Source organism: Silurus aristotelis (assembly GCF_946808225.1).
Source record: "Silurus aristotelis genome assembly, chromosome: 10".
Lineage (NCBI taxonomy): Eukaryota > Metazoa > Chordata > Actinopteri > Siluriformes > Siluridae > Silurus > Silurus aristotelis.
This window is the reverse complement of record NC_139583.1, coordinates 3,299,413-3,361,566: the sequence shown is the minus strand read 5'-3', so window position 1 is coordinate 3,361,566 and position 62,154 is coordinate 3,299,413. Positions and strand designations below refer to the sequence as shown.

Below are 62,154 nucleotides of genomic sequence, written 5' to 3'. Positions count from 1 at the left end.
ATGCATCATCAGGAGAGAGATAGCATTCAAGCTTCTCTTTCACTTGGGATAGCATAGTATACTCCTGCACCCTCACACAGGAAAAAAAATATTGAAGGGGCAATATAAATGCCGGGGGGGGGATTCCCCCCCCCCCGGCCATCCGACAGAAATCTATCGTCCAGCTTGGACTGTCTGGGGTTTCCTTTAAGAAACTCGAGCTGCGTTAACAATGCTCTGTGTGCATGAGGACACGAATTGCATTCTTTTCCCCAGACATTTATTTTGGTTTTCGCAATGCAAGGACCTTAGAAGGGTTCAGCTGGGAGGGTTTGCACACGGCACCCACCTCTCCTCAGTGCCCTTGCTAGATCAGCTTGTTAACATTGCCACCTCTGAGGCTTCAGGGCACAATGATCTACTGCAAGTGCCTCCCTTAGTTTCTGTCTGGAAAGGTAGCAGATTTGGGGTCTTCCTGACATTTGCTTTCGCGGGCCGAAGCGTACCAAAATAGGGTCCATCTATTTGGCTTGCACTCTCACCCTGCACCTTCACGAAGTGTGTGGATGTGGCTCTGGCTCCTCGGAGACCCCAGGGCATCTGGTTCGCGGACCTGGTAGCCCTCCTAGTGCACCATCTCTGGAAAATTCCTCTGAGAAGGTATCTCCTCTTCCAGGCCGGGGGCACCATGGTTCACCAGAGATGTTGAGGCTGTGAGTGTGGTCCCTGAGGGTCATCTCAGTGGAGAGGCCATTCTCCACTCCGGAGCTCCCTCCATGAAGAGGTCGTATGCCATGAGATGGCACCTGTGCTGCACGTGGTCTGAACACCACCATATGGATCACTTCCATGCCCGGTTGATTCAGTGCTGGAATTCCTGAAAGGACAGGTCGCCAAATGGACTCTGTCCACCTGAAAAGTGTATGTGTCCACCATTTCGGCGTATCATGCCCCCGGCTGCGCAGTCTCTGGACAGAGACCCTCTTATGATGCGTTTTCTTTGCAGCACCCAGAGGCTGAGGCCCCCGGTGCGACAAGAGTGCCAAAACCAGTGAGGTTAAAGTCATTTAACCCTCTTCCGTTTCAGGCCCTGCAAGCACTGGACTTATGTCCACAGGACGGGTCCTTTGGGGAAGTCTGCTCGTCTGCTCAAATGCTCGTCTGCTACAGCCCTCTGAGAAGAGGCCTCTCTGCAATAGGCAGACCTTGAGCAAATGGATCATTGATGCCATCGCATCCTCTTATGAGTCCCCTGGTCTCCCCGCTCCATTCGGAGTCAGAGCCCACTCGACCCGGAGTGTGGCAGCCTCTAAGGCTTGTTCCTCTAGAGTACCCCTCCAAGACATCTGCAACTCCTAAGACTGGTTTACCCCACTTCATCCGGTTCTACAACCTGGACTCCAGTGCCACTCCTGGCCCTTCTGTACTTTGACCTAGCTGTGCCCATACACATTAGGCAGGGACTGGTCAGTCTGGCTTGATTGGACACAAGTTCCTGAAAGAGAACATCTCTGGGTTATGTATGTAGCCCTAGTTCACTGAGGGAAAGAGACGCTGCATGTCTATGCCACACTGCAGGCGTCCCTGTAGCGATTCCTTTTCTTTTGCAGAAGCTGGTGCTGGCTTCACTCCATGTGCATTTTATACTTCCTGGTCATGACACCACCCCTCCATGACCAATTTTGACTGATAATACACATTATTTCAGAGCATGGACAATTTGTTCATCTTCCCAAAGTGTTCCGATACAGTGTCTTGTTCCCTCAGATACCTAATGTTACATACGTAACCCAGAGACATTGTTTTGCATTTATTCTGACATATTTTCTCAAGACCTGCATGCTATTTAGAATGGGTCTGATGTAGTCTTGAAATAGCTTTGGCTATAAGCAGGTTATTAATTAAAAGTGCATCCCTGGTTGATGAGCACTTTATTCTTTGTCCATAATATGTACATGAATTTACAAATCCAGTTTGTGTCATATTATGAAATTTGTTGTAAAATTAAAAAAAGGAGAATACAGCATGTAATATCTAAGTCTAACATCCATGCTGCAAGGCACATTTAAAGAAGTCACAAATAGAAAGAATGCTTGAATAAAAGACAACATAGATGAGTGTTTAGATTTACAGTATTAAATCAAATGTGTCCCTCCTAGTAATCAGTACAATACAATGAGGTAATGAACTTCTTAAACTCAAGGGAGGTGAGTAAACGGATTATATAAATGGCTAAACAGCTATCAAGGCATTTAGAGAGAGATGAGAATGAAGTTCCTGCATACATGGCTTTTATTCACTCAGGTCATAGCAGCTGATCCTCCCTGCACCTTACTAGGCCTGCCCAATCCACCTCAACTCAGCAAAGATGGCGATGTACTCATTGGAGGTATCTTTACCTTACATGGCAAAGTGGAGCAGACAGTGCATGTTTTTACATCTGGGCTCTGGAAACCAAAATGTAATAGGTGAGGGCACAATTATAATTAGAATATGTTTGAATTTAGTAAGTGAAATTATAATAATGGTGTAAGATCTATAAGTTAAAAGATCAGAAATATTTAAAAATGATTTATAAACTTGTTAATGTACTGATGCATGTGTTATTCATTAAAAATCACTGTAACATTCTTTGCTTTTGCGTGCAGTTTAAGCTACCGTGAATTTCAAAATATGCAAACTATGTTATATGCTATTGAAGAAATCAACAACAGAACTGATATTCTTCCTGGAGTCAAATTGGGTTATAAGATTTATGATTCCTGTTCATCAGTAGAAATAACTACAAAAGCATCATTGTCTCTAGTTAATGACCATGGAGAAAATACATCTGCATTGTCTTGCTCCAAACCTGCTACAGTTCAAGCAATCATAGGAGAAACATCATCCAGCACCTCTATGGCAATTTCTGTTAATGTGGGACCTTTGCACATACCAGTGGTAAAATCTCTTCTTTTATCTCCATCTAATTTTAAATTCTTGTCAATCCAATGCCTTTGTTGTCAAATTATTGATAAAAAATTATAACCAAAATGTAAACAAAATCTACATATTGCAGGTCAGTCATTTTGCTACATGTGCATGCTTAAGCAACAAGAAGAAATATCCATCATTCTTCAGAACTGTTCCCAGTGATTATTTTCAGAGCAGAGCTTTGGCTAAATTAGTCAGTCATTTTGGCTGGACCTGGGTAGGAGCCCTATGCAGTAATAATGACTATGGGAACAATGGTCTAAATGAATTTATCATTGCAGCCAAAGAAGAAGGAATCTGTGTTGAATACTTCAAAGCATTCTTAAAAACAGAACCCAGAGAAAAAATTCTGAATGTTGTTGAGATGATTAAGGCTTCAACCTCCAAAGTTATTGTAGCATTTGTTTCAAACTCGGACTTTGCTGTTCTTTTAAAGGAAATGTCCTTACAAAACATGACTGGGTTTCAGTGGATTGGAAGTGAGTCTTGGATTTCTGATCCAATTAATATCCAGTGGCAACATCTGCTGAAAGGATCAATGGGTTTTGCTATGCCAAAAGCTCAAATCAATGGCCTATGGGAATTTCTGACCAAACTTAATCCAGCTACTGATCCAACTGTTTTCAAAGAGCTTTGGGAGACGATATTTGAATGTAAGCTTCCCACACAAGAAAATGTTAGGATAGAACAAATGTGCAAAGGTAATGAAAGTCTCAGTCAAGTTCAAAACCTTTACACAGATGTTTCAGAGTTACGAGTTCCAAATAATGTTTACAAGGCTGTTTATGCTGTGGCTTATGCACTGCATAACACATACGGTTGTTCTAAGAGAGAAAGTGAGCAAGAAGGTCTTATTGCATGCGCAAACATAACTAATAAACCATGGCAGGTAAGTGTAACAATATATGGTGAACAGCATGTACTTTATATTTGGCACTAATGAGATTGAAATGCCTTGTTTAGGTAGTGAATGAGTTAAAGAAGCTCCGTTTCACCGGTGCAAATGGAGAGGATGTATATTTTGATAAAAATGGAGACCCTGCAGCAAGGTATGAATTACTGAACTGGCAACAAAGCAAAGATGGTAAAGCAGTGTTTGTTAAAGTGGGCTTCTATGACAGCTCCCTGCAAAAACACAATCAGTTGTCATTTAACAACATCAGTATAACCTGGGCCCACAATAAATCAGAGGTAAACAAAATAATCTATATGAATAGATATGTACAATGAATATTTTACAGTCATTAATCTATTAATTAAAAATATATTTATTTTAGGTGCCAGTCTCTGTGTGTAGTCCCAGTTGCCCTCCAGGCACCAGGAAAGCTGTACAGAAAGGAAGGCCAATCTGCTGCTTTGACTGTGTATCATGTGCAGAGGGGGAAATCAGTAATATAACAGGTATTTTGCATATTGCTTAGTTTAAATAATCCACAAAAATAAAAATCAATTTTTATTACGTTAATAATTTATCAATTCATATTATTTTTTTCCTCTTTTAGATTCTATAAATTGCATCAAGTGCCCACCTGAACTGTGGTCTAATGACAAGAAATCTGCATGTGTGTTAAAGCTGGTGGAATTCCTGTCATTTGAGGAACTAATGGGAATCATCCTTGTAGCATTTTCTTTGCTAGGAGTTTCTTTTACAATTTTCATTGCAGTAATTTTCTTTAAAAACAAGGAAACCCCAATTGTTAGAGCAAATAATTCTGAGCTGAGCTTTTTGTTGCTTTTCTCACTCTTTCTGTGTTTCCTCTGTTCACTAACGTTCATTGCTCAGCCTTCTGCATGGTCCTGTATGCTGCGTCACACAGCTTTTGGAATCACATTCGTCCTCTGTATTTCTTGTGTTCTGGGAAAAACTGGGGTGGTGTTAATGGCCTTCAGAGCTACACTTCCTGGTAGCAATGTCATGAAATGGTTTGGGCCTCTACAGCAGAGACTCAGTGTAGTTGCTTTCACTCTTGTACAGGTCCTTATTTGTATACTCTGGTTAACAATATCTCCTCCCTTTCCTTACATGAATATGAAGTATTACAAGGAAAAGATCATATTAGAGTGTAATGTAGGTTCTGCTATAGGTTTCTGGGCTGTGCTGGGTTATATAGGACTTCTAGCTGTTTTGTGTTTTATTTTGGCTTTTCTGGCCCGGAAGCTACCTGACAATTTCAATGAAGCCAAATTCATCACATTTAGTATACTCATATTCTGTGCAGTATGGATCACCTTTATTCCAGCTTATGTCAGCTCTCCTGGAAAATTCACTGTAGCTGTGGAGATTTTTGCCATTTTGGCATCAAGCTTTGGTTTACTATTATGCATATATGTTCCAAAGTGTTATATCATCATATTGGAACCAGAGAAAAACACTAAAAAGGAAATGATGGGCAAAGCACCTGCTAAATGTTTAAGGGTCTAGATTTGCACTTTCAATGAAATGAGATAATGTGTGTGTATGTATATATGTAAATACACACACTACATTGCTAAAGTTATTGGGTCACCTGGTCATAAGTTTGGTATGTGATTTTTGAGCATTGCATTCCACATTTAGTCCTACTTCACTCTTATAATTCACCCCACTTTTCTTGGAAAATGTTCCACTAGATATTGGAGTGTGCATCAGCCACAAGGGTAATATGAAAAGCAGGTACTGATGTAGGTAAGGAGACCTGGGGTGAAGTAGGGATGAGATCAGAGCTCTATAGCAGGCCACTCAAGATCTTCCTCTCCAAAGCATGTAAAGCAGATCTTCAAGGAGCTCACTTTGTGCACAGGGGCATTGCCATGCTGGAACAGGTTTGGGTTTCCAAGTTCAAGTAAATGCTAATTTTTATTATAGCCTTCAGATTTGTGGTAACATTTTGGAAAAAAAAAAACACTTATAGCAGGAAAGGTCAGGTGTCCCAATACTTTTGGCAATATATGTGTGTGTATATACAGTATATATATATATATATATATATATATATATATATATATATATATATATATATATATATATGATGTTTTGGAGACAATAAGAGGAGGGACATGGGGTATATCGGTAGGAGAATGCTGAGGATGGAGCTACCAGGAAGGAGGAAAAGAGGAAGACCAGAGGACAGGGAGGTATGGAGACAGATGATCCGCTGTGGCGTCCCCTACTGGGAGAAACCGAAAGAAGAGGACATATATATATATATATATATATATATATATATATATATATATATATATATATATATATATATATATATATATATATATATATATTTTCATTCATTTATTTTCTCCCGCTTATCCGTAATTCGGGTCGCGGGGGCAGCAGTCTAAGCAGGCCTTCGCCCCGCCTTCGACTGCTGCCCAATCCTCACAGCACCAACCCTTACGGTCCCTCCTGCAGGTGGTGAGCCCATGGGAAGATATATATATATATATATATATATATATATATATATATATATATATATATATCAAAATTTTATTTGTAATAACCAACTATATAATCTGGTATATATGTCGAACCTTGTAGTAAAATTAACATTTATAATATTATTTAAAGAAACAAAATGACAATCAAATGTGTGGTTTTACATATATTTTGAGACCTTCAGCAATGTTAGCTGAGGTCTCTGACCACTCTTCATGAACATTTCTCTTTATCAACATTGTGAGTGCACTGTAAGAATCGCACTCTCAATGCCCTATGATCAGTAATACAGTAGCTCTATATAGGCAGGATCATGGACCATATTTATTGTATAACAGTACTTACTTCACTCTATGTACAGAATTTCTTTCTAATACATTGCACATTTATGTATCTCATAAAATTATTATTTTGAGGTCAATCTGAAATGCTTCTCAAACTTTTATTTTTGTACCACTATATTTGAGCTGATGTAAAAAATCTGAGCAAATGCAAATAAAATATTACTTCAAGCTGTTTGTCTTTCAAGACATAATTACACAAATATAATTATAATTAACAAACAGTTACTATGACATGCAAAATTAAAGTTTCTGGAAGGCCTTAAACAACACAAGCAAATAATGTTTTCAAGAACAAGAGCAGATTACATAACTGTAGTGAATTATTATTAATTTGATAAGATTTCAAATACTTCTTCTAGTTTATCACATTTATATATATTAAAATATATTTAAAAATACATTTTTAATTATCTTTACTATCTCGACAGATCCATACAGTGTGCAGACTTGCAAAACCAACTCTTCGCCAGCAGATGTCAGCCATGTGCAAGTAGCAATTATTTGAGGACACATTAAGACAGAATGGTTGAAAGTTAAATAAAGACTAGTTTTTACACCACTAGAGGGACCACAAATGGTTTAGTTTATATACAAGGGTAAATATGTATTTGTGAAATTTAAATATTTATTGTAATATTTTTATTATTTTATTATAGTTCAAAATGCAGTTTATATGTGGTAAAACGTAGTTATAGAAGTCATTTTAAATGCCCATTTAACTATTTTACAAATAAAAAAAAAATCACAGACCATAAACCAAAAGACCATAATAGTACCAAAGTTATCTGTAGTCAATACTTGAATACTAGTCAAATGAACTATACATAGTGCATTCAGAAAGTATTTAGACCCCCTTGCACTTTAATTTTTTTTCTCATTAATCTACACTAAGTAACCCATAATGACAAGGTGAACACAGAATTCTAGAAATGTATACAAATGTATGAAAAAGGAAAAAATGAAATAACACATCAACACAAGTTTTCAAACCCAACAACATTGGAAATTTAGTTCAGGTTCTCTCAATTTCTCCTAATCATTGCTGAGTTGTTTCTAGGTCTTGTTTGGAGTCGACCTGTGGTAAATTAAATTGATTGTGATTCTTCTTCACCGGCAGTGTGGCATAGAGATGCAACGTCTCATTCTCACCGGAAACTACGGTTACATACATAACCTAGAGACATTCCCTTTTAGGAGCTCTAGCTGCATCACAATGCTTTGGGAACGAGAGTCCAATACCGCCAGAGGGCTCATTAGAGGAGGCAATGGCATCAATAATCCACCTGCTGAAGGTCTGCTTGTTCGCAGGGAGCCTCGGCCACACCTGCACCATGGGGTCCTGATGGGGCTGGAGGGGTAAGGGAGAACCAGAGGGGACAGCGCGACGTCTTTAGAGACATGAACAGGTCCATCTGAGCCTTGGCGAATTCCTCCCAAATTTGCTCCACCACATGAGGATGGAGCCGCCATTCCCCGGATCTAAACCCCTGTCTCAACAGGGTGTCTGCTGTTTCGTTCAAGTGGCCCAGGATATATGCTGCTCTCTAGGAGAGGAACCTGAGCATTGCACAGCCTTGTTACCCTGCTAAGGGTTTGCTGATGATATCGATCCGCCTCCAAAACCAGCTAAGGATGGCATTCTACCATCCCACCTTGTAAAATAATTCTTTCACCCACCATTTGCTATTAAGGATGTCACTTCACTTGCTGGTTTAGCTGAGAGTGTCACTTTGTCTATCTGCTTGGCTGTTTTCGCTGCCCTCTCTGGCCTCACCGCCATTGTTGCTTTCCCCTTTGGCCTCACCACCATCATTACTTTCCCCCACCCAGACTTCTTGCCATGCCAAGAACACTACCCAGTCTCCCTGCTTAGGTGTTGCTGAGGAGTTATATAACAAATGCCAGTAGTAAGAAAGTGAAACCCATGATACATAGGATGGGAATCATCTAACAAAATTATCTGGGCTTCACACAAAACCTGTCTATGTTGTAACTTTTGCCATAGTCATCTGCTTCCTCCCCATCATTTACCTTTCCTGGTAAACAATCCCCCCACAGACAATTTTTGGCTTTTCATATTTAGAGACTTAAACCAGCACAGCAATGAAAAAATAACACAGACAGATTTATTTGTGTCTGGTTTCTCATTTCTATTGAAGGAGGCCAATGCATGAGGTAATTTCTTTGAATATACCTGAGTCATGATGTTTATGTCAAAAGAAAGAGAAATACAGAGCAGAAAAAAATCTGTTTACAGCCATCAGTACAAACAAAGTAATTATCCATGATGTAACACTGATTGTTTCATTTGTTTTAATTGGTCCTATTTTTTCTACTGACTAAAATCAAAGACCATTGAACAAATAAACATAATTCATACAGATTACTGTTTGGCAAACTGATTTTTTTTTTTATACAATTAAAAAAAAATTATTTCAGATCATTTGCCAGATACATCAGATACATATAACATCTTCTGTATGATAATGAGGAAAAAAAATACCTTGTTTATTAGTTGTTTCAATGGGCCAGAAAATTACTCAAGCTCCACAAGGATTTACCAAAATGACCCCAGATGTTGTTTGCTCTGGGCAAATTTACCTCTACTAAACAGGAACAATTGTCACTACCTGTCTCTGCAGGAGATGCATGGGCCTGCTTTATGTTGCCTAATCTCTCTCCATATCACAAGTCAGGTGATGGCTGTGGATGCCTGGCTGTGGGCACTAGGGCTCCTGATTTGGCCGATCTGGGTTTACTCTGCTGGACTCTCCTGCACTTTGCAGGTCAGGCCTGTCTCCAAAACCCTGTATAAGAAAGGAGATGTGATTATTGGGGGTCTCTTTCCAATTTATAATGAAGCCCCTGAACCTGATCACATGTTCCTCCAGAGAGTGCAGGAAAGCCAATGCCAGAGGTAAGAACTATTTTTCTTTAAAATGAAAAATGTTTATGAGATTTGTGCAAGTCGTGGAAAATGTTTAGGAATGTCTAAGAATGTTTGGGCTTTAAATGTGTCAAAAACTCAACGAGGTTCAACCTAACTATTGAGTTTACCAAAGCTAAAAAGGGCTAGAGTATTTACACTGCACTAACTAATAATGCTCCTTTTTTATTCTTTTTATTATTGATGTCTTAGATTTGAATTACGAGCTTACCGTTGGCTGCAAACCATGATATTTGCAGTGGAGGAAATTAATCGGAACCAGTCTCTGTTACCGAACTTCACACTGGGTTACCTTGCTGCAGATACATGCTTGGCTGAGAGAAATACACTAAGTGCTGCGCTGGCGATGGTGACCGGACAGGAGGAGACAGTGTCTGGGGAAGAGTGTACCACAGCTCCCAGTGTACCTGTCATCATTGGTGATGCACGCTCTTCTGCCTCCATAGTTGTGGCTGATACATTGAGTGTTTTTGGCATCCCAATGGTAAAGAAAAGTGTCCACTATTCAGCTGTAATTTTTTTTTAATGATATAATGTAGACAGTTTTTTGTTCTATAGTAAAAACTGATTTAATTTTTCTGATCTGATCTTCTTTTGTTTCTCCAGATAAGCTACTTTGCTTCTTGTGCATGCCTCAGTAATCGCAACAAGTACCCAACCTTTCTGCGCACAGTTCCTAGCGATGCCTTCCAGGCTAAAGCCATGGCCCGGTTGTTGTACCTGATGGGCTGGACCTGGGTTGGGGTTGTGTCTGGAGATGATGTATATGGCAAAAGTGGTATACAGCTGCTGCTGAAGGAGCTAAAGGGTTCAGGAGTGTGTGTGGACTACCATGAGGTCATCCCCAAATCCCATGCACCCAGTAGGATTCAACGCATTGTAGAGAGGATCCAAATTTCGAAGGCTCGTGTGGTCGTAACTTTTGCTATAGATCCTGATATGGAGGTCTTGCTGAGAGAAGTGGTGAGGATAAATGCTACTGAGAGACAGTGGATTGCCACTGAAGCATGGAGCACCTCTGTCCATTACTCTGCTTGGAGTGGTATCTCCTTAGCAGGGACTCTTGGTTTTGCTCTGAGGCGGGTTGATATCCAGGGTCTGGACTCCTACTTGACTCAACTGAGCACAGAGGAACACTTAATGGAGCCACTTGTGCAGAATGTTTGGGAGGATGTGTTTGGATGTAGATTTGGGGAGCAAATTCAATCAGGACCTCAAAGACCACAGTGCACCGGTTTGGAGAAAGTAAAAGGTGGAGAGGCCTATTTTGATATCATATATAATGTGTATAAGGCTGTGTATGCCATTGCAAATGCTATTCAGGACATGGTGGCATGTCAGTCTGGAAAAGGACCTTTTGAAAATGGAGAATGTCCTGATATGAAATCAATAAAACCTAAACAGGTGAAGATATTTCTTTTTTTTTGTAAATGTATTCAGATATAATGACTTAGTTACATTTATTTGCCCTAATTATTATTAGACTATATATTATAATTTTGAATGGGAAATTAATGTAATTCTATTTCTGTAATTCCAATGTAATGTAATTCTAATGTTGAATGATTGTTTTTATTTGTTTCTTTTTAGCTTCTACACTACCTGAAGGCTGTCTATTTCACAACACCGGTAGGTGAAATAGTCGGTTTCGATGAGAACGGGGATCCATCTGCTTCGTATGACATCATTAACTGGCATGTAGGGGCTGAAGGAACGGTGGAGATTGTAAAAGTAGGACAGTTTGATGCAGCAAGTGGACCGGAAAAAGACTTCCAACTGGATCTTAGTAAAGTGTTCTGGGGAGGGGGCTGGGGTAATAAGGTAAGTATTTTGAATTTGGGTTTTCGCAGTATCCGTTATCACTGATGCATTGATGAGTTATGGTATTTAATCACCACTTAAAGGAATAATAGAGATATTTAAAGCGAACAGACTTGCTCGAAACACAGAAGCAGTATATCAGGATGTGTGTGTGTGTGTGTGTGTGTGTGTGTGTGTGTGCGCGTGTGTGTGTGTGTGTGTGTGTGTGTGTGTGTGTGTGTGTGTGTGTGTGCGTGTGTGTGTGTGTGTGCGCGAAGAACTCAATTATTAACTCCACAGGGGAAAATACATTTATATGCAATCTTGACAGCCTGATAAGCATGTAGCAAACCAATGTTTATTAATCTTACATAAAAGGAATGTACAGAGTCAATAGTTCTAATTCTGTGTTCAAGAGTTATCCAATTCAATAACATTTGAGCTAATTAAATGAGCAATTGTGTTCTCTGAAATATTTTTTTTTTTATCCAATCCACATTTATCTCTGCTCTCTAGGTACCTGTGTCTATATGCAGTGAGAGTTGTCCCCCAGGCAGCAGGAAAGCTGTACAGAAAGGAATGCCTATCTGCTGCTATGATTGTATACCGTGTGCACCAGGAGAAATCAGCAATGCTACTGGTATTGTACATGACAATTACATTTAAATTTCCAGTGTTAAATGTGTTGCTCTGTTTCAGCACTTTATTTACAGCAAAACAATATTAGCAAACCAAAGCTCAGCTTTTTATTTCAGCAGCCAAACCTTAGAAAACAACAAACAGACCCATAGAAAACAATGTAAATTTGAAATGCTATTAAAATAAAGGGTGAGTGCAATACTGCTGTGGCACAGTAAAAACCTTTAAAATCAGACTGTTGCTTGAGATGAGTTAGCAAAATGCAACTGCATTTAAAATTGTAAGTTTTTTTGTAAATTATTTGAACAAATAGGACTAAAAAAGAGCTAAATGGCACCTAAAATGTTGATCTTAATAAGTGTTCTCACTGGTCAATTAAATGCTACTAGTCATGTTTCTCTCCAGATTCTCCAGAATGCACCAAATGTCCTGAGAGATTTTGGTCCAACACTGATCATACAGAGTGCATCCCAATGATAGTGGAGTTCCTGTCCTTTGAAGATAACATGGGCATCATTCTCTCTGTGCTTTCAGCTGCTGGAGCAGCTCTTACCGTTACCGCCCTGGCTGCCTTTGTCCGTCATCGAGACACACCCCTGGTCCGTGCCAACAACTCTGAACTGAGCTTCCTGCTGTTATTCTCACTTAAACTCTGTTTCCTGTGTGCGCTGGCTTTTATTGGCCGGCCGGCGCCTTGGTCCTGCATGCTACGCCATACTCTCTTTGGGATCAGTTTTGTGGTGTGTCTGGCTTGTGTTCTCAGTAGGACAGTGGTGGTGCTGGTGGCTTTCAGAGCAACTCTGCCTGGCTCTAATGTGATGCGATACTTTGGTCCTCATCAGCAGAGGGCAGGTATTTTCCTCTGTACGCTGATACAAGTGGGGATCTGTGTGTTATGGCTGGTTCTAGCACCTCCTTTACCCACAGAAAGTGCAGGAGGTGAGCTTGGAGCACGGGTGGTACTGCTGTGTGCTGTAGGCTCAATGGCAGGTTTCTCTCTGGTTCTGGGTTACATCGGCCTACTGGCTGCTGTTTGCTTCCTGCTGGCCTTCTTAGCCCGGAAGCTTCCGGACAATTTTAATGAGGCCAAATTCATCACTTTCAGCATGTTGATCTTCTGTGCTGTGTGGATCGCATTTGTTCCAGCATACGTCAGCTCTCCAGGGAAATACACGGTAGCTGTAGAGGTCTTTGCCATCCTAGCCTCAAGTTACGGCCTTCTGCTGTGTATCTTTGCCCCCAAGTGTTACATTATCCTACTTAGGCCAGATAAAAACACCAAAAAGAACATGATGGCCAAATAATTAGTCAAAGAAAAGACCTGTTTTCAACATATTGCACAAACAAATTTATGTTGATTTAGGGAATGTTGAAGAAGAAAGTGTGAAATGTGAAGTAAAACTCTATGCAGATTATTATTATAATACATATTATTTCACATTTAATTTACACAAAAAGGCTCAGTAATAATTATCATTTATTTAATGAATATTTTTATGCCTGAATTCCTCTGTAATGACAGTAAAAAGATTAATATATATATTTATATATATATATATATATATATATATATATATATATATATATATATATATATATATTACAGGTTTTCTCGATTATATCATTATTTTGATCCATAAATGAAAATGTCATACTTGGCTGATCAAATTGCATTTCAAAGAACCTTATATTAGTTAAATTTTATTTAATAAATGCTTCAGTTTAAAAAAAAAAAAAGCATTTTATTTGTACATTTTCACTCTCATTAAAATGTTCAATATCATTGATGATCATACACAGTAATAGCCTGTGTGTGTGTGTGTGTGTGTGTGTGTGTGTGTGTGTGTGTGTGTGTGTGTGTGTGTGTGTGTGTGCGTGTGCGTGTGGGTGTGTGTGCGTGTGCGTGTGCGTATGTGTGGGACACTAATAGACCATACCTGATGTGTGTAACACAAGATGGTATGCTGTTTAAGTAAGTTTTTAGCATTCAACATTCAGTTATCAGAATTCAGTTAAGTGGTTAATGTTTATTGTATCCAACTTTATAAAAAAGTCTTAAAGTTTTAAGGTTTCTGGATCAAGCTTGTCAAACATAATATAATTTTTCTTCTTCTATCTGTTAGTTGCAACTATTCAGAAATATTTTTTGCTTTAGAAGAAATGCTGACATATGTATATTTGAAGAAGTACTGAAGTACTTAGTATTTTGAAGATATCAAAGAGACCGTGCTGGTTGAGTGGAAAATAACCACCTATCTAGCATTTGTAGATACCTTTTTCTTAATTAGTGGAAAAGATTTAGAAGATTCATGGTCATAGAGTAGTATGTTTTGGATGTCTTTATCATAAAACATTTAATAACTTCAGTGTGACACAATAGGCTTCAAGTTTAAACTATAATAAATTCTAAATGACAAAAAAATGTATATAGGGTAAAGCTACAGAAAATAAATTACAGTTAAAATGAAGTTGAAATCTGCATTACCAATGTTAATAATATCTATTGTTATGATTATGATTATTATTATATTATCATTATTATCTTACTTTTGATTTCATGAAGAAATGATAAACTAAAAATTAATAAACTGAGTTAAATTTAATTTAAGCACTCTGTAAAAACTGGAATGACTATCATATAAATTGCAATTATAAACAGTGAAAACTGTTCATTTGTACTCTATATGTAGTCATAAAATATATTAAATATCAACTGACATAATTTTACCCATTCACAATTCCCTTAAAGTCACTTACTGAAAAAAGGGTTTATTAACATTATTAAAGTAAGGGCAGTGACTACAGATCCTGAGATCTGGAGATCCTGTTTCTTTACTATGTCAAATAACAGTTTTGACCAGGATGCAGCTAACAAAACTGATCCCGATTGCTGCTTGCTGTAGCCTGCATGACCATAATGAGGTCTGACCCACAAACACCAGAGAACACAGAGTTTGAGTGACAGCACAAAAAGGAAGCTCAACTCTGACATGTTGGCCTTGACTAAAGGAGTCTGCCTTTACAGTACAGTGCAAACATGTTAGGCAGTTTTGAAAAGATGCTGTAAAGTGAGTGTTAACAAAGTAAAAAGAAAATGGAAAATCCAGATCAAATCAGTATATAGTGTGACTATTTGTTGGCTTTAAATTCTTACTTTTGCATACTTTGTACACTTATTCAAAGTCAGGCATTCTGTAAGATCAGAGTCAGGTGTAGGATTAAGTAATTATATGTAGCTTGAAACACAGTCATTAACATAACTAGCTAGCTTCGATAGTGAAAGTTGTGCTTGCAGGGATGCAGGGAGTGTGGCACCGAGACGTAGCGTCTCTTTCCCTCTGGGAATAAGAGTTACATATGTAACCCAGAGACGTTCCTCTTCGGAAACTTGAGCTGCGTCAACAACGCTTTGGGAATGAGTGTACTATTCGAGACTGACCTCTGGTGTGCCTAAAGCAGCTTGAGCAATGCCCTGAAGCTGTCCTGGGAGCCTCCAGAGAGGCGGTGAGCCCCCCAAATCCGCTATGTTTCTGGACCGAATCTGAGGGAGGCACTTGCTGGAGATCGGTGTGCCATAAAGCTCCGGAGGTGGCACGGTTAATATGGCAATCTCCCAAAGGCACTGAAAAGAGGCGTGCGACCAGGGAGGAAGCGCTGAAATGCAGCCGACTGCCTCTTTGCCTCCTGAAACCTGTCAATGACCGTAGTAAGAGTGTCACCAAACAGGCCAGTGGGCTCTACGGGGGCATCTAGAAGGACGGCTCTGTCCCTGTCAGAGAGATTGGGCAGGGTCAACCAGAGGTGCCTCTCCACTGCCACCAGGGCCTATGGCCCTAGCGGTCTTCTTGGTGGCCCTGAAAGCCAAGTCCGTAGCATGATGCAGCTCTACTACTTTCTTCTCCCTTGTCTATCTCCTTCAGCATGTCAGCCTGGTATTCACACAGGACCGCCATGGTGTGCAAACAGCCGCTGAGGAGGTTCAAAGAGTCTTGGTTGAAAGCACCGGGGCTTTCAGGGACGACGCAGCACCTGGGGACAGATAGCCGGCCAGCGTCTCTTCAACCTGGGGGATCGTCCAATCGTCCAAAGAACCTCTGAAGGGGTGGGCCAAATAAGGGCTGACCCAAGGCCTGGACACCTCATTGTGCAGATCCGAGTTAAAGGGCAGGCCCCGGCATGGAGTCAGTGATCTCAGTCACAGGAAATGCTTGTCCAACTTATTTAGGGGACGCTGTTCCTGACTTTCTGCTGGCCAAGCGATATTGAGCTTAACTAGAGCACATGTTTCTACCGCCAAAGGCTCCTTGAAATGAACTGGTTGTGGAGACACCTTCCAAAAAAGCATCCACCTTAACACCCCCCCCACACACACACACACCTCTTCACAGGGGTAAAAAAACACCAAAGAATGGGCGAAGGAACTGAATCTGGCAGGTGAGGAAAAAGCAAGGGACAAGCTCATTTTTATTCCCTCTGCCAAGTTCATTTGCAAACCACATGACCTTAAACGCCACTTCACCTCATCACTTCACCGAGCATGCTCCGCTCCCAGACAAACTACACATAGACTGAAAGACTGCTTGCCTTTAGTTTGCTTTTCCATTCTTTTTCTTTTTACCGATACTTACCTGCGTCACCCACTGGTAGAGAACTACGTTCCTCTCATTACGACAAGGTAAAGTGTATGAACTTAGATATGGAAACTTTTAGAACTTGAAATTTGCATGAAAATATTTATCCCGGAATGCAATGTGTTCTACAGTAGGATACATTCCAACCTATCGGAATGAGTGTATAATAACAAACCTGTGATTTTATACAAGTCTATAGTTTCAAATTTTCATTTACATTTACATTTGCGGCATTTAGCAGACGCCCTTATCCAGAGCGACGTACAAAGTGCTTTAAATCTCTAGTAATGAATAAATCTACACTGGTACGCAAGATTACAAACTTAATATAAATATAACTCGAATTCTACAAACTTGGAAAGTGCTAATTTTGGTGCTAATAAAAATGGTTACAATATAACGTAAAACACCAAATGCAAACTTAGGGTGCCTTTTGTTGAAAGTGGAAAGTATTTTTAGGGTTAATTAGCATTCAGACATTACTTATTTAGCAGTGTCAGTTTACAGTTCTATGTGCTTACACACGGGCCCCATTTTATTCATTTAACTGGTTCTGGTTTCTTTTTACAATTGAAGAAGTCCACTGCATGAGGTCATTTCTTTGAATATACAGTATCTGAGTCATGATGTGTAAGTCAAAAGGAAGAGAAATATAGCACAGAAAAAAAGGTGTTTACTGCTTTCAATAAAAACAAAGTAATTATCCATGATGTCACACCGATTGTTTGATTTGATTTAATTATCCAATTTTCTTCAAAATAAAAAATAAAATAAAAATAAATAAATAAAACATTTGTCTAACATATTAGTGTTTGAAAAACTTCAGAATACAATACATTTTCGAAAAATATTTCACTTATTGCGGTTGATCTGATACATCCAACCTTTTCTGTTTGAAGAGACAAAGAGAAAAAATACCTTGATCATTAGTTGTTTCACTGGGCCAGAAAATTACTCAAGCTCCACAAGGATTTCCCAGAATGACCCCAAATGTTTTTTTGCTCTGGGCAAATTTACCTCTACTAAACAGCAACACTTCTCACTACCTGTCTCTGCAGGAGATGCATAGGCCTGCTTTATGTTGCTTTAACTCCTCTCTCTCCATATCTCTAGTTAGGTGATGACTGTGGATGCCTGGCTGTGGGCACTAGGGCTCCTGATTTGGCCCATCTGGGTTTACTCTGCTAGACTTTCCTGCACTTTGCAGGTCAGGCCTGTCTCCAGAACCCTGTATAAGGAAGGAGATGTGATTATTGGGGGTCTCTTTCCAATTTATCTTGAAGCCCCTGAACCTGATCACATGTTCCTCCAGAGAGTGCAGGAAAGCCAATGCCAGAGGTAAGAACTATTTTTCTTTAAAATGAAAAAAGTTTATGGAAATAAGATTGTGTGAGATTTGTGTGAGAGAAGCTCTAAGAATATTAGGGGTGTAATTAGTTGGATTCAAAAACCCTTAATGAGATTCATTTTTGCGTTTACACTGCACTTAATAATAATATGTTTCATTTTCATTATTGATGTCTTAGTGTTGAATTACAAACTTACCGTTGGCTGCAAACCATGATCTTTGCAGTGGAGGAAATTAATCGGAACCAGTCTCTTTTACCGAACTTCACACTGGGTTACCTTGCTGCAGATACATGCTTGGCTGAGAGAAATACACTAAGTGCTGCACTGGCGATGGTGACCGGACAGGAGGAGACAGTGTCTGGGGAAGAGTGTACCACAGCTCCCAGTGTACCTGTCATCATTGGTGATGCACGCTCTTCTGCCTCCATAGTTGTGGCTGATACATTGAGTGTTTTTGGCATCCCAATGGTAAATAAAAAATTCCTAAAAAAATATTTTATTCTATAACAAAGTAAAAACTGATTTTATTTTTCTGATCTGCTTTTGTTACTCCAGATAAGCTACCTTGCCTCTTGTGCATGCCTCAGTGATCGCAACAAGTACCCAACCTTTCTGCGCACAGTTCCTAGCGATGCCTTCCAGGCTAAAGCCATGGCCCGGTTGTTGTACCTGATGGGCTGGACCTGGGTTGGGGTTGTGTCTGGAGATGATGCATATGGCAAAAGTGGTATACAGCTGCTGCTAAAGGAACTAAAGGGTTCAGGAGTGTGTGTGGACTACCATGAGGTCATCCCTAAATCCCATGCACTCAGTAGGATTCAACGCATTGTAGAGAGGATCAAAAGTTCGACAGCTCGTGTGGTCGTAACCTTTGCTATAGATCCTGATATGGAGGTCTTGCTGAGAGAAGTGGTGAGGATAAATGCTACTGAGAGACAGTGGATTGCCACTGAAGCATGGAGCACCTCTGTCCATTACTCTGCTTGGAGTGGTATCTCCTTAGCAGGGACTCTTGGTTTTTCTCTGAGGCGGGTTGATATCCAGGGTCTGGACTCCTACTTGACTCAACTGAGCACAGAGGAACACTTAATGGAGCCACTTGTGCAGAATGTTTGGGAGGATGTGTTTGGATGTAGATTTGGGGAGCAAATTCAATCAGGACCTCAAAGACAACAGTGCACAGGCTTGGAGAAAGTAAAAGGTGGAGAGGCCTATTTTGATATCATATATAATGTGTATAAGGCTGTGTATGCCATTGCAAATGCAATTCAGGACATGGTGGCATGTCAGTCTGGAAAAGGACCTTTTGAAAAAGGAGAATGTCCTGATATTAAAGCAATAAAACCTAAACAGGTGAAGAAAATACTTCAACAGTAAGATTGACAGTTTTCTAATGTTTTGTAAAAGTACTACATTGTAATCAGTTAGTTACATTTATGTGCATTTAATCATAATATTAGTTTATATAGTGCAATTGTAGATTGCATGGGTAATTGCAATTGCATTTTGTATGATTGTTGTAACTGTAATCATAGCCTCTATGATTGCAAGATTGTATGTTTTGTTTTTAGTTTCTACACTACCTGAAGGCGGTCCAGTTTACAACACCGGTAGGTGAAATGATCGGTTTTGATGAAAACGGGGATCCATCCGCCTCGTATGACATCATTAACTGGCATGTAGAGGCAGAAGAAACAATGAAGATTGTCAAAGTAGGACAGTTTGATGCTGCGAATGGACCACAAAAAGACTTTCAGCTGGATCTTAGTAAGGTGTTCTGGGGAGGGGCTTGGGGTAATACGGTAAGAATGCAACTTTTACTTTGGGTTCTTTCAGTATCCGTCATAACTGATGCACACTAAAATTGCTGGGTTGTAAGTTTGAGCTTGAGTTATTGTAAATTATCAGCAATCTAAGGAATAACACAGATATTTCAAGTGAACGACCTGGATCAAACACAGAAAAGTATATCAGGATTTTTCTGTGTGTGTGTGTGTGTGTGTGTGTGTGTGTGTGTGTGTGTGTGTGTGTGTGTGTGTGTGTGTGTGTGTGTGTGTGTGTGTGCAGAGCACAATTATTAACTCTATGGGGGAAAATAAATTGCTTTATTTTTATCTCGACTGCCTAACTAGTGTGTTGAGTTATGCCTCAATTAGAAACCAATGTTGATTCATCTTACACAATAGGAATCTACCAGTGGTAGGCGGTCAGGGCCAGCAAATCCTTCTCTGCTGTCATAAACACTATCAGAAGCACTGATCTCCATTTACAACACAAATTCTAATATTTGTTCCATTAAATTGTATTAATTTATTCCCAATAGTTCTCTTCATTTCGTAGCGTTTCTCTTGGCTGCACTGCTTCCAGTACTTGTATGTGGATGTTAGATTTTTTTGTCCAATCAGATTTCAGCCTCTATGTGCTGCCATGTCAATCTAATCTGCCCAGGGCCTTTAAAGTCAGTACTGCTAATCTTTTTTTACCATAGTCTTTATTATCAATAGGTCTGTTTCTTTACCCAGTCAGATTTTAAATTTGCCTCACAGGGCAGCTAGCTGACCCAGAAAAGCATCAGCATTTTTCTATCCTCTGATTGGTTGGTCAGAGGGAAACTGTTACATTGTTGATTCGGTCTCAGACATTCTTAAAAATCCATTTTGAAGAAAAGCTAGACATCGTGAGGAGGTCGGCCAACCCCAAAGCTAGCTAGCTTGTCTCAGCCTGGGAATGGGTTTGTTCTCCACTTCCAGACCAGTAAATACAAGCGGCACCACTGGATTACAGCCTCTAAGGGGCGCTATATATTATTAGTCTGCATCTCTGGTAAATAGGTTGTATTTTATTTACATTTTTATGTTTTTGTCATGTTATTAGACAGATACTGATTCTGAACTGCTCCAGATGATGTAGGTGCACAGTTGTGGTTGTAGCGTAGAGTTTTGGAGTCTTAACTGGGTTTCTTGCTTTAGTAAAATGGTATTCACCCCCCGTATGTGAAATGCCTCTCTCTCTGTAATGCCATGTGTTGTTATATTGGGTTTTTGCATAGTATTGATGGTTCCTATAATTGCGAAGTGATAGTGGTGGTATAAAGAGGTGAATTAAGTCAGGTACAAAACCTATAGTTCCAAATCTGGTCAATAATATTTGAGCTAAATAAATAAAACCTAAAATACTTTTATAAATCCAATCCACATTTATCTCTGCTCTCTAGGTACCTGTGTCTATATGCAGTGAGAGTTGTCCCCCAGGCAGCAGGAAAGCTGTACAGAAAGGAAAGCCTATCTGCTGCTATGATTGTGTACAATGTGCACCAGGAGAAATCAGCAATGCCACTGGTACTGTACATGACACATTTATTTTTTAGCACTGAGTACACAGCACAAATATTAGCAAACCAATGCTCAGCTCATTGTTTTACCTGCCAACAGTTAATTTGCTCACCCTTAGAAAACAAACGTTAATCTAAAATGCTATTAACATAAAGGGTGAGTGCAAAACTGCTGTAGTATTTGTGTCCCATTGATATTACATTTACAAATAAAGTAAAATAAACATGATAGACACCAAAAAAAAAACAACAACAACCTACAGCCTTCATCTTAAGCCTACAATGTTAACAAAATCTACAATGATGTGAGAATCCATTTAACATGCAGTGTTTGAAACATCTAAGTTTAATGAGTTGCTTTTACAGCTTATTGAATGGCTTTTGTAACAAAAATTGACATTTTACTCCATTCACTTAGCCATGTTAACCATGTACTTACATTCCTACAAAAATTCAGTTTTTACTTTATTCTATATTGTGATATACACTGATATGGTCTGGTAAATTATAAGGGGCTTTCGAGTCAAATAGAGATTTTTGAGTTTATAAAATAAACGATTCGACATAGAAAGATTTGTCAGCTGAACCATTCTAGTACAGCCCACTTCACTTCATCAGCAGGGAACCATCACTGACACATGTACAACCATCTGCGAAAAGGTTTACCCATTCAAATGTCACTGCCGCTTAGCGTCTCACCGTACTGTGCTTGAAGTCTTCTGTAGATATCCACAGGTTTTACACCTTCAATTACAAGTTTATCAACACACACTGTTGAATAGCATCTTGATTAATGCTCTCTGGACAGGCCGGCAAAATGTGCAAAATGTTTAAACTCCTGTTTTGACTTGAATGCCCCTCATAAATTATACTCTGGATGCTATGGATCCTATAGATGCTGCTAAATCATATTTAATACAGTATATTTGCTAACTCTATGATGAAAAAAATCAGAAAAACCTTTAAATGGGATTGTGAGGTGGGTTAGCAAATTCCACTGTATATATTGTGATGTTCTGGTGAAAGTTATGCCTAACAAATGCCACTTAAATATACACCCTAAAATGTACTGCCACTTCTCACAAATGAGTTAAATGCTACTAGTCATGTTTCTCTCCAGACTCTCCAGAATGCACCAAATGTCCTGAGAGATTTTGGTCCAACACTGATCATACAGAGTGCATCCCAATGATAGTGGAGTTCCTGACCTTTGAAGATAACATGGGCATCATTCTCTCTGTGCTTTCAGCTGCTGGAGCAGCTCTTACCATTACTGTCCTGGCTGCCTTTGTCCGTCATCGAGACACACCCCTGGTCTGTGCCAACAACTCCGAACTAAGCTTTTTGCTGTTATTCTCACTTAAACTCTGTTTCCTGTGTACGCTGGCTTTTATTGGCCGGCCGGCGCCTTGGTCCTGCATGCTACGCCATACTCTGTTTGGGATCAGTTTTGTGGTGTGTCTGGCTTGTGTTCTCAGTAGGACAGTGGTGGTGCTGGTGGCTTTCAGAGCAACTCTTCCTGGCTCAAATGTGATGCGATACTTTGGTCCTCATCAGCAGAGGGCAGGTATTTTCCTCTGTACGCTGATACAAGTGGGGATCTGTGTGTTATGGCTGGTTCTAGCACCTTCTTTACCCACAGAAAGTGCAGGAGGTGAGCTTGGAGCACGGGTGGTACTTCAGTGTGCTGTAGGCTCAATGGCAGGTTTCTCTCTGGTTCTGGGTTACATCGGCCTACTGGCTGCTGTTTGCTTCCTGCTGGCCTTCTTAGCCCGGAAGCTTCCGGACAATTTTAATGAGGCCAAATTCATCACTTTCAGCATGTTGATCTTCTGTGCTGTGTGGATCGCATTTGTTCCAGCATACGTCAGCTCTCCAGGGAAATACACGGTAGCTGTGGAGGTCTTTGCCATCCTAACCTCAAGTTACGGCCTTCTGCTGTGTATCTTTGCCCCAAAATGTTACATCATCCTAATGAGACCAGACAAGAACACAAAAAAGAACATATTGACCATATAATCAGTCAAAAGTAGTCTTTCTCATATTGCACAAAGGATATTATGTTGATTTGGGAATTCTGATGGAAAGTGCAGAAAGTGTAAAATGGGTGGTGTGAAATGTGAATTAAACCTTAATGCATATTATTTAGTTTCTGCAACAGCCTCACTAATGATTTATGTATGCCTGATTTTCCCTTTAATGACATCAAAAAGGTTGAAAAATAACTAAATTTCTCAATTACATTACTATTTTGATTTATAAGTAAGAGTGTGTCACACTTGACTGATTAAAATGCATTTCAAGAAACCTCATATTAGTTTTCCTTTATTGAAAAATTGTTGATAAAAAAATTTTAATTCTTGCATTTGTCTTCAAAGCCTTCAAAACCCGCTTCAAAGTTATATTTCCATTCCCATTTCTTATCGGTTTTTATTAATGATCACACACAGTAATAGCCCATGTGTGTGTATATGTGTAAAGCACTAAAAGCAGATGACTGATGTGTGTAACACTAGACAGCATGTTGTGCAATAAGTTTATTACCTCTTTTTAAACATCCCCCTTTATTTAACAATAGGAGAATGTATTATGTATCTCAGTATTTAGTCGTGGTTTATGTTTATTGTACCCAATTTTATACAAAGTCTTTGGTAAATGCAACACTACTACATCAGTGGACTTTCATATATCCTATTAAGCATCAATCTGTTATTTTAGAGGTTTTAATCAACCCTCAGGCACTGACCTTCCTAATTACTTTCATTTAAAAGAAAATGTATTTGCCTTTTATATTACCATATCTGAGGTCTGGCTCAAATCTATGTAATATAATATAACTTCACTTTTTCTATCTGTCAGTTGCAGCTATTCAGAAATCTTGTTAGCTTTTGAAAAAGTCCTGAAATATGTATTTTTGCAGAAGCCCTTAGATATGTTAAGATACACAATTACAAAGAGAGAATGTTGGTTAAAGTGATAAATTACCTACTACTTTCATCTGGCATTTGCAGAAGCCTTTTTTTTTTAGATAAGGAAATAAAGCTGGAGGATTCTTTGGATATTATGATTTAGATGCACAAGTATTTATCATTAAATATTTAATAACTTCAGTGTAACACCATAATTTTTAAGTTGAAATTATAATCAATTCATAAATGACTTTGTATCTGTAAACTACTGATAAGTTCCTGTTTACACATAATTACACATCATTTTTGATTTTAAAGTTTATATAGTATTAAGTTTTAGGAGTTAGTTTGAATCAGTATAACCAGTGTAAATAATAATTATTATTATCCTATTATTATTATTATAATCATCACCTTTTCAATTGACTAAATTGGAAAACTGATAAATAAACAAAAAATAAACAAACTGAAATGAATTAAATTATCAGCAGTGAAAACTGTGCACTTGAACGCTATGTGCAATCATATAATTTATTAATATTAACTGACATTGTTTTAACATGAACACACTGAAAGTACCACAAGGTACCATTCACAATTCACATAAAGTCCCTTTTTATTTGAAAACAAAAAGCTTTATGAACATGGTTTAATTATCAAAGAGAAGGCAGTGACTACAGTACTGAAGATCCTGTTCCTCTATTGCGTTTTCCCCATGAGAAATTTCTTGGTGTTCTTTTCTGGTCTGAGTAAAATAATGTAACATTTTGGGGCAAATATACAGATCAAAACACCAAAACTGGAAGCCAGAATGGCAAATATCTCTACAGCCACACTGTACTTTCCTGGTGAGCTGATGTACGCTGGAACAAAGGTGATCCACACAGCACAGAAGATCAACATGCTGAAAGTGATGAATTTGGCCTCATTGAAATTGTCTGGAAGCTTCCGGGCGAAGAAGGCCAGCAGGAAGCAAACTGCAGCTAACAGTCCAATGTAGCCCAGAACCAGAGAAAAGCCTGTCACCGACCCCACCATGCACTCCAAGATGATCTTTGACCCTTGAATGCTTAAGTTGCGGTGAGGAAATGGGGGGCTGAGGGACAACCATACAGCACAGATAATCACCTGAATGCAGGTAAAGAACAGAACACTTCCTCTTTGCTGGCCCGGTCCAAACCACTTTATAAGGGCTGCAGATCCAGGTCGAGCTGAACGAAAAGCAACCAGAACCACAATGGTTTTGACCAGGATGCACGAGATGCAGAGAACAAAACTGATCCCGAACGCTGCTTGCTGTAGCCTGCATGACCATAATGAGGGCTGACCCACAAACACCAGGGAACACAGGAAGCAGAGTTTGAGTGACAGCAAGAGCAGGAAGCTCAGCTCCGAGTTGTTGGCTTTGACGATAGGAGTCTGTCTGTAGTACACAAAAACCACACCTACAGCTGCTGTCATCACAGCACCACACAAGGCCACGGTGGTCAATGTGATGCCCATTGTCTCGTTAAAGGAGAGATACTCAATCTCACGTGGTACACATGCAGTCCTGAGATGGTTGGACCAGAATTCTAGGGGGCATCGATAACATTCAAGTGAACCTGAAAATGAAATTTGAAAAAAGAACTGTTTTTATTAAATAAACAAGATAAGGAAGACTTTCATGAATGTTAAATAGAAATAGAAATCCCAATCGAAATATTCACTATTTCAATGCTGGAACATATTTGTAAAAAATTTGACTCGCTTCGCCCTTTTATTCATTGCGATGTAAACAGTATTGTTTCAAAGGCCCTGACTGGTGTTTGAAAGGACATTTGTTGACCTGTGACGTTGCTGAATTCGCCTTCAGCACAGGGAAGGCAGTCAAAGCAGCAAACTGGCAGGCCCTTTTTCATAGCTTTCCGTGTCCCTTGGGGGCATTCAGCAGCGCACACAGACACAGGAACCTGAATTATCAGAGAATAAAAATTAAAAAAACAGTTATCAATAACTACATAATATTGATCGTTTTTGTAGAATAGTAATATAATAATATTTAGCCTAAATGTATCTTTGTTACAGTACCTTGTTTGAGTTTCCTGGCCATTTGATGGCAGACTCATTAAGGATGAGGTTAGGACCCTCCAGTCGGCCAATAAGAACATAATCCAATACACCTGCAGGACCTTTCTGCCAGTTCACTATGTCATAAACAGCAGGAGTCTCCCCATCTTGAAAATAAAACTTCTCTCCCAAATCAGTTTTGAAGTTCACCAGCTTAAGGTGCTCTAATAGCTGAGAGAAGAAGAGAAAATTTAGCCAAGACTGTAGTATGTATTTTATTTAATTATGAAATAATGATTGTATTTTTGACATGAATATGAATCACTAATTATTAAATTGAGATTTAGCTACACCGCAGCACTGTTAAATCCTTAAATGTAATTTGTGATGATTAATAACTGCAGCTTTAACACTAATGCTGATCCACAGGGACCTGTAAGGCAGTCAACTTACACAATCACAAACTAATAACCAAAATAAAATAAGAATATAAAAAAAATTAAGTACTTAAAAAAACTAAGTATTTAGTGTTGGTTTCATCTAAAAAGATGTCTATATTTAATTAATGAAAGAGACTTTGGGGACATGAAAAATGTCAACGTTTTTCGAGAAATGCCTTTAGATTTTAGAAGTGTAGAAGTATCAAAAGAACTTAGCCACCGGTCAGGCATAACATTATGACCACCTGCCTAATATTGTGTTGGTCCCACTTTGGCTGCCAAAACAGTTCTGACCCATAAATTATAAATGAATAATTAAAATATAATATATATAATATAATATATATTCATACGGTTATAAATGAAAAAACAATTTGGTATGAATTACAGAGCATTACCTGTTGTGTTGTGATGATGTCTGGAGATGAGCAGCGTGGGGTCACTGTGGGGTCAGAACTGGTAGGTGCAGTGCAGGCCAGTAGAGAGTGAAGCGCATGTGCAGCTGCATAAACAGCCAGATACACGTTATAAGTGGCTCTTAAGTTGGAGACGTCTGTAACGCCATTCTGAATCCCCTCTAGACTCTCCTTCCCACTGCATGGTGGTAAACCACTCTGAGAAGCCACCATGTTGTTCTGTACTGGGCTGCAGCCAAACGTCCTCTCCCATAACAATCTCAGTATCATGTCTTGGGGATATCGAGAGGGATGGAGCTCACGGAGGTGTTTCTCAAATCCAGGAATAGGTGCACTCCTAACAGCTACTCCTAGTGTGCCTTCAGTAATGGTAAAGAGCTCAGGGTTGCTCAAGATAAGGCTACTGGTACTCCAGATCTCACTGGCCAGGAACTGGCGATCGGTTATGTTTCTGCGAACCAGCTCAGTGAGGAAAACTTCTACATCCACATACCAAGCGAACACCATGATCACACGAGCAGATGAGCTTTGGACCACTGTCACGGCACGATCCACATCTTTTGCCAGTCTCTCCCGGAAGATAGTGCTGACAAAAGCTAGGCAGATGCTGGTCCCTTTTGTTTCCTCCCTAAATGCCTGCACGGCCTGGAGTCCATAGTCATTTTCCTCCACTACGGCACCGACCCAGGTCCAACCGAAGCGTTTGGCCATCTGGGCCATGGTGCGAGCCTGGTACATGTCACTGGGGATGGTGCGAAAGAAATTGGGATACTCTCGTCGGTTACTGAGACACACGCATGTAGCCAGGTAGCTGATCTGAGGGAGAAACAGAAAATATTCATAACATATACAGATAATCAGTGACTCCACAACTGGATTAAATCCATTCAGTTCAATTGATAATTCACAGACCAATTATTATGGTAGCAACTACAGAAAACTACGGACCCCTGACAATGCTTCATGGACCCACTTGTGATACCCATTAGCCTTCTACAGTATATTTAAATATCGCTCAGTACAGTGGCTCACTGTCTATATAATCACAATTCTCAGCATGACACTTACCATTGGTACACTCAGTGGGCTCAGAACTCTGGACAGAATAATAGACTGTGATGAAGTTGCTTCTCCGATAATAATTTTTGCAGGCCGAGAGGCCTCACAGGTGCCGTTCCCTCCACTTATCAATGACATAACTGATCTCAGGCTATGTGGGTAGCGAGAGCAACTATCCATAATCCGGTAGCCCAGTTTGACTCCCGGGAGCAAAGATGGGTTTTTGTTAATCTCATCCACAGCAAATACAACAGCCTGAGCCCACTGCACAGGGCTTTCCTGAAATCTGAAACAGGCAAGACGAGGGTGTTAATAGATGTTTGATTGTGCAAGTCTGCAATGTTTGATATGGTGAAACTAAGCGCACACACACACACACACACACACACACACACACACACCTTCAAAATCAATCAAATTAATTTCTTTTTTATTCACAATACATAAAAAATTGCAGTGTGCAGTTCAAAGTAATTAACCAAACAATTTTAGGGTTTTATAATATAAAATTCAAACATTTCTGAAGTGCATGTTGTGCCGTTTATACCAAACCTGCCTGGTAAATTATACTGAGCATCTGCCACAGTTCTGGTTTCTGGTTTCTTTTACTGCCATTCTGCCATATTAAATTTTTAGATGGAAGAATAAAAAGAAGGTTCAGGCATGTACAATAATTTTGTACCAACCAAATAAAAATTACAAAAGTACAAAAATATACATCCATACGGTATAACAATGTACGAATATGTTCTCAATATAATCATCATTTTATATTTTATAAATAACTACGATCACGGATTGATACTTTAATACAAAAAATGAAGTTTCTGATCCTCTGCAGTGTGCATTGATATTGAAATTCATTTCTCTTTTCATTTTTGAAAATCTCTTAGAGTTCAAGTCAGATGTGTCCTTTACACCAGTGCACTCGAAATGATGTGCATTACACTCCAGAGATTTATGAACAGCGCATGGTCACATGCATCATGCAGCAGTAGTGTAAAAGCAACCAGCACATTCTACAGTTTTGGACTTTACATACGGATTATACCAGAAAAGTATTAAAATTATCTATTATATGTGCACTATATTTAAATTTAATGACTGAGATTACGAAGATTAAAAAAGATGAGCACATCATTTTAATAAAATTCATCTACAGTATGTTTACCATGAAAAGGTAGATATTGTGTACCGGTAATCAAGCATTAAAATACACAACTGGATCATAACCTTTTAAAGCTTTAAATGTTTACTCTATACACAATACAGACTTGTAGAATAATTAGTGTACACTTGATTAAAATATTATTATAGCATCAAGAAATGGTACCAGTTTAATAGCCGTTTCCTGAGACGTTCATGTTCGCAACACATTTTGTAGACAGGAGACAATAAACTCCACAAAACCCCTCGGTAGAGACTCATTAACATTCGTCTACAACAATACATTGTCTTTCAATTAGAGCCATGAAACTTTCTTTATGTGTATTGTTTTTTTATGAGTTAGTGAGGTTTTGACTGAGGTTACATTTATTCATACATGTTCTTATCTCTTATCTGTTTTCTACAAACAGAAACATTACATTATTATATTTCACACTGTAATTCATATGCTTTACATTCTTGCAAACAACAAAGACAACTATATCGCAACCCTGCATCTTATTTGACAATTATAATCTTTTGCACTAATTGCATTGTAACTTCTTTATCTTTATTACTTTATAATTGTATTTTCTTCTTCGTTTTCAATATATCTTTTATAGCACTAGCACACCATGATAAGTTTCTTGTATATGCTGCCCATGATGCTTCTGTGATACCGATTCAGATTCTAATAAAAACTTTCTTTTCGGCTTCTCCCGTTAGGGGTCGCCACAGCGGATCCTCCGCACGTTTGATTTGGCACATGTTTTACGCTGGATGCCCTTCCTAACGCAACCCTCCCCAATTTATCCGGGCTTGGGACCGGCACTAAGAGTGGCTGGGGATGGTTCCCTGACCGGGAATCGAACCCGGGTCGCAGCGGTGGGAGCGCTGCATCTTAACCACTAGACCACCTAATAATGTTAATATAATAATTTAATAACATTTATAACAGAGCAGATTTAACACCATTGGCTATTTTATTACTGTGTATTGCTCTCTTTCTTTGGCAAAGAAAGACTGGCACAATACCAGCATCCTGTTTAACACTGACTTGTCCAATGCAAGTTGGCAACTACAAAAAAAACCGATTTACTGATCCAGATTTGACTGTGAAGAAAAACCATAAGCAGTAAAAAAACCCCAAAATGACATCACCATGAAATATTGAAATATCTGATGATTTTTAAAGAGATACTGACAGGCAGAAACTCACTCATAACAGGGCTGCAGGTACGGTTCTTCAGTGAAGCTCAGGTCAAAGGCTGGTGGCTGCATGTAGAAGTTGATGAGGGCTCCGATGATCACATCTCCATCCTGAGAGAGACCCACGGTGTCGAGATGCTGTGCACGGTCCAGGTATACACACCTCTCCTGTTGAGATGTTCCTGTCACAGCGTCACATACAACCCATAATAATAGTAATAATAATAATAATGCAGACAGGAACAGGTGCGCTGAAAGGACCGAGGTGGTCATGAGATCAGGTGAAGCTTCACTACTCTGCCTTTCTCTGGCTGCATTCCATTTCTGTAGCTATTTCTAATACCCATGAAGTCCTAAGAGATAACAAGAAAAATAAATAACATGTACTAAATTGTTCCGAGGTGTTCCCGATCACACCTCCTTTTCCCAGGTATAGAAATTAAAGATAATTGCTTAACAATTAGGGATTAACACAGCTGTAGTTAATGGGGATGTGGAATAGTAAAGTTGGTTTAATTCAGCTATTTCTACAGATGAAACTATCAAAAATACATGTTTCGGGTGAAATATCATACCAACCACAGCTACTTAAACCAGTCAGAAACCTATTGCTATGGAGTCAGACTTTTTAGGGTAGAACATGATCTTAAAATATACTTAAAGTATCTAGAAGTATTGAAATATGAAATGCGGCATTGTTAATTATTTAAATACTGAGAAATAAATAAGGTATTATGATATACAGTGAGGAAAATAAGTATTTGAACACCCTGCTATTTTGCAAGTTCTCCCACTTAGAAATCATGGAGGGGTCTGAAATTGTCATCGTAGGTGCATGTCCACTGTGAGAGACATAATCTAAAAAAAATAATCCAGAAATCACAATATATGATTTTTAAACTATTTATTTGTATGATACAGCTGCAAATAAGTATTTGAACACCTGTCTATCAGCTAGAATTCTGACCCTCAAAGACCTGTTAGTCTGCCTTTAAAATGTCCACCTCCACTACATTTATTATCCTAAATTAGATGCACCTGTTTGAGGTCGTTAGCTGCATAAAGACACCTGTCCACCCCATACAATCAGTAAGAATCCAACTACTAACATGGCCAAGACCAAAGAGCTGTCCAAAGACACTAGAGACAAAATTGTACACCTCCACAAGGCTGGAAAGGGCTACGGGGAAATTGCCAAGCAGCTTGGTGAAAAAAGGTCCACTGTTGGAGCAATCATTAGAAAATGGAAGAAGCTAAACATGACTGTCAATCTCCCTCGGACTGGGGCTCCATGCAAGATCTCACCTCGTAGGGTCTCAATGATCCTAAGGAAGGTGAGAAATCAGCCCAGAACTACACGGGAGGAGCTGGTCAATGACCTGAAAAGAGCTGGGACCACCATTTCCAAGGTTACTGTTGGTAATACACTAAGACGTCATGGTTTGAAATCATGCATGGCACGGAAGGTTCCCCTGCTTAAACCAGCACATGTCCAGGCACATCTTAAGTTTGCCAATGACCATTTGGATGATTCAGAGGAGTCATGGGAGAAAGTCATGTGGTCAGATGAGACCAAAATAGAACTTTTGGGTCATAATTCCACTAAACGTGTTTGGAGGAAGAAGAATGATGAGTACCATCCCAAGAACACCATCCCTACTGTGAAGCATGGGGGTGGTAGCATCATGCTTTGGGGGTGTTTTTCTGCACATGGGACAGGGCGACTGCACTGTATTAAGGAGAGGATGACCGGGGCTATGTATTGCGAGATTTTGGGTAACAACCTCCTTCCCTCAGTTAGAGCATTGAAGATGGGTCGAGGCTGGGTCTTCCAACATGACAATGACCCGAAGCACACAGCCAGGATAACCAAGGAGTGACTCTGTAAGAAGCATAGCAAGGTTCTGGCATGGACTAGCCAGTCTCCAGACCTAAACTCAATAGAGAATCTTTGGAAGGAGCTCAAACTCCATGTTTCTCAACGACAGGTCAGGAACCTGACTGATCTAGAGAACATCTGTTTGGAGGAGTGGGCCAAAATCCCTCCTGCAGTGTGTGCAAACCTGGTGAAAAACTACAGGAAACGTTTGCCCTCTGTAATTGCAAACAAAGGCTACTGTACCAAATATTAACATTGCCTTTCTCAGGTGTTCAAATACTTATTTGCAGCTGTATCAAACAAATAAATAGTTTAAAAAATCATACATTGTGATTTCTGGATTTTTTTTTTAGATTATGTCTCTCACAGTGGACATGCACCCAAGATGACAATTTCAGACCCCTCCATGATTTCTAAGTGGGAGAACTTGCAAATTAGCAGGGTGTTCAAATACTTATTTTCCTCACTGTAGTTAAAGAGTTAATAGTAGGGTTAGAATTATGTTTAGGCTTAGAATAAAAAAAAAAAACTCACAAGAAATATTCAAAGAAAAACATGATTTATTAAATATGAACATCCATAATTTTAATCCATAACTTATATTTGAAGGTATCTAACAGTAGAATTGGTAGTATTTTGTGAAATAGCTTTGAATAAGGAATTACAGTGGAATCCATGAACAGCTTTTGTTAGATGACGAGATCACAGTAAAGTGCAGACTTTTCAAATGCGTCTCTATTTGATTTTCCCCATGAGAAATTTCTTGGAATTGTTTTCTGGTCTGAGTAAAATAATGTAACATTTTGGGGCAAATATACAGATCAGGAGACCAAAACTGGAGGCCAGAATGGCAAATATCTCTACAGCCACACTGTACTTTCCTGGTGAGCTGATGTACGCTGGAACAAAGGTGATCCACACAGCACAGAAGATCAACATGCTGAAAGTGATGAATTTGGCCTCATTGAAATTGTCTGGAAGCTTCCGGGCGAAGAAGGCCAGCAGGAAGCAAACTGCAGCTAACAGTCCAATGTAGCCCAGAACCAGAGAAAAGCCTGTCACCGACCCCACCATGCACTCCAAGATGATCTTTGACCCTTGAATGCTTAAGTTGCGGTAAGGAAATGGGGGGCTGAGGGACAACCATACAGCACAGATAATCACCTGAATGCAGGTAAAGAACAGAACACTTCCTCTTTGCTGGCCCGGTCCAAACCACTTTATAAGGGCTGCAGATCCAGGTCGAGCTGAACGAAAAGCAACCAGAACCACAATGGTTTTGACCAGGATGCATGAGATGCAGAGAACAAAACTGATCCCGAATGCTGCTTGCTGTAGCCTGCATGACCATAATGAGGGCTGACCCACAAACACCAGGGAACACAGGAAGCAGAGTTTGAGTGACAGCAAGAGCAGGAAGCTCAGCTCCGAGTTGTTGGCTTTGACGATAGGAGTCTGTCTGTAGTACACAAAAACCACACCTACAGCTGCTGTCATCACAGCACCACACAAGGCCACGGTGGTCAATGTGATGCCCATTGTCTCGTTAAAGGAGAGATACTCAATCTCACGTGGTACACATGCAGTCCTGAGATGGTTGGACCAGAATTCTGGGGGGCATCGATAACATTCAAGTGAACCTGGAAAAAGAGAAAAACAACTTCAACCTTCACCATTTAAAAAACTTGTTCTTCTGAATACTAAAGGTTTTATATTTTCAGATTTTCACCGCCTGAATTGTTGAATTCATTTCATGTACTGTATTGCTACTTGATGTACTTAGAAAAATACATATTTTTTTATGTGATAAACTGATAAATGTTGTGGAACATCAGCAGACCAAATCTGTTATCACTATGGTGGAAGTGTAGGTTCTGGGTTACTGATCATAAGGTTGGCGTTTAAGCCCTGGTATCACCAAGCTGCCACTCATGGCTACCCCAGCACCTAAAATCACTGAGATACAGTATGTGATGAATTTCACTGTACTGTAAAGTACATGTGACAAGTATAAAAGCCTTTCTTTCTTTTATAGACTATTATCAAGCAATGAGACAAGAGAATCCTTTAATCAATGCAAAATAAACATCTGTTTATGGAATTATTATCTTTCTTTATACCTTATCACTGATATTTTTATGTGCATCTTCCATATTCATTTTATTCCTCAATTGTTGCTATAGAAAAAGCTATTAGAATGAACACCCTCTGACCAATCAGAATGCAGCATTCAATAACTCTGAGATAGAATCAACAATTATACCATAAAATAACAGGGAACAAAATTAGTAATAAATTATGTTTAATTTTTTTTTATTTAATTGAAGTGTTAAGTATCACATAATTGACCTGTGACATTGCTGAATTCGCCTTCAGCGCAGGGCAGGCAGTCGAAGCAGCAAATCGGTAAGCCCTTCTTTATAACTTTGCGAGTGCCTTGGGGGCATTCAGCAGTGCACACAGACACAGGAACCTAAAATAATCAGAGACAAAAAGATATTTAGCACTGACATGTAGTGATACTGTGTAATTTAGATTTCAACACTCAGGGTTCTTTACCTGTTTAACATTCAATCACAATTTTTTTTATAAATTCAGCATAAATACACATATAGTGCATACAATGGTAGTTTGTGGGAAGATTTGGACTAATGGCTTGGATTATGAGCAGTGAAGATCAAGTAAATAAATGAGACAAGAAAATATTTACATTTAACTACAAATAGTCATCAGGGATATCTTTTTATTGTTTTAAAAGGATATTAGTATAATTAATATAATTAATTAGTATAATTGTGGTCTATTATATAATATGTTGCTTGCTTTATTGACAAATAAAAAAAAAATAGTTGAAAAATAATGTTTGAACATATGTTTTTGTACTGAGTCGGTAAGGCAGAGTTCATGAAACAAATCAAATAATATAACATAAAACATGACTTTTGCATAAAACTGTGGTGGTCAAAGACTATAAAACCTTTAATATAGTATAATAAAATATCTACCAAAATATTTTTCTAATATTTAAGATCATAGTATTGAATTTAACACAAATATTTTATATTTATATAAAATATTATATATATTTTTTATATATTATAAGTAAATATATATATAATATTATATATATATATATATATATATATATATATATATATATATATATATATATATATATATATATATATATATATATATATATATAAAAATATATATATATATATATATATATATATAAAATAATAAAATATTACATATATTTCTATTAATATTTATATAAAATATTATATACACTTATATATGAATTATACACAGGATATTAGTATAATTGAGAGCATGTGCCATAGTCTTTCTTTTTGGGAGCAAAACCCAGTGACCTTTTTTGTGTAAAATATGGTCTATTATATAATATGTTGTTGCTTTATTGACAAATTAAAAAAAATTGTTTTGTTGGAAAATAATATTTGAACATATGTTTTTGTACTGATTTGGTAAGGCAGAGTTCATAAAACAAATGAAATAATAATTTAACATAAAACATGACTTTGGCGTCCTGCTTTAAATACAACTGTGGTGGTCTAAAGTCCACCTATAATATAGTATAATAAAATATCTACCAAAATATTTTTCTAATATTTAAGGTCATAGTATTAAATTTAACACCAACTAGATATCAAAAACTGACCAGTTATACTTGTATGACTATTGATTATGTTTACATGTTAATCTTTGTTACCTTGTTTGAGTTTCCTGGCCATTTGATGGCAGACTCGTTAAGGATGAGGTTAGGACCCTCCAGTCGGCCGATGAGGACATACTGCATTGATCCTCCAGGACCCTTTTGCCAATTCACTATGTCATAAACAGCAGGAGTCTCCCCATCTTGAAAATAAAACTTCTCTCCCAAATGAGTGGTGAAGTTCACCAGCTCAAGGTGCTCTAATAGCTGAGAGGACAAAAGGAAGGTCAGCTGAAAGGGCTGTTATATTATGGATAGTCTAAAATGTGAACATCTATTGAATTCTACATCCTGGGAAAGGAAAGGAAAGGAAAGGAAAGGAAAGGAAAGGAAAGGAAAGGAAAGGAAAGGAAAGAGAGCTTTACACTTGTCACATGTACTCTACAGCACAGTGAAATATCCCTTCACATATCCTAGTGATGTTGGAAGCTGGGGTCGGCTATGATACCCCTGGAGCACAGATGGTTTGGGCCTTGCTCAGGGACCCAAGAGTGGCAGCTTGGCAATAACAGGGCTTGAATCCCCAACCTTCTGATCAGTAACCCAGAGCCTTAAACATTGAGCAACCTCAGCATAAGGCATCGAGGATAATAATCATTACCAGTTTTTATTTTTAATTAATTTGCACAAATGACCAGTTTGTTTATACCATGTTGCTGAAAATTCTTAAATCTAATTGGTCAGCTGTGTTTTGTATGTTTGTTTGTCTTTTTACTAACATGGAGACAAACATTATGAAATTGCAACTGCATGATTGCAATTATGTATTTATTGTACCTACATTCAGTAAATAAACTTTCTTTCGGCTTCTCCCATTAGGGGGCGCCACAGCGGATCATCCGCATGTTCGATTTGGCACATGTTTTTACGCTGGATGCCCTTCCTAACGCAACCCTCCCCATTTATCCGGGCATGGGACCGGCACTAAGAGTGGCTGGGGTTGGTTCCCTGACCGGGGATCGAAGCCGGGCCGCAGCGGTGAGAGCGCCGCATCTTAACCACTAGACCACCAGGGACCCTACATTCAGTAAATACTGCACATAATTATTAAAACCCAATTGTAAATTATTACTTTAATATTCAGTGAAATATTTAAATGAGACTAGAAGTTTAAGCATCACTAAGTAGATTTAGAGGTTTTATAAATTATGCATTAAAAATAAGAGCAATATAAATTCCAAATTATAACACATTTGACCTGTTGTGTTGTGATGATGTCTGGAGATGAGCAGCGTGGGGTCACTGTGGGGTCAGAACTGGTAGGTGCAGTGCAGGCCAGTAGAGAGTGAAGCGCATGTGCAGCTGCATAAACAGCCAGATACACGTTATAAGTGGCTCTTAAGTTGGAGACGTCTGTAACGCCATTCTGAATCCCCTCTAGACTCTCCTTCCCACTGCATGGTGGTAAACCACTCTGAGAAGCCACCATGTTGTTCTGTACTGGGCTGCAGCCAAACGTCCTCTCCCATAACACTCTCAGTATCATGTCTTGAGGATATCGAGAGGGATGGAGCTCATGGAGGTGTTTCTCAAATCCAGGAATAGGTGCACTCCTAACAGCCACTCCTAGTGTGCCTTGAGAAATACTATAGAGCTCAGGGTTGTTTAAGAGAAGGCTACTGGTACTCCAAACCTCACTGGCTATGAACTGGCGGTCTGTGACGTTTCTGCGAACCAGCTCAGTGAGGAAAACTTCTACATCCATATCCCACACAATTACAATGATCACACGAGCAGATGAGCTCTGCACCATCTTGACGGCACGATCCACATCTTTTGCCAGTCTCTCCCGGAAGATAGTGCTGACAAAAGCTAGGCAGATGCCAGTACCCTTAGTTTCTTCTTTGAACGCTTGCAATGCCTGGAGTCCATAGTCATTTTCTTCCACTACGGCACCGACCCAGGTCCAACCGAAGCGTTTGGCCATCTGGGCCATGGTGCGAGCCTGGTACATGTCACTGGAGATGGTGCGGAAGAAATTGGGATACTCTCGTCTGTTACTTAGACACACGCATGTAGCCAGGTAGCTGATCTGAGGGAGAAACAGAAAATATTCACAACATACTTGAACACAATGAGTAAGACTATATAGCCAGAAGTATATGGACACCTCACACTATAATCATCACACTTGTATGCTTGTTGAACTTTCCCATTTAAGACTTTATAACCTACTCTCCTCAGGGAGGGGGGCTTTTGTCTAAATTTTGGAATGAATCTGTGGAGATTGATGTTCATTCATCCATCAGAAAATCTGTCCGGTCAACCAAGGCAACCTGCCAGGTCATTAGAAGTCCAAATTCCTCTAAATATGTCCAGATGGATTGAGGTCAGGACTCCTCAAATGCTTCCACACAAATCTGCACTTACCACATGTTCATAGAGACTCGTTGTCATGCAGAATCATCACTTTAATTCCAGAGAATCCTACAGCATCCAAAGACACTCTATACAAATCTTTGCTCCTAACCTGGCAGTAATCGTTTGGAAAAGAATCACATGTGGATGTAATAATTGGGTGTCCACATACTTTTGGCCATACAGTGTGGCGCTCTGACTTCCAAAGTGAAATTGTTTAGATTATACATAATATTTTCTGGTGTATTGTATCCTTACATTCAAAACCTATATTTATATATATTCAGAAATTATATGTTTATAAATGTTTTGACAGAAAATACACTGAAATCTGAGACTTTTGTTTAATTTTCACCCCATATCATTTTTTTTTAGTTGATTACTATCATTTTACTATTTACTATACTATCAATTCAGCGTTCTATAGCATTTCTATAGTATTCCATAAAAACATGCTTATTTCATACAATACAATGTCTATATTATAACCATTCTCAACATGACACTCACCATTGGAACACGCAGTGGGCTCAGAACTCTGGACAGAATAATACACTGTGTGGAAGCAGAGTCTCCAATGATGAGCTTGGCAGGCCTGGTGGTCTCACAGGTGCCGTTCCCTCCACTGATCATGGACATGACCGCTCTTAGGCTATGAGGATAGCGCGAGCAGCTGTCCATGATCCGGTAGCCGAGTCGAACCCCCGGGAGCAAATACGGGTTTCTGTTGATCTCCTCCACGGCGAATACGAGAGCCTGAGCCCATTGCACAGGACTCTCCTGAAATCTGAAACAGGAAAGGAAAAGGCTGGATTATATTAATAGCTGGATAATATAAATTCTTAAGTGTTTAATACATGTTGCAGAAGCATTAAGGGCTGGCAAATGATATATAAAAGGTTAGATAATGCAAAAAGATGGCAGAAAGTATAAAATTAGAGAGAGAGAGAGAAAGAGAGAGAGAGAGAGAGAGAGAGAGAGAGAGAGAGAGAGAGAGAGAGAGAGAGAGAGAGAGAGAGAGCGAGAGAGAGAGAGAATACAAGTTTTACTCATGGTAGAATGCAACATGAATTTTTTTTTTTTAATTAAAGTGAATTAAAAAGGAATATGTCCTACAATTCTCGTCACATTTTAGAACAAATAACCCATTGTAGTAAAGTTTAAATGGTCATATAGTGTACACTAGTGCACTGGGAATGGTGTTTAATACAGTACATTACAGGGATTTATAAACAGTGTGTTTAGGCGATCAGATGCCAAGTGTGTGCTACACACTTTTATATATATATATATATATATATATATATATATATATATATATATATATATATATATATATATATATATATATATATATATATATATATATATATATATATATGAGAGATTTTACCAGAAATAAACATCATGTGCTAACATGTTATCAAGAAAGTATCATTCCTTTATGTACTTATTTAAATAAAAAATAAATAAAAAAAGATTCAACCAGAATTACATTTTAAACCCTTAATGTGACCATCCACTGTATGTAACCATCCACTATTCACACTTACTAAAGGCACAAAAGTGTACTGATGATTGTAGCAATTTCTGACAATACAGATGAACATTTCATAGACAGGGAAACATTTGAATGTACCACAGACATCCACAAATCCATCAGTGCAAATTTTATAAACATGGTTTTCCTTTTTTTAAAGCCAACAATGTTTCTGTTCCTGAACCTTCCAACAACAGAATTATGTTTATATATACTGTTTTTGAACCATCATGGTTTAGATTGAAATAAGATCGAATGTCCAGCTCAAGCAAGCTAAAGAAGTCAATAATACATATAATAATGTTTATAACAGGTCAAACTGAACATAGGTGGGTAATGAGGCAGATGGGATGAAACGGGGAAGATTTCATCACCTCAGTCATGTTCACTGCTGTGACCTTTTTGCAAGACCATCATTTTATTTTGCCTCACAACTATTTGTATTGTTACTTATTCTGTAAAACAAACTGCACACGAGTAAAAGGAAAAAGCAACCAAACAACTAAATAAATACAAATAAAAAAATTTATCCAGCAAAATTTATATGGCATTTATCCAGCACTGACTAATATTAATTTATAATAATCATTTTAATAATAATTTCTAATGCAGAATATTCTGAACTGTCAAATGATCCAGGTTTGACTGTGAAGAGAAATCATGAACAGAGCACAATTTTATGAATTATTATTCGTTAAGATAAAATATCTAATAAATTTGAAGAAAGACTGAGAGCCACCAACTCACTCACTCATAGCAGGGCTGTAGGTGCGGTTCTTCTGTGAAGCTCAGGTCAACGGCCGGTGGCTGCATGTAGAAATTGATAAGTGCTCCGATGACCACATCTCCATCCTGAGAGAGACCCACATTGTCGACATGCTGCGAGCGGTCCAAGTACACACACCCCTCCTGTTGAGATGCCCCCACCACAACCTCACACACTAGCAGTAATAATAAAGCCAGTGTGGACGGGCTCGGTGAAAGGACTGCAGCAGTCATGGGATCTAGTGAAGCTTCACTGTTCTGCCTTCATCTGGCTGCACATGATTTCAGGAGCTATTTCTAGTGTCTGTGAAGTCCTAAGAGAGAAAAAAAAAATTCAATATAAAACAAACAAAAAACATGGACTAAAGTGTTCTGAGGTTTTCCACAACACCTTCTCCCGGGTCCAAGAAATAGAGATAATTACTCATCAATTAGGAATTAGACACACAGCTGAGTGAGTGATGGTGCCGTGAGAAATCTAATCTAATCAGTTATTATACAAGTTGGTTTTGGTTGGTAATGTTATTACAAAGTTATTGATTTTTTTTATTTTCTGAATAAAAATGCCTTAAAATTGAATATAGAATATATAATGTGAACATTAGCAAAAACAAATTCAACTTTTGCCACAACAGTTTGAACCATTCTGAATGTATTTAAGATTATTCTTAATAATTGGGATACAAATTGGGATACAAATTTAGTAAAAACAGGTGGAAAATTATTATTCAAGTTATTTTGGAACAATACCAACTTTTTATAATGAGAAATTAATTTTCAAGTCAAACCAGGACTTTTATTTTTACAGGTATTACCTTGGATGCTCGTATGTAGTAGCAGGTGGCGAGTGTGTCAATTCATTTTTTATTTGTATAGCGCTTTTAACATTGGACATTGTCTTAAAGCAGCTTTACACAGATAATGCGGTGATAAAGAATGAATAAGTTTGTTCTTTATAAGTGTAAGTTTGTCCCTAACGAGTGAGCCAGTGGCACCATTTATTACAGCTCAACGATGTTGAGGTGTGCAGTGATGGAGATCAAATGCAAACAGTAGTCCTGTGTCCTCTTACTGATAGGTGGTGCACATGGGCCAGTCCATAGAGTTTTAATCAAGATACCAATCAACAATGCTAGTGCAGGCATGGAACAGCGTGTGGTGATGAAGTTTCTTGTGAAACAAGACATAAAACCTGCGGATATTTACAGAAGAGTTTATGCACCGTGCGGTGATGAGACGCTCAGCCGCAGTAAGACATTTGAATGGTGCAAATGCTTCATAGATGGTCGTACGTCTTTCAGTGTCGATCCCAGTCCTTTCTATGATCACAGAGTGAAGCAGCCTGTCCTAAGATGGTCCAGGCATATCGCCACATCTTTTTATGCCGAATATTTCCAGTTGGTAGATAAATGCTGGGATAGGTGTGTAAATATAACAGGGGAAATTAGCAAAAAATAAAGGCAGTTTCCACTCCTTGAAATTTGTTCTTTTTTATCTAATAAACTCAAAAGTCCAGGTTTGATTTGAATGACCCTCTTATAACAAGTGTTAATCAGTCCTTTTAGTGTTAATTTATAAAAAACTACATTCACTCAGCTCTCAGTTCTATTCTATCTCACAAATGGTATGCTCTCGGTTTAAGAGCATACGCTATTGGCTTACTCTGCAATTGGGTCCATTTTCATGGGTGGCTCAATATATTGAATTCCTACCATTACCTTGAGTCCATAAGGGGTTCAATCTCCCTAAATAAACCTCACAACAAGAATAAGCAAGAAACCCTAGCCTGGGCATGAAACGCAGCTCTATTCAATTAGGGCACCACTAGTGACGGACCTAAGCAGGAGCAAGTTCTAACACCACTGCAGAGCAGGGGGCACACCTGATAGTCCCTAAAAATGCCAGATTATTTGGTTAAATAACTAGAATTGGGTTTAGCTCCTGCTTGGTGTTGAATGAAAATGTGTACCAACACCTGCCCTTTGCAGAAACAGTTGGATACCATAGACCAAGAGTTTACATTTGCTGAGAGCATAAAGAGGAAGACAGAACATACTGTACTCAGACTTCCACTGAACTGACACAACAATCTCCTTTTGATTTGTAATTTTTTTTTAGTGATTCTTGTTCCCTTTTCAGACTGCAATATTTTCCTGTTTACTGGCAGGGCATTTACCTGGGCCACCAGAATTCAGGAATATGCTTACTGAATAGTCCTACACCGACTGGGTTACTTAGACCAGTGGTCCCCAACCTTTTTTTGCACCACGGACCGGATTGATGGGGGGGGAAATACAACAAATTAAAATATTACGACAGGCATAAAAACTGATATTTTCTAAATATAATAATAATCATGAATCCACTGTGTTGTTGTTTGTTCATTTTGCTCTCTTGGGGGTTTGAATTTAGCGATAATGTATTATGTGGTAGTGGCCGGAGCAGCCCCTTTAAAAAGGTAGTGGATGGAGGTATGTGACCGAGGCATCATGACATGCATCAAGAGTGAGTCATAGACAGATGTGGTGAAGAGAATCCGGTCATTTTCCAAAATATAACATCATTCGGAATCAGATAATAAATAAAACGAAAATAATGTAAGTTATGTATTCTTTCGGTGCTGGTCCGCGGTCCAGGGGTTGAGGACCACTGACTTAGACCAACTGTTTCTAAATGGCCTCCGGAATAGTTCCTTTGCTACTGCAAAATCTCTCTTGCATGGTTAGTGGTTAGAAGCACTGGGCTCACACAAGTGCCCTTTTCTAATAGGTGTGCACAGTTTGTCAAGAAATTTTGCAAAGCTTTTTCCCACAAATTTAGGACATCTGTCAGTCTGTCATCAAGTTTTCACCCACAATCCAGACTAAACAAAACATGGAAAATACCCTCTGCTGCTTAGCCTTATTCAACCTATCCTCCTATTGTGAACATCTACTATGGCCCGGGTTCCAAGAGTTCTTTAGCAAGAGGCAGGCAAATTTAGAAAATCTTCCGCACTTAATTTTAAAGGGCAATAACTGTCAGTGCCTGCATCCTCTAAAGACTTCATCTGTACCTAGGGTCCTTCAATAAATGGCCATATTTTTAAATGCTTAGGTATGTAATCTCCATCTACTATCTCGCTCTTTTGCCAAGTACTTTGTAGATTACATTTTAAATTGTACATATGTACAGCATTTGTCAGTCGCCATTATCCAGAGTGACTTACAACTGAGCAATTCGAGGTTAAGGGCCTCGCTCAAGGAACATACAAATTCAGCTTGGTTTTTTTGGAATTTAAACTTGTAACTTTCCGATCCAAAGTCCAATGTCTTAAACACTATCTCAAGTCAAGTCAAGTCAAGTCAAGTCAAGTCAAGTCGCTTTTATTGTTTATTGTTTTATATATGGTAGCTTTAATTTCTACCATATATAGCTGACACAGTACACAGTGAAAATGAGACAATGTTCCTCCAGAACCCTGGTGCTACATAAACAACATAGAGCTACAACACATAACATAAAGCTACATAACATAGCACAGAGTTAACTGTCTGAACCATTGAGAAAGCTTACTTAAAAAAATATATAATAATTGTTTTCCTCCAAATGTATGTTTGTATGTTATGTATTGTTTTATACATTAATGTTACACATTAATGATGCATTATACCAAAGCATCTTCATGCCATCCAATGCCAGCTTTGAGCAGGTCTAAATCTACAAAGAGAAAAGCAATCCATCAAGGCCTACTTGTCCAAACCAGAAATAACATATTGCCCAATACTTTAATAATTCCTTTAACATTTTTCTTGTGTTGAGAATATTATGTCAGTAATTTACATGAAATAAGGTTTAACTATGCAACACAGATACTGCAACTTATGACATTTCCTAAAACTCAGAAACACTCTAGGAATTGTTGTGTGCATATTTCTTTATTTCAGCACAGTGAAATGTGTGTTTAGATTTCAAATAAAAAAGAAAACTGCAACAGACAAGCACTAGCAAATAGAGGCACGTTGGGGCACGACCCATGCTGCCCCATGCTTTCTCAATGAACATTATTAGTAGAAGAGAAACAGGAGATAGAATAACAGGATTAGCAAATAATTTCAATTGTAAGATATATATTAAAAAATTGGGAAAAAAAGTGGGGAATAATTAGTGCAAAATGTCCATTAGAAATGTGTTGCCACCACTGTGACCTTTTCTCTCATGCTGACACGGCTAATAGAAAGAACAGAATGTGTCATATTTTTTAAATGCCTGAATTGTTTGTTATTTAATCAGGAAACATACTTCCCATATACTGTAACAAGCTGCTAGACTGTATGCTTAATGACTTTATGTTTAAAGAGGACATTCTGGTGCTGATAATGCCCAGGTCATAAATATATCATTTGTAGAAATGTGTACATTTAACTCTTCTTAATTACTGATAGTTTATATGAGGAAATACAGATTTTTTTTGCATATACAGTAGCTGTTTCTTCACAGCTGCTTGACATGAGCTCACACATAGTTTACATTGCTATTGGAGATAAAGTCATGATAAACATCTCCATTACGTCACACACAATGTCAAGACTCATCAAAACATGTCAGTTATATGAACATGTCAGTTATATGATCAATTATGTACTTTCACCTTTTTGTAATCAAATGGCCTCAGACTATATGAGTATTTTTTTCATAAATGAACTGAGCCACTTCTTTGATTTGGTGGATTCTCTTCTGGTTGGAAAAATACAATAACTTGTGCAGTAGAAATCCTTTACACTTAACTTCCCTGCATATGTATCTGATTAATAAACTGTGACAAACGATGAGAGAGTTGTTTTAGCACCAATTATATAGAATAATCTATATCGAGTCTCATCTAAGTTGTTTTAAACCGTTTATTTTTGTATCCATCTTCCATTTTCTTTTATAAAAGCACTACGTGGACATATAAGAATATGTTACATAAATAGCACAGTAGACACGATTTATATGATGTTCATGTAAAAAAAAGGAAAACGCATTTAATTGCATTTGAATCAACTAGCATCATTTTAACATTTTCTACGATAACATTTGAAAGTTAGTCACTTTATATAGAAAAAGGAAATGCAGAGGATAGAAACTAATGAACATTGTTTTATGATCGATGTTGAACGTTTTCTCTATTGCGTTTTCCCCATGAGAAATTTCTTAGTGTTCTTTTCTGGTCTGAGTAAAATAATGTAACATTTTGGGGCAAATATACAGATCAGGAGACCAAAACTGGAGGCCAGAATGGCAAATATCTCTACAGCCACACTGTACTTTCCTGGTGAGCTGATGTACGCTGGAACAAAGGTGATCCACACAGCACAGAAGATCAACATGCTGAAAGTGATGAATTTGGCCTCATTGAAATTGTCTGGAAGCTTCCGGGCGAAGAAGGCCAGCAGGAAGCAAACTGCAGCTAACAGTCCAATGTAGCCCAGAACCAGAGAAAAGCCTGTCACCGACCCCACCATGCACTCCAAGATGACCTTTGACCCTTGAATGCTTAAGTTGCGGTGAGGAAATGGGGGGCTGAGGGACAACCATACAGCACAGATAATCAACTGAATGCAGGTAAAGAACAGAACACTTCCTCTTTGCTGGCCCGGTCCAAACCACTTCATAAGGGCTGCAGATCCAGGTCGAGCTGAACGAAAAGCAACCAGAACCACAATGGTTTTGACCAGGATGCACGAGATGCAGAGAACAAAATTGATCCCGAACGCTGCTTGCTGTAGCCTGCATGACCATAATGAGGGCTGACCCACAAACACCAGGGAACACAGGAAGCAGAGTTTGAGTGACAGCAAGAGCAGGAAGCTCAGCTCCGAGTTGTTGGCTTTGACGATAGGAGTCTGTCTGTAGTACACAAAAACCACACCTACAGCTGCTGTCGTTACAGCACCGCACACAGCAACAGTCATCAAGCTGATGCCCATTGTCTCGTTAAAGGAGAGATACTCAATCTCACATGGTACACACACAGTCCTGAGATGGTTGGACCAGAATTCTGGGGGGCATCGATAACATTCAAGTGAACCTGAAACAGAGAAGAGAAAACATTCCGTATGTCCCAGTGCTTTTATTTCACATTTTACACACACTAACAATGACAATTTCTGATCAATCAGTAATTTTTTTTTGGTCATCGCTGTGTTTAATGCTGTATAATGCTTGCAAATAAATCTATTTATTTTTCCCATTTACTTCATAGCATCTACAATAGCCATGTTCTCACCAGCTTTCCTTTACTCATAACAGAAATGTTTCTGTGCATAAACAGCTCATTGTAAAAATCTGTATAATAATTCACACACACACACACACACACACACACACACACACACACACACACACACACACACACACACACACACACACACATATGTGTGTGTGTGTGTGTGTGTGTGTGTGTGTGTGTGTGTGTGTGTGTGTGTGTGTGTGTGTGTGTGCATGTTGGTTTTTGTGGTTTATGTGGACATTTGACACATACATACATGCAGATATTTATATATATATATATATATATATATATATATATATATATATATATATATATATATATATATATATATATATATATATATTTTTTTTTTTTTTTTTTTTTTTTATTATTATTTTTTTTTTTTTCTGATATGCTTATGGATATACAGGTACTTGGTTTCCAAATAGTAATATCAGAATGAACATGTTCATATAAACCAAGCCACCCAATCTACTGTCAAAAATTGTAGTCAGTCCCAAAAAACCTACTGACTAATTAGAATAAATAATTCAACAACCATGAGAATAATTATTTTATAGAACATAAGGAACCTGTGGTAATGCATCACACAGCGATTAATGATTTTTAAAGATTTAATTAAGGGCACATTTGGGCATTTGGCATGTTCATCCCTCGAATGCTGATGGTGTAAACATGGGTGTTGACAGTGTTAAAAAGACATTTGAAAACCTGTGACATTGTTGAATTCGCCTTCAGCGCAGGGCAGGCAGTCAAAGCAACAAACTGGCAGGCCTTTTTTTATAACTTTGCGTGTTCCTTGGGGGCACTCAGCAGTGCACACAGACACCGGCACCTACATTTATCAGAGACAAAAAGGCCTCAATCTAGGATTCAAGTCAAAACTGTATAATTATTTTTAGACCAGTTTCAGTGTGCCTTTTTTATTTCCATGTTCAATAGCTACATTATTTGCATTTATTCCAAGAAGATCTATTTTTACTTTATATTATCATCATATCATCATTATAACAAATGGATCAGTAACACACCAATTATGATTAGTGTTGGAACAGAATAGCGGACCATCTGATTGTACTGAATCTATTGCAGATTGTCATTCTATTCTTATTAAGTCAGCAGTACTGTATTTCAGTCAGGATACAATTTAAAGTCTCTATACCAAATAATTCTTCAATAATTGAACACTAAATGACAATGTTTCATGGTTCTGGGTCCATCACTGTCATCTATGTATCAATAATTGATTCATTCATATTTTTATTCATTAACCCATTTAAACACACACACACAAGTTTTGCCTCACAGTAGGGAAAACTTCAGCAGCCACAAATCATTTACCTTGTTTGAGTTTCCTGGCCATTTGATTGCAGATTCATTAAGGATGAGGTTAGGACCCTCCAGTCGGCCAATAAGGACATATTGCAAGGTTCCTTTAGGACCTTTCTGCCAATTCACTATATCATAAACAGCTGGAATCTCCCCATCTTGGAAATAAAACTTCTCTCCCAACTGAGTTATGAAATTGAGATGCTTAAGGTGATCTAAGAGCTAAGCAGACAAGATAAAGTTCAGCTAGGACTTCTTTTCTTCTTTTCTTTTCTTAAATATTATTTATAGCTAAATGATAACAGGAACTTACTTGCATAATGTTGCAAAAAAAAAAAAAAGTAACTATAAAAACATTATCTTTCTTTTATAATATGGCTCAAATTTTTGAAAAATTGCTGTGGTGTCAAAGCCACAAGGTTTTAGTAGTTTTTAGTACTTTTATTCCTTAAATACTCAATACATTGTTTGGATGTAATGAAACATATCACTGAATTTGACCAGCATTATCAATGAACTAATTTAAAACATTCATATGAATGAAATAAAATGTTGTTATGAATTACAGAGCATTACCTGTTGTGTTGTGATGATGTCTGGAGATGAGCAGCGTGGGGTCACTGTGGGGTCAAAACTGGTAGGTGCAGTGCAGGCCAGTAGAGAGTGAAGCGCGTGTGCAGCTGCATAAACAGCCAGATACACGTTATAAGTGGCTCTTAAGTTGGAGACGTCTGTAACGCCATTCTGAATCCCCTCTAGACTCTCCTTCCCACTGCATGGTGGTAAACCACTCTGAGAAGCCACCATGTTGTTCTGTACTGGGCTGCAGCCAAACGTCCTCTCCCATAACACTCTCAGTATCATGTCTTGAGGATATCGAGAGGGATGGAGCTCACGGAGGTGTTTCTCAAATCCAGGAATAGGTGCACTCCTAACAGCCACTCCTAGTGTGCCTTCAGTAATGGTAAAGAGCTCAGGGTTGCTCAAGAGAAGGCTACTGGTACTCCAGATCTCACTGGCTAGGAATTGGCGATCAGTTACGTTTCTGCGAACCAGCTCAGTGAGGAAAACTTCTACATCCACATACCAAGCGAACACCATGATCACACGAGCAGATGAGCTCTGCACCATCTTTACGGCACGATCCACATCTTTCACCAGTCTCTCACGAAGAAGAGTGCTTACAAAAGCTAGGCAGATGCTGGTCCCTTTCGTCTCTTCCTCAAATGCCTGCACGGCCTGGAGTCCATAGTCATTGTCTGCAACCACCGCACCGACCCAAGTCCAACCAAAGCGTTTGGCCATCTGGGCCATGGTGCGAGCCTGGTACATGTCACTGGGGATGGTGCGGAAGAAATTGGGATACTCTCGTCTGTTACTGAGACACACGCATGTAGCCAGGTAGCTGATCTGAGGGAGAAACAGAAAATATTCGCAACGTAAGTGAACTTTATGATCAAAACTTAAAAATAAAATTGTTCAAACTAATTATATTTTCATGTAACGTATTACCAAAAAAAAATTATCATTAAAAATCAGCAAATCCCCAATTTGGCCTTCTACAAATAGAAATACTGTTGAGCCATGGAAATTGCATTCTACTGCCCTCTGTCTTCTGTGGTGTATAAAGGCATTTATAAGCAAAAATAAAAAAAAAATAGAACATTCATTATTTCAATGCAGAATGTCTGAGATTTGGACAAAGTTTTTCCCTAATCATTAGGGCATGACATGCAATATCTAGGCTATCCAGGCATCAGAATGGACCGGGTGGGTCCAAATACAGTCCTGAATCAGGATCATGAATCCGGCATCCTATCAAGCAGCATGAATAACATCATTAGGTTTATTCAGTTATATACACAGGGATACTTAAACTTAGACAAACATGTTTTTGCGCTATTTGAGGCTTTGGATTTGGACCTTTAAATGAAAAGACCAGACAAATATCTACAATAAATCTCTGAAAACCAATGCAGTACTTAAATACCTTAGGATTCATTCAGTACATTTGAGAATTTTGAGTACATTAAGAATTACAGTAATGAATAATAATGACAAATAAATTGGAACGAACGATGTCAATATTTTATGTGTAGCATAAAACTTTGACCTTGATCTGCATAAATACAGTAGAAGTACTAATAAGTACTGCATAGCTGTTTGACAGAAGTGTGTTTAATTAGCATATTTTGCATTCATTACAATAATTACCGAAAAATTACTTCGGATAATAAACCAAAAGGTTGCTTTTTTGCATGATACTGTATAATATCTATATTAAAAATCAATGATCTTGATGGCTAGAGATTTCCACCACAGTAACAAAATCTAAAGCTCATAGACCCCCTGGCTATGTTTTACAAACCCATAGGGATCATTGAATCACAGCCAATTTGACAAATGTGCTCAGAATACTCACTATATAATGGCTTGTTGTCTATTTATTTACCTTCTTGTACTGCTCAACATGACACTCACCATTGGAACACGCAGTGGGCTCAGAACTCTGGACAGAATAATACACTGTGTGGAAGCAGAGTCTCCAATGATGAGCTTGGCAGGCCTGGTGGTCTCACAGGTGCCATTCCCTCCACTGATCATGGACATGACCGCTCTTAGGCTATGAGGATAGCGCGAGCAGCTGTCCATGATCCGGTAGCCGAGTCGAACCCCCGGGAGCAAATACGGGTTTCTGTTGATCTCCTCCACGGCGAATACGAGAGCCTGAGCCCATTGCACAGGACTCTCCTGAAATCTGAAACAGGAAAGGAGAAGGATAATGGCTGGATAATATTCAGAAAAAAACTGTAGGTGAAACAAAACAGGTTGCATAGAGCAGAAGCATTTCAATAAACATAAATAATAAATGTAATAAAGAATTTATTAAATATACAAAGCTACTTTTTTAGTATTTGATTATTAAAAGCTTCATGCATATATTGTAGAGCATTACGCACATTTAAAAGCTTATAACTAAAATGCACAATTTTTTTGTGATGCCAGCTAGCAAGAATACTGCTATTTAAATTAAATCCTTATTACAAAATCACCTTAAAAACACCATGTACAAAAGAAAAAAATAAAGTATTGTACATTTTTTTTATTTGACATGTTACATAAAATGCATAAGTTGCATAAATGCATAATTTAAATACACTGGATTTTACTGCAATCAAAAAAAAAATTGAGAATAAAAGAAATCTGAATAACATCACAGTTTTAATAAACACGTCCTTAGTGTAACATTGTTACTGAAGCATGCAATTTTTTCAGCTGTTTGTATTGTGGAACTGCTTGAGTGATTTACCTCATGAAATTAGATTTTTAAAAAGCTGATATATAAAATAATGTCTTGTTAAAGAATTTGCAGCATTGCACTTTGAGCGATGTGCACTACATTACAACGATTGAAACAATGCAGTTTTGTTTTTACCAAAATCAGATGCATACAGCGTCCTGCAAAGGCAATCAGATGACAAATATGTGCTAGAATTTAAGTTCCTACGTGACTGATTTCATGTGCCTGTTTTAAAAAATGTATACTGATTATGCATTAAGAAAAAAAATGTCATCATTGTTCAGGTCCACCTTTTAAGAGAAATCATAAGCAATAAAAATAAAAAATAAAAATTATATATTTGTAAAGAAAGAACTAGAGGCAGCAACTCACTCGGAGCAGGACTGCAGGTACGGTTCTTTGGTGAAGCTCAAGTCAAGGGTCGGAGGCAGCAGGTAGAAATTGATGAGTGCGCCGAGGACCACGTCTCCGTCCTGAGACAGACCCACAGCATCGAGATGCTCTGCATGGTCCAGGTACACACATCTATCATCCTGAGAGATCCCCAGTGCAACCTCACAGCCTACCCATAGTAATAATGCCAGCAGGGTCAGGCAGGGAGAAAGGTCTACAGCAGTCATGTGGTGATGTGTTAAAGCTTCACTGCTCAGCCTTCCTCTGGCTGCACACAGTTTCTGTAGCTATTTCTAATACTTACAACGTCCTAAGAGATATTTAAAAAAAAAATGGCCTAAAGTGTTCCATGGGCTCCAAAATAATTTCCTTCTCCCGGGCCTTAGGATTAGAGTCAACAATTAGCAATTAACACATAGCTGAGTGGCGGTGCAGAGGGATTCAAAGAGTGATTTGTTGTTTTCAGTTTTTTTTAGAAAGTCTTCAAAATATTTGGCCTTTTCATCTCAGTGTATTTTGGTAGATTTAGATATTAATGTACATGAATTAATATTGTATTTCTGTAACAATTTGCATGCTTCCTATCTGATTATGGGATTAATAAAATAATATCTATTTATCTATCTATCTATCTATCTATCTATCTATCTATCTATCTATCTATCTATCTATCTATCTATCTATCTATCTATCTATCTATCTATCACCTGTGAGTTGCCAACATGAACTGTGGTAACCAATACTGGGGAGGTTTTAGCTCAGTGATTAAGGTGTTGGATTTCTGATCAGAGGGTTGTGAGGTCAAATCCCAGCACCACCAAGCTTCCACCCATGGGCCCTTAACCCTCAACTGTTTAGTGATATATATAAGGTAATTGTAAGTTGTTTTGGATAAGCACATCTGCCAAATGCTATATATGTAAATACACTATATGGACAAACATATTGGGACACCTGACATTTCCTGCCATAAGAGGCTCTTCTCCAAACTGTTACCACAAAGCTTGAGGCACACAATTGAACAGGACGTCTCTGGATGCGTTCACTTGAACTTGGAAACCAAAACATGTTTCAGCATTGCAATGCTCCTTGCACAAAGTCAGCTCCTTGAAGATATGGTTTACATGGTTTGGAGATGAAGATCTCCTGCTATGCAGCTCTGATCTCAAACCCTGCTGAACACCTTTGGGATGAATTAGAACTTACCTCACCTATATCTGTACCTGACATTAATAAAACCCTTGTGGATGATGAACACAAATGTACACAAGCACACCCCAACATCTAACCAGAAAAGTGTAGAAAATTCGTCTTCTTTTTCCTTCGACTTCTCCCATTAAGGGGCGCCACAGCGGATCATCCGTCCCCATACCCCCCTGTCCTCTACATCTGCCTCTTTTAACCCAACTACCTGCATGTCTTCCCTCACCACATCCATATACCTCCTCCTTGGTCTTCCTCTTTTCCTCCTTCCTGGTGGATCCATCCTCAGCATTCTCCTACTGATCCGACGTTGGGGAGTTAAAATCATGCTGCCACTGCTGGGCCCTTGGTCAAGGCCCTTAACCCTCTGCTCAATGGTATGAATAAGTTAATTATAAGTCACTCCTGATAAGGGCATCTGCATTTTTTTTTTTTTTTTTTGTGCAATTGCACAACTGACACTTTAACACTAGACTGGTTCAGCACAGTGTCAATTTAATATCAGCACATAGACACATAGACACATAGACATTTCACTACATGTCGCACTCTGTATGAATGTGTATGTGACAAATAAAATTTTATTAGATTTTTATTTGAAATGCCATAAATGTAAATTGACCTGGATTCTACCTACCTAACCCAGCCATTAGGGGGGCACAAGCCAGTGTACTCTTAGTGCCGGTCCCAAGCCCGGGTAAATGGGGAGGGTTGCGTTAGGAAGGGCATCCAGCGTAAAACATGTGCCAAATCAAATATGCGGATCACAAATGAGAATTTCTAACCGGATCGGTCGAGGCCCGGGTTAACAACGACCGCCACAGGTATCGTTAGCCGACAGGGTACCGGTGGAAATTGGGCTACTGTTGGCCGAAGGAGGAGAAGGAGAGGAGGAAGGCGTCTACAGAGACGGCAGGAAAAGGAGCAGTGTAGGAGAGTAGAGGTTCGGGTTGGTACTTTAAATGTTGGTACTATGATGGGTAAAGGGAGAGAGATAGCTGATATGATGGAGAGGAGAAAGGTAGATGTGCTGTGTGTTCAGGAGACCAAGTGGAAAGGGAGTAAGGCCAGGAACATTGGAGGTGGGTTTAAACTGTTTCCTCATGGTGTGGATGGGAAGAGAAATGGTGTAGGGGTGATTCTGAAGGAAGCTTACAGTAAGAGTGTAGTGGAGGTGAAGAGAGTTTCTGATAGGGTGATGATCGTGAAGGTGGAAGTTGAAGGGATGATGATAAATGTCATCAGTGCCTATGCTCCACAAGTTTGCTGTGAGATGGAGGAGAAAGAAAGATTCTGGAGTGAATTAGATGAAGTGGTAGATGGTGTACCTAGGAAAGAACGATTGGTGATTGGGGCAGACTTTAATGGGCATGTAGGTGAAGGAAACAGAGGTGATGAGGAGGTGATGGGTAGGTATGGTTTTAAGGAGAGGAATGTGGAAGGGCAGATGGTGGTAGATTTTGCTAAAAGGATGGAAATGGCAGTGGTGAACACGTATTTTAAGAAGAAGGAGGATCATAGGGTGACGTATAAGAGTGGAGGAAGGTGCACACAGGTGGATTATCTTCTGTGTAGGAGATGCAACCTGAAGGAGATTGGAGACTGTAAGGTGTTGGCGGGGGACAGTGTAGCTAGACAGCATCGGATGGTGGTCTGTAGGATGGTTTTGGAGGCGAAGAAGAAGAGGAGGAAAGTAAGGTTTGAAAGAAGAATAAGATGGTGGAAACTGAAGGAGGAAGAGTGTAGTGTGAGGTTCAGGGAAGAGGTCAGACAGGGGCTCGGTGGTGGTGAAGAGGTGCCGGATGATTGGGCAACTACTGCAGGAGTGATGAGGGAGGCAGCTAGAAAAGTACTTGGTGTGACATCTGGAAATAGAAAGCAAGACAAGAAGACGTGGTGGTGGAATGAGGAAGTGCAGGAGAGCATTAGGGGAAAGAGGTTGGCAAAACAGAAGTGGGATCGACAGAGTGATGAGAAAAGTAGGCAGGAGTACAAGGAGATGCGGCAGCAGGTTAAAAGGGATGTGGCGAAAGCCAAGGAAAAGGCATATGAGGAACTGTATAAGAGGTTGGACACTAAGGAATTAGAAAAGGATTTATACCGATTGGCCAAGCAGAGGGACCGAGCTGGGAAGGATGTACTGCAAGTTAGAGCAATAAAGGATGGAGAGGGAAATGTGTTGACTAGTGAGGAGAGTGTGTTGAGAAGATGGAAGGAGTATTTTGAGCAGCTGATGAATGAGGAAAATCAGAGAGAGAGAAGGTTGGAGGATGTGGAGTTGGTGAAGCAGGATGTAGATAGGATTAGTAAGGAGGAAGTGAGAGCAGCGATTAAGAGGATGAAGAATGGAAAGTCGGTTGGACCAGATGACATACCGGTAGAAGCGTGGAGATGTTTAGGAGAGATGGCAGTGGAGTTTTTAACCAGATTGTTTAACAGGATTCTGGAAGGGGAGAGGATGCCTGAGGAATGGAGAAGGAGTGTGCTGGTACCGATCTTTAAGCATAAGGGAGATGTGCAGACCTGCAGTAACTACAGTGGAATTAAGTTGATCAGTCACACCATTAAGTTATGGGAAAGAGTAGTGGAAGCCAGGCTGAGAGAAGAGGTGACCATCTGTGAGCAACAGTATGGTTTCATGCCGAGGAAGAGCACCACAGATGCCTTATTTGCTTTAAGGATGTTGATGGAAAAGTATAGAGAAGGACAGAAGGAGCTGCATTGTGTATTTGTGGATTTAGAGAAAGCGTACGACAGGGTGCCGAGAGAGGAGTTGTGGTATTGTATGAGGAAGTCAGGTGTGTCAGAAAAGTATGTGAGGGTGGTGCAGGACATGTATGAGGACAGTGTGACGGCAGTAAAGTGTGCAGTAGGTACGACAGACTGGTTCAGGGTGAAGGTTGGACTGCATCAAGGATCGGCCCTGAGCCCTTTCCTGTTTGCAGTGGTGATGGACAGGTTGACGGACGAGGTCAGACAGGAGTCTCCCTGGACTATGATGTTTGCAGATGATATTGTGATTTGTGGTGAGAGTAGAGAGCAGGTTGAGAAGAGCCTGGAGAGGTGGAGATATGCGCTGGAGAGAAGGGGAATGAAAGTCAGTAGGAGTAAGACAGAGTACATGTGTGTGAATGAGAGGGAGGGCAGTGGAGTGATGCGGTTGCAGGGAGAAGAGGTGGAGAAGGTGGAGGAGTTCAGGTACTTGGGTTTAACAGTGCAAAGTAATGGAGAGTGTGTTAGAGAAGTGAAGAAAAGAGTGCAGGCAGGGTGGAGTGGGTGGAGAAGAGTGAAAGGAGTGATTTGTGATAGAAGAGTATCTGCAAGAATGAAAGGGAAAGTTTATAGGACTGTGGTGAGACCTGCGATGTTGTATGGATTAGAGACAGTGGCATTGAGTAAAAGACAGGAGGTGGAGCTGGAGGTAGCAGAGCTGAAGATGTTGAGGTTTTCGTTGGGAGTGACGAGGATGGACAAGATTAGAAATGAGTTTATTAGAGGGACAGCACATGTAGGATGTTTTGGTGACAAGGTGAGGGAGGCGAGATTGAGATGGTTTGGACATGTGCAGAGAAGGGACATGAATTATATTGGTAGAAAAATGCTGAAGATGGAGCCACCAGGTAGGAGGAAAAGAGGAAGGCCAAGGAGGAGGTTCATGGATGTGGTGAGGGAAGACATGCAGGTAGTTGGTGTAAAAGAGGCAGATATAGAGGACAGGGTGGTATGGAGACGGATGATCTGCTGTGGCGACCCCTAATGGAAGCAGCCGAAAGAAGAAGAAGAAGACCTGGATTCTACCTACAGTAATAATTAGTCCTCTGATCATAACAATCTGCACAAATGGAACACCCTGTTAGAACCGTTTGTCTTTGGTTGTTTCATACACCTGTATTCTGTAATCAGTTCTACTCTAAATATCCAGGCTCACCCAGAGAAGTATGGATTTCCTCGTTTTGGGTCCAGTTCCTTTCAAGGTGTCTGACCCCAGACTTTTTTTTCTTGTGACTGTTACCTCCAGCTGTTTTATTATTATGACAATATTCATTGTTAAAAGCACTATACACATACAATTCAATTGAACCATGCTGTTGAATTTAATGACAAACAGTACTTTATTGCATTGGTAAGAAAATTCTGAGGAGCATTTTGATGGCAAAAATCGAACGCAAAAATCGAAAGAATGCCCTTTAACACAAAAACATAAAAACGCAAGTTGTAATAACCCATACCTGATAATGCCACAGGCTAGTTGTACTAGAACTGTAAAACACTTCCTTTTTGAAAGAAAGAAAAATAATCAGACCATCAAATGTCTTTTTTTTTGCTATCTGTATCAAAACAATTACAAAAATAAAAACTTTACCTCACAGGTTTTTTTTTTTCTTCTTTAAACTAAAGTAGCTAATATAATCAATAAATTCTTGCCTTAAAGAAAGAGTAAGCAAAACTAGCTTTCAGGTTTCTTTTTTGTCCTGTGATCATGAAACGAAGTAAAATGTTTTACATAAACTGGGCACAGACACGTCTACCTATTATCTGTGCATAGTCATGCTGAATATGTCCACAGTTTACATGCTGTTACACCACATAGTTATCAGATTTAAAACCCATAGGGCCTTAAATAGGGTCAAATTTGACAATGAATATACAAACACAATCGACAAATAACGAAAGGAGATACAACAAATTATATGTTTTAGCATGGAAGCCCCTCTAATCAATTAATAACTATTCAAAAAGGGACAAAACGTAAGACCGAATGATCGGAAGAGTTATGTTTAAAAAAAAACAACAAAAAAACAACCATCATTAAACTTATTTCTACAATACATACAATAAACAGCAACATTTAAAAGCGTGACTTAAACTAGTTTGGTGTAGTGCATCTAAGACAGGAACTTGCTCGTCCAGGATATGTGGTAATATTTACACAGTACTGGAAGCTTCAATTTCAAAACCTGTACTTGTGTCTAAGCGTGCACTATTTTCCAGGGAGCTGGTACAGTAGTGTGTATTCTGACAGCACAAGTACAGCCTTATGGTCTGAGAAATGTTTAAAAAAACTGGAAGGAAATTCACAATGGCAGCAAGTTTGTATACAGGCTAAAAAGGAAGATAATTTCAAAGTCTTAAAAGGAAGTAGACTTCAGGTTCAGAGGAAGAATGGGAATTGTGAAGGATGACAGAATCATCAGCATAACATCGATCATGGGCACCGTAACAAAATGTCCTGCAGGATCCCTCAGGCAGGCCACGGTCGTTCAAGCCTACCTGCTCCAAGTACCCAGCAATGTATGAGCCAGTAGAATGCCTATTAATAGGGGGATTTTGAGAAGAAACTGTCTTATTGCGTAGGACCACATCAGGAGTGCCCCCTGCAGGTCGTACCTTGAGTGCCTCCTGCTGCCTTTCTCGGGCGCGGCTGGCTATGTGGCGCACGCGACTCTGGCTACGCGAGGAAAGCTTCCGTGACAGGAATGGAGGGGGGTCATTTGAGTCCTCTGTGGAAACAACGGAATTCAGTGGCACTGATGGCAATGCAGAAAAAGACTTAGGGATAGATTGCAATTGAGAGAGAGTGGATTGGGGGTCCACCTCATCTAAAGTCACCAGTTTACGAAGCTGTTCTGTCAAGGGGTCTGAAACTGGTGGCTGGTCAGCCCGCCCACACTTCCGTTTGTGGTCTCGCATCACTGGAGTGATGAAGCTGCGACTGATCACTTTGTATTTGCTCTGGAAGTTGCATGAGATATCTTCAGATGTTAAGTCACCCAAGCTCTTTGACTTACAAGGACTTGGAGCTGTTGGGACTGGAGATCCAACAAGGTATATCCCTTTGTATATCTCAGAATTGGTTTGTTTCAAAGCCTGGTTTTGTTGCAAGGACTTGGAATATTGCTTTTTTGGAACAACGGTATCTCTGTATTCCACAGAACTATAGATCATATCACTTAAAGAACCAGGCATGTAACAATTATTCTGTTGTTGAGAGTTGATGTCTTGAGTCCTTAACAGACCATTTGAGGAGGAAAAGCTATTCTGGAAGTGCTGTGTTTTGCAAATCATACCATTTTTGTCCTTAGTCCCAAAGTGTCTGATGTTATGAGTAACCCCATTGACTATACCAGGTTGAAAATGTCCAGATATGGCAACACTACTTGTGTTAAACTGCTCTGTTTGGTGTTGGTTAATTGGGTAGTCATGCAGATGACCACTGCAAATTAAAGGCTTGTGTGGGGAAGAACTATGAAACCGTGATGACTCTGCGGGTTTATATGAGTTTTTGCTTATTGAAGGAGGTAAATAAAGAGAATTCTGTCCTGACTCAGGATGTGATGGTACCAGAGTTGTGTCCAGAGGATCTCCGTCCACACTGACCTCCACCTCCAACAAGCTGCTGCTTGCTGAGTCATGACAGATGAGGAAACGCTCGGAGGCTGTGCTGTTAATCGAGGTGTCTTTGTAACTCCCATAATCCCAGTTTCTTGAAAACTTAGGGGGTTGGAACTGGACTTTGTAACTTTTATCCCTATGAGAGTCCCATCCACTGTTCTCTTCTACTGTTTTTCTAAAAGGTATAATGGAAATAGTGGGACCTCTGCTGCCATCTGCGGACATACACTCCACGTTCTCTAGGTTTTTGCAAATGGTCTGATCAGGAATGTCATAAGCAGAAACAAGAGAAAGCACTTGCTCATCTAAAATTGTAAAGACAGTCGATTCAGTGGTCTCAGGACTACAAGCAATGTGTTTTTCAACAGGTTGTTGAGCTTTTAGTAAAAAGTCCTGGATATTTTTTTGTGGGGTGCTGAATAGCTTGTTGTTGAGTGGTTGAACAGACACCTGAGGAGGCTGAGATGCTGAGGACTGATTTAAAATACTCTGTTCAGCAGAATCTTCATACTGTCCAATAAGAGCTGATATGGAGCCACAAGTGTCATACTCATTGCCTAGGGACACAGCATCAATAAGGTGAGAGAGAGCACTGTCGTAGAGGGACTTCTGATCTTGCTGGTCAGACTGATGCAATGTGGCTGGAAGGGAAGGTGGAAGGGGTGGTATGGTATCGGGGCGTGAAGCAGAAGCGACAGAATGTAAAGCTGCTTTGGATATTTGGTTACTTTTAAGATCTTGCCTTTGGTGGAACTCAGTCTGCAAACTATCATGACAGTCACGTTGATCCAAGAGTCTCAAATGACCTTTAGTAGGCCCTTGAGAAAAAGCTTTGGTTTGCAGGGTCAAACTCCGGCTGAGTGGTTCTGCAAGAACATCAGTGCTGGTTTCACCACAACCTTCTATCACGAAGTATGAAGTTTCAGCGGTTTCTAAATAGTCAGTGGTAATTGGCTGGATTTGTTGTGTATAGTCGGTATTGTCGTCCGGGATTTCTGAGGAGGTTTCAATAAGGAGATCTACAGAAGCAGACCTCGGCTTCTCCGGGAACAAATCTGCGGGTTGAAAAAGAAATAAGTGTCAGATTTCACTGAATTTAGCCTAAAACTTCGAAAACACCAAAAAAAAATCCACTCGATTCACAAGAACAAATGGAATGTGCCACCACATAGGACCATGAGAGAAGGGTTTGAGAACAAGACAATGTAGACCACAGCCATCTTCTGCTTAGGTTCATGTTTACAACAAAAAGCAATGCGGACAACATGATCTGATACAGCTCGTAACCAATAAATCAAAAGTCACATAAATCATTACTTTAAAGGCAAGAACAGACATTTTAGATGATGCAACCAGAGTAAGGCCGGTGGATTACCTGCTCGGGTTCCTAGTCAGTTTTCTACTATAAAGAGGAACAATAGTAAAGACAGAACAAGACAAAAAGCAAGTTAAAGTATTAAGAAGGAAAAGTGTGCCTGTTTTTAAAGCATGTGCAAGCAGAGTGCAATACAAGTGGATTAAAAATAATGAGCATGTATAGGGAACAAAGGGAAGATATATGAAATACATCATGTTTGAAAGAAATGTTTCAACAAACGTTAAACATTTTCAAAGAAATATATTTCACTGGTTGTAATAAACCTTCAATTACCTGTTTCTGGTTTGATATCTGCTATTGTCTGAACTCAAGTTATTTTTACGTAAACTACATTTAAGTAGAACTGACTGTAAAAATCAATCTACCAGATTTGTTTTTAGTCCATAAACCCATAATTTCTTCCAGGTCTGGTGCACGAGTATGGGGGGTGTTGGGGGATGTAGTGGGGGGGTGGGGGGGGGGGTGTAGCTCCTATAGAACTAGTAGTGACCTCAAACAGTCAAAGATTCGATGCTTCGATCCTTCAAATCTCACAGTCCACAATCAGACAGTCTTCCCAGAGGTGTATATATATACACCTCATATATTATAATCATGCTATTGTAGTTATATGGGGTGCTCAATGTCTGATTTCACATTCAACTAGCAGTTTTTCCTCGATGTGTTAATAAACAGCTTATTATGTAATGCTGTAAATATAATTGTGAATAGAAAGAAGTTTTCAATTAATCATTTTAACCTGCATAATTAATCCAACCACTCCTGTGACAGATTTTAGTTTCACCTTCCATGACCTGTGATGACACAAGAGCATTTTGGCAGCAGGTATTTAAATATTTAACAATGTCTGTAAAATTCTGTAAAAGGAATATTCTGTTCAAATTTGATTCTTTAAATTTATTTTCCATTGTTTTTCATAGCCCATTTAATTTGATTTGCTAACTTGTGAAATGCAAATCCTGTCTGCAGTTATTTATTAGTTC

The 62,154-nt window shown here is 39.1% G+C and overlaps 7 protein-coding genes across 8 annotated transcripts in view; 3 read left to right on the top strand and 4 right to left on the bottom strand.

Moving 5' to 3' along the window:
* Positions 1-2,247: 2,247 nt before the first annotated feature.
* LOC310732647 (extracellular calcium-sensing receptor-like) lies at positions 2,248-5,374 on the top strand (the record flags this gene model as incomplete). Its single annotated transcript, XM_083553265.1, has 6 exons — positions 2,248-2,447; positions 2,628-2,919; positions 3,038-3,841; positions 3,916-4,143; positions 4,230-4,353; positions 4,455-5,374. The coding sequence occupies 6 exons, from the start codon at positions 2,248-2,250 to the stop codon at positions 5,372-5,374; spliced, it is 2,568 nt and encodes an 855-aa protein (XP_083409391.1).
* Positions 5,375-9,410: 4,036 nt separating this feature from the next.
* LOC310732058 (extracellular calcium-sensing receptor-like) lies at positions 9,411-13,401 on the top strand (the record flags this gene model as incomplete). Its single annotated transcript, XM_083552288.1, has 6 exons — positions 9,411-9,628; positions 9,851-10,142; positions 10,265-11,062; positions 11,249-11,479; positions 11,975-12,098; positions 12,503-13,401. The coding sequence occupies 6 exons, from the start codon at positions 9,411-9,413 to the stop codon at positions 13,399-13,401; spliced, it is 2,562 nt and encodes an 853-aa protein (XP_083408414.1).
* Positions 13,402-17,848: 4,447 nt separating this feature from the next.
* On the top strand, positions 17,849-23,428 carry LOC310732646 (extracellular calcium-sensing receptor-like; the record flags this gene model as incomplete). The annotated part of the gene is made up of 6 exons (XM_083553264.1): positions 17,849-18,066; positions 18,255-18,546; positions 18,634-19,431; positions 19,650-19,880; positions 21,293-21,416; positions 22,530-23,428. 6 exons carry the CDS (start codon positions 17,849-17,851, stop codon positions 23,426-23,428), a joined length of 2,562 nt encoding a protein of 853 aa, XP_083409390.1.
* Positions 23,429-25,017: 1,589 nt separating this feature from the next.
* On the bottom strand, positions 25,018-30,984 carry LOC310732645 (extracellular calcium-sensing receptor-like; the record flags this gene model as incomplete). The annotated part of the gene is made up of 7 exons (XM_083553263.1): positions 25,018-25,922; positions 26,147-26,270; positions 26,389-26,598; positions 27,206-28,039; positions 28,292-28,568; positions 30,648-30,775; positions 30,934-30,984. 7 exons carry the CDS (start codon positions 30,982-30,984, stop codon positions 25,018-25,020), a joined length of 2,529 nt encoding a protein of 842 aa, XP_083409389.1.
* A 2,267-nt stretch (positions 30,985-33,251) lies between these two features.
* LOC310732644 (extracellular calcium-sensing receptor-like) lies at positions 33,252-41,152 on the bottom strand (the record flags this gene model as incomplete). Its single annotated transcript, XM_083553262.1, has 6 exons — positions 33,252-34,156; positions 34,866-34,989; positions 36,253-36,462; positions 37,454-38,287; positions 39,124-39,400; positions 40,905-41,152. The coding sequence occupies 6 exons, from the start codon at positions 41,150-41,152 to the stop codon at positions 33,252-33,254; spliced, it is 2,598 nt and encodes an 865-aa protein (XP_083409388.1).
* A 4,913-nt stretch (positions 41,153-46,065) lies between these two features.
* On the bottom strand, positions 46,066-52,424 carry LOC310732642 (extracellular calcium-sensing receptor-like; the record flags this gene model as incomplete). The annotated part of the gene is made up of 6 exons (XM_083553253.1): positions 46,066-46,970; positions 47,886-48,009; positions 48,516-48,686; positions 49,080-49,913; positions 50,985-51,261; positions 52,177-52,424. The coding sequence occupies 6 exons, from the start codon at positions 52,422-52,424 to the stop codon at positions 46,066-46,068; spliced, it is 2,559 nt and encodes an 852-aa protein (XP_083409379.1).
* Positions 52,425-57,476: 5,052 nt separating this feature from the next.
* The window catches only part of plch1 (phospholipase C, eta 1), a gene marked incomplete at its 5' end in the record, with an annotated part of 59,771 nt that continues 55,093 nt past the window's right edge, over positions 57,477-62,154 (bottom strand). The window contains one exon of one of the 2 annotated variants that reach the window (XM_083552192.1): positions 57,477-60,848. In XM_083552192.1, the coding sequence (XP_083408318.1) occupies positions 58,522-60,848 (2,327 nt within the window). In that variant the 3' untranslated portion in view covers positions 57,477-58,521. The remainder of the gene's footprint in view (positions 60,849-62,154) is intronic. The other variant, XM_083552193.1, reaches the window with a different exon arrangement.